Below are 72,089 nucleotides of genomic sequence, written 5' to 3' on the forward strand. Positions count from 1 at the left end.
AAAAAAAAGAACACGTCCTTCGCCACTCGCTGTAGGATCGAGGAGTATAGACGACCACTCGTCCGGGTCATTTAGTGATATCTGATACCCATTATCAGGCACTTGTGTACACCCTGATTCAAATCAGATACCATCTTTCTATTGGCATAAACAATATCATTATTCGACTGTGGTCTTAAAAAAAAAAATGTCATGTGAACCACCTAGAGGTGGGTGGGCATCGGGGGTAATGGATCACACAAAAAAAACCACGAAGCATCGAAGCCTTGTTTCGAGAATTTCCACTTGGAGATCACAAGAACCACGAAGTATCGAAGCCTTGTTTCGAGAACTTCGACCTCATGTTTTGTGCGGGGGAACCGACCCCACGGGGCCAGCTGGGGCTGATTCACAAAACCCCCTACCTGGAAACCCAATATGATTTCCCCCTGACATGCGATCTGATTCCGTCTGCAGTTACTTATACACAGACGTTATTAGAAAAGTTCCAAGTCTTTAATAAGGCAAAAGGAAAAAAGAAAAAAAAAAAGGACACGCGATGTAATGATAACTACGCGTGTGTAACAGCATGACTCGACCCTTTGATGTCTAGAATAACGACGGTGTGACCCTTGAGGTATGACAGCGTGACCTCTGGACCTGACCCTTTAAAGGAACGGGCCATCATATACCCAAGGGTCGTGCCGTCGTGCTCAAGGGACTGACTGACGTAACCCCTGAGGCGACCAGAGGCAAGTCCCCAGTGACGAAATCAGAATAATCTAAAGTTTTGAAGGAGAGAATTTGAAGGAAGGTAAACAAAGGACAAATAGGCTTCGAAATCAGATTGTAAACACGACATGTAGTTGGTGAAGTCATCCACATGATACGTCATTCATTACGTTATATGAATCATCTAAATGACATCACGCATAAAACAAGATCGTATATATGTCACTGATATCTCTCCACTCCCTCCTACGTCTCCCTGATCACTTGTTCTCCTCTTCCTCTTCCTCCTCCTCCTTCTCCTCCTCCTCCTCCTCTCGTCCGCAGGTATACACCTGCTAACATGGTCCGAACGCAACCCTTGGAATGACACCTGCAAACCACACGTCACCTCCGGAGGAGGATACACGCGAACAGCAACGCGCCACTCAAGGAAAGGGTGGTGGGTGTGGGTTGTCCTCTCCCTCCCTCCCTCGCTCCTCGAGACTATGAATGAGAGAGAGAGAGAGAGAGAGAGAGAGAGAGAGAGAGAGAGAGAGAGAGAGAGAGAGGAACACATTCCCCCCGTGGCCTACACACACACCATCACGGCAGATGCTCTTCATCGCAGGCGTCTCGGTGGCCGTGCTGGCCTCGCTCTCGAAGGACAATTACGACGAAAAATGACGTAAGTCACGCGATTGGGTCTCCCCCCCACCCACCCACACACACACACACACACACACACACACACACACACACACACTCACACACACACACACACACACACACACACACACACACTGGGGTTCCGAGTACAAGTTAATTGATTAGGCATCGAAGGGCGACATTATCACTTGAGGCCGGCGCCAGCCAAACCAGACTAGCTGGATATCGACTCTCTCTCTCTCTCTCTCTCTCTCTCTCTCTCTCTCTCTCTCTCTCTCTCTCTCTCTCTCTCTCTCTCTCTCTCAACCCCTCCCCCCCCCCTCAGAGCACGACTGTACGATCCCTTGGGGTATGGTGCCTGCCCGCCCCTCCCCCCTCCTGACCAGGAGGATCCTCAAAGGTCAATTTATACACACACGGTCGAGGACATGTGGCCATCACCTGTGTGGCCCACTGACAATACCCCTTGCATGGGTGAGGCCAGGTGACCCTCACCTGTACATGGGTGAAGCCTGGTAACCCTCACCTGTACATGGGTGAAGCCACGTAACCCTCACCTGTACATGGGTGAAGCCAGGTGACCCTCACCTGTACATGGGTGAGGTCAGGTGACCCTCACCTATACATGGGTGAGACTAAGTGACCTTCCTCTGTACATGGATGAGACTAGGCAACCTACCCATGTACAGGTGGTCACCTGTACATGGGTGAGATCAGATGACCTATCCATGTACATGGGTGAGACTAGGTAACCTTCACCTGTAAATTATCGACGCTAAGTGGCATTTTACGTGGAGGCAAATGTCGTCAAATGACCTTCACATATTTCGGCCCTCGAGCACGACGGTACGACCCCTGAGCACGACGGTGCGACCCCTGAGCACGACGGTGCGACCCCTGAGCACGATGGTACGACCCCTGAGCACGACGATACTACCCTTGAACAACAGGGTACGACCCTTGGGTATCACGGACTGGCTGGCCCTCTGACCTGACGTTCACTTACGCCAAGGGGGTACAAACACACCACATCGTGCTCAAGGGGGTCGAGTTTCCGTATAACATCTAACATATGAAGACTCGACCAAGACAAGTTGAAACTGGCATCTGAACCATCGGCCAACCCTTACAATCCTCTCCCTACACCTTTACCCTACCTCCCTAACCACACACACACACACACACACACACACACACACACACACCAAACAAGGCATCCACGAAGACCATCAGCAACAACGTTTAAAGGGAAATCTTCAGCATTTTACGATGTGAAGTGGGTTTTATGAGTCCACCGGACGTGCGTCTGCATTCTGAGTGATGACCATCTAACTTTCAAATACCCTCCCTCCACCTCGGTCATCTGTGTCAAGTTAAAGAGAGAAAAAAGATAAAGAAATACTTATTGAAATATAAGATAGAGAAATAAGTGCATTATCTAACACTTTCCCTCCCTCCCTCTCAGTTATTTGTGCCAAGTTACGAATAAATAAATAGCTTTTTCAATACAAGAATAATCCATAAATTGTCGTAAGATACACAAAACATGGGTTAGTCATAGAGGAACATCTGATGAATTTAAGACACGCTCTTGTGAAAATATATGAAGAGGAAATATTCAACAGTTTATACAGGTTAATTAATGAAGAAACGACCCCAGCAGATTTTCCAAAAGACAAAACATTCTAATGTTCCACTACTGAAAAGAAAAAAAACACTTGCTAAAGGGAAGATCGTGGAAACGCAAAGCTGTACGTGGTAAAATACATTGCTCACAAGTCGACTCCACTGTCTTCCGCGGGCCATATGTATAGCGAAGCTGCATATAATGGTCTTAGAATTATCTACAACATCTGAAGGACGAGTTTCAGATCTTTTGCGGGTGGTGTTTATAACTTGATGATGATGGCCTTTAATGACCCTGGGTAGTTAATGTATGAGCTTAAAGGCCTTAACAACCAACCATCATTTCATACATGTGTTTTCTAAAACAAATACCGAACCTTGCGCCATTCCTTTATTGTTACTACATGAAATGCACAATTTCTAGTCGTTAGAACTTAATACCAAGTCAAAAGAACAGCTGAAAATGTAATGCACATGTTGTAAGTATCTGTGTGCAGGTATTGTAAGTATGTGTGATCTTAATTAAGTACCGAAGACAACAGTTATTATCACAAAATATAAACATAACAGCAACAACAATGACTCTTGGGGGGGAAAACTCTGGCTCTTCAGAGGGAAGCAATACATATGCAGGCGCCGCCTGCTCCTTTACCCCTCCCTGCCTCACACACACCCCTGATGAGGGAAAGCAGGTCAGGCGGAGGTATCAAGGTCTCAGTGCCCTTAATGACCTTGGCAAGGGTCACTGACGCCTAAACTGAGGCTCACGGTCGTTAATCTATTTCCACCGGGTTGATGGGGGCTCCCGCACCATTTGAAAGCAACATAACGAGCAGGTGATGTTGGCTCACTCTCAGACTCGTTGTGTTCGACGGCACAACCTTCCCCCTTTTGGCTATGACGAGTTGGCCTTTAACCTCGTCCCTCAAAGGGGTCAACAGCGGGAAGGTCGTCTGTCATTCATGCCTAAGAGTCGTACCATCATGTTGAAGGGGGCCCATGTGTCGTGCTCACGACTCTTACCCTCTCGTAAGTGTGGTGAAGTCGATGATGTATCATCTCCAACTTTGTTCTCCTCACTACCATAGGATCGTCGGAAATGTTGGAGATCAGGTCTTAGAATTAACGTCAATGGGACGTTGATGATGAAGCTAACTCCCTTCCTCCCTCCCGCCCCCAACGTACACTACGAGGACTGATCAGTCCCCTCTCTCGCCCCAACGTACACCAGGAGGACTGATCAGTCCCACCTCGCCCCAACGTACACCAGGAAGACTGATCAGTCCCCCTCGCCCCAACGTACACCACGAGGACTGATCAGTCCCCCTCGCCCCAACGTACACCAGGAGGACTGATCAGTCCCACCTCGCCCCAACGTACACCAGGAAGACTGATCAGTCCCCCTCTCGCCCCAACGTACACCAGGAAGACTGATCAGTCCCCCCATCGCCCCAACGTCCACCTCGAGGACTGAAATGGCCGTAAAGAGCCACATTCCAGCCCCACCCCAGTGGCTTGAGAGAGACATGGCTTGCACCTCCACAACGGAGGCGTTCAGAGACAATCTTCATCTTCCCACCGACCACTTCAGATCTGACCAATGAAGAACCAAACGCTTCTCGTACGTCCCGACTTCCCATCTTGGCCCTGAGACGCTTCTTATTCGTCTCCAAGTCGAACAAGCGATGGGAAAATAAAAAGGCTGTCACGAGGAACGCCAGAGGTCAAACGTATGTCTCAATATATGCTACCGTGTGGTCATCCACGTGAGTTATGACCTACGGGGCTTTCCATCTCCTGGAGACAGAAAAAAAGGAAAATGTTTACCTCTCCTTCTCTCCTCTCAAGGCCCACTCACGAGGGAGGAAGGCGCCTCACGAGGGAGGAAGGCGCCTCTCTCAGTGGAGTCTTCAACATAAGAATACACACGAAGATCGTCCATCTGACTCAGACGTGTGATTCGGTCGCTGGGTCCACCCCACGTCGTCACCTCTCCCCTGGCATACTCCCTCCCTCTTCCCTCTCTTCTTCTCGTGTGGTCGTGAGATTCAACGTCTCATGACGCGATGTCAAGGACACCTGCTATGTCCCCAGACGTGTCACCGTCAGGGCACGAGCTGTGGCCGTGACATACACACACACACACACACACACACACACACACACACACACACACACACACACAGACACACATACACTTGTGATATGTCCCCCGACGCCTCACCGTCAGGACACGACGAGCTGTGACCATGAACGGACACGTGATGTTCCCCTGACGTGTCACACCATCACACAACTCCCCCCCCCACGCAGAGCGAAGGACGGTGGAGACGCGTGTCCCCAACACACCTCACTGTCGCCGCCCACACAACCCTCAGAGGTGTGTGTGTGTGTGTGTGTGTGTGTGTGTGTGTGTGTGTGTGTGTTACATGTCATACATGCATGTAGCATAACATAACCACATACTGACGTAACATCTGTGACTGAAGTCATGCATTCATGAGGCAACATACCACATACGGATCACGTCATCCCGTCAGGTGACCCCCCCACACCCCCAGGGGTCTGACACATGACCCCCACGGTGCACCGTTGACCCTGGTTGGTACCTGGTGTACAGACACGCCCCCGCGCCAGCCCCCAGTGGCAGCCCACGCGAGGGTCTGTGGTTATGGTGACGCCCAGCCCGAAGTCGATATCGACCTGTACCAACCATGTGAGCGGGAGGGAGAAGGACTCCCTCCACAACGTGGTGTGCTGTGGACACACCACAGCACCAGGGATAAAATGAAACCCTCCACATACAGGTTGGGCTTCAAGGTTAGAGTCGGGCAGGGAAAACCTGTGGATTAACTGGGGCAGATATTGTTTACATCGTCGGCTTAATACCCTGGAGCACGACGGGACGATCCTTGGTTACGACGGCCGGACCACTGACCTGACGTCTTTGGATCAGGTCAGAGGACAGACGGCATCATACCCAAGACTCGTTGCGACGTTCTTCATTTGATGCCCCCGTCGTGTACCCCAGAGGGGCCGTGCCGTCGTACTCAGGGACCGTACCGTCGTTTTCAAGGGCCGCACCATCGCACCTGGGGGCCGGCCGTCGCAACTGGGGGCCGCATCGTCGCACCTAGGGGGCCGACTGTCGCAACTGGGGGCCGTACCGTCGCACCTAAGGGCTGACCGTCGCACCTAGGGGCCGTACCGTCGCACCTAGGGGGCCGACTGTCGCAACTGGGGGCCGCATCGTCGCACCTAAGGGCTGACCGTCGCACCTAGGGGCCGTACCGTCGCACCTGGGGGCCGACCGTCGCACCTGGGGGCCGACCGTCGCACCTAGGGGGCCGTACCGTCGCACCTGGGGACCGTACCGTCGCACCTGGGGACCGTACCGTCGCATTCAAAGGATTGATGGAGAGGGGGCTGGAAGCCTCATGTGAGTCCCGGCTCTCAACCCGTCCACTCTCCACGACCTATCCAGTTACCCCCCCCAGCGTGCATCCATCCACACTCCTCCCCGGTGAACAGTTTGTTGCTCTGAACACCACACTGGAGAGGACGACCCCTCACACCTCCTCGGTGTTATGTTCATACCCACTCACACAACACAACTGATATCCGCTTTTATATTACCATCTTCAGACTTTACATTAACCACATACTGCTCTTAATACTGACTTATATATATAAAAAAAATCTCATCAATTATTCCAGGGATATTAAGCTCCCTGCCTCCATAAGACAGGGGGTTTTACAGTCGGAAAAAAATGAAAATCCTTGAGGCATTTTGACACGTCTGTGCTGAGGAACTGACTGACTTCGTACGAGCTGTCGATGACAACAGACGAATATAATAACGCAACTTTCAGCCACTGGACGTAGTAGCTAGGGGTAGAGAGAGGCTTCGCTGGCCTGGAGTGTGGGGAATGTCTTCCCCCACTTCCTACGCCTATCTTCAGGTGGATATCACCGACACAACAAGGCTTCGAAACACAGCACAGAACGACTCCTGTAAACACAGCACAGAACGACTCCTGTAAACACAGCACAGGATGAATCATTTAAACACAGCATACAATGATGAATCATCTAAAACACAGTATATAATGAGTCATACAACCCCAGCCTACAATGATCCGTCTAAACACAGGATAAACTAAATGATCTAAATACAGCATGGCATGAATCGTGTCAGCACAGCAGGACGGACTGCTGCTGCATTTAGGAACGTCTATAGTGAAGTCGTCGATACACTCCATGACTCATATATAAACCCCCCTCCTCCCCCACACACACACGAGGGAGGGAGGGACCGTGGTGGTGGTGGGGAGGAGGAGTGGAGTGCCTCCTCGGGCCTCTCCCCCTCCTCCCCGACCCCAAAAGTGCTGGCATTAGTGCCACATCTGGCATCACCCCTCTACCTACCCCCCCACCCCACCTTCCCCAACACCAACCCCGCCCCCTTCCCTTCCCTCCCCCCCGCCCTCATCGCTACCCCCCCCCCCTCCCTAACCCCCTCCCTTCCACAGCAGCCTGGCGCCGCCAGACGACTGCTGCCTGGATGGGGGTAAAAGATAATGTGACTTCCAGCAATATTCTGGATGATTTACGACATATTGGCTGGCTTGTTTTACCTGGTCCACGTCCAGACACACCCACCCCCTCCCCAGGGGCTCTAGCTGGCACCACACCTACACTAGTGTGACCTTACGACACAACACAGTACGTTATGGGGGTTATCTACCAAGACACGACCCACCTCCCTCACTCACTGTTCTCATCATCAGACGCCGTGGTGTGCGAGTTTCAACAGATCTCGTGAGGCTGAATGTATAAGAAGTTGATTTCCTGACCACGACAGTACGACCTCTGCGAACGACGGTGCGACCTCTGCGAACGACGGTACGACCTCTGCGAACGACGGTGCGACCTTTGAGGACGACTGTATGAACTTCGACCCAAGACGAGAAGACCCCTTTGCGTATCAGATGACCCTGGCCCCTATAAAGGCCATCATACACAACCCAAGGGTCGCAACGACGCGTCGCGCTCGGAGATCGCACCGTCTTTACCACCCCCTCAAGCTCAAGGGCGAAGCTTAAGACGTAACATCAACATGGACTCATCGAGAGAGAGAGAGAGAGAGAGAGAGAGAGAGAGAGAGAGAGAGAGAGAGAGAGAGAGAGAGAGAGAGAGAGAGGAGTAAAAGTGACCTCCACACCAAAATTACGACGTGAAATCCTTGCAATACGAGAACAGAAGACATTGTTCCCCTCCTCCCAGCAGTGCAAGCTTGGGCGAGGCGTCAGCGTGTGGACCAAGACTTAAAATGGCTTCATTTGAATGAGCAGGCGAGGAGGAGGAGGAGGAGGAGGAGGAGGAGGAGGAGGAGGAGGAGGAGGAAGAGAAGGTGCAGAGATGGTTGTGGCGGTGGCCGTGGCTGAGGCTCAACCCTTCACCAGCAACATAGAGGGAGAAGAAATCAAGGAGGGTTTTAGTTATGCCGTGAGAAGAGGAAGCGGATGGCTGACGCCAACAGGAGACGGGATGGGACGGGCAAAATGATGGCTGACGCCTTGTGAAGACGGGATGGGACGGGAAGGGAAGGGAAGACTGATGCCATGGTAAGACGGGACGAGATGGAATAGGTGCCATGGGACGGGACGAGAAGGCTTTTTGAACCTCATGAGAGGAAAGTAAGGATAGACCATGAGACCAAAACGATCAGAAAAAAAAACATTATTCTTCGCTCTCGCTGGGACTGATGGATGTGGTTAGGGCCGGACGACCAATAGGCCAGGAACTACCAACCTAAACTGTCGAACGAGCCAGGGCAGGACCCAGGGCATGGCCGGGTTATAACACGGAGGGACCGTCCGCACAGGGCCTACCGTGGGCGATTCCCGCACCACGCCACCTACCACACAACCACCGACACAACCACCCACACCACCACCCACACACCAGCACCCACACACCAGCAGAGACAATTTTTGGATAAGATCGGCAACATCGTCACCACCACAGCAGTGCAGCAGGCTCTGCGGCTGCACTGCTGTGCCTGCACAGACCTGCAGCACAAGACGGTAAGGGCAACAGTCCCAGAAACCAAACAGCACACGATAAGGAACGCCGTTGGAAGGGCAACAGCCAGGAAACAGAGCTGAGGCAACAGCAACAGGAGAACACAGCTAGAGCAACAGTACCTACGAAGAAATACAACGGGAGCAGTACCAGTAGGACAACAGACCAAGGACAAAACAGGATCAGGAGGATGATGATCATCAACAAATAACGGGAAACAACAGAACAGGAACGGCAAAAACAGGAGCAACAGGAGCGGGATAACATAACATAAGCCCACCACCTGCAACGCAGCGTAACAGAATGAAGGACACCAAGGTAACAGAGCAAGATGGGAGAACCCGGACTCACGTCAACTGAACAAAAACATGGCAGCAGGAAAATCTCCCCCTCCTCCTCCTCCTCCTCCTCCTCTTCCTCTTCCTCTCCTCCTCCTCCTCCTCCTCTCGCCACAGAGCGACCCTCACCAACCCACCACCCCCCCACCACCTTACTCAAGGTCAACAGACGAGGGCAACATGACGACAAAACTCCTCACGAAACATATGAATTAATAACCACAAAAAGAACTCGACCACAATCATGTTACCTCAGCTGCCTGATCCACGAACCCGTGACTCACACCCCTACATGCCAGGGAACACAGTGCATGACCAACACGCCTCCAGGAAGTGTTAATCATTCACTATATCATACTATCATACACAAGGCAGATAACTTAGAAGTCATGCATATAAGTCATTTAGAAGTATTGTATTTAAGTAATGTACAGTGTACTTGAGAGATTTGTACATAGTATCCTCCAGTGTTTTAAAGTAGTATTGCTGAGTGATACAAGTAATTCAGTACTCTGAAAGCACTGTACTTAAATAACTTACAGGGTACTTGAGTAATTTATAAGTAAGGTGGTTCATTAATTCACAAGTAGTATACACGAGTACTCAAGTAATTGAAAAGTACCTCAGCAATCTACAAGTACCTAAGTCATCTACAAGTCATACACTCGAGTGACTTACAAGCCAAGATGCACTTGAGTACTGCAAAATAGAATATCTACCACATGCAAACCTCATCTATCGAGGCAACACATGTTACGTATAACAAATAGAAGCTGAATAACACTATTTATATCACTGTGGTGAATGGCATCAATATTGTGTCAATAAAACACTAACTCTCAGTGACTGGTGATGGGATGTAGTTCAATGAAACGTCTGTGTTCCTGCTTCTTAGATTCGTATCAACAGCTCTTCTCATTGTTAACTCCAGTCAACAGGCAGTCAATGAACTATACTGAATATAGGAGATAGGGGAGAAAGAATACTTCCCACGTATTCCCTGCGTGTCGTAGAAGGCGACTAAAAGGGGAGGGAGCGGGGGGTTGGAAATCCTCCCCTCTTGTTTTTTTTTTAATTTTCCAAAAGAAGGAACAGAGAAGGGGGCCAGGTGAGGATATTCCCTCAAAGGCCCAGTCTTCTGTTCTCAACGCTACCTCGCGAATGGGGGAAATGGCGAATAGTATGAAAGAATATATATATATATATATATATATATATATATATATATATATATATATATATATATATATATATCTTCCTATGAATCCAGACAAACAAAGAGAAGTAGATAGGTTAGAAATTCAGAAGAAAGGGAGAATAAATGGACGGAGAGAATAAGCATATACTAAAAGAAAGATATAAAGACACAGATGACAGACAGAGACAGACAGACAGATAAAAGAGACAGACACAGACAGTAAAACAGATGTTCACGGAGATACATACGTGAATAAATAAAGATACAGACACAGACAGTAAAACAGATGTTCACACAGAGATACATACATGAATAAATATACAGACACAGACAGAGAGACAGACAAAATGGCGTTTGGAGAGAGACCGCTCTGCAGTATTCTGCGGAAGAGAACACGGGAAACAGAAGAACAAAGAAGTCAATAGAAAATATAAATCAGACACAATAAAAAAAACACAGAGACTCGTTAGAAAACGGGATGAGGATGGGCCGGGCAGCAGAAACGGGATAATAATAAGTAAGGAAAACGGCTGTAAAGAAAAGGTAAACAGTACGAGGGGTAGGGAGGTAGGTAGGAGGGGTAGGGGGAAGGGGGGGAGGGGGGAAGATCAACGGCAGAGGTTAGCAGATGTCTAACACAAGAGAGAGAGAGAGAGAGAGAGAGAGAGAGAGAGAGAGAGAGAGAGAGAGAGAGAGAGAGAGAGAGAGAGAGAGAGAGCAGCAGCGTGGGTGGGTTGGGTGGGGAGTAGCAGGTGGGCAATGGAACGTAGCGGTGGTTGGGGCAACAGCAGCAGCACCAGCAGTAGCAGCCAGGCCAGGGGATCGAAGCCTGGATCATGACGTTCCCAAGGCAGACAGAGCGGCGCCTACAGCCAGCCAGCGTCGCCATCCCCCCCCCCTTGTGGGGGTAGTGATGTGTGGGGGGTCCACCCCCCCCCCACATCACCAGCATTAGTCATACACTTAACTAACAAGGGTCAGACGAGCCTGACCTACATATGCCCGTCAATATATCTATTTATCTATCTGTCTATCTATCTATCTATTTATCTGTCTGTCTATCTATCTATCCATCAATCTATCTATCATTCTGTCAATGCATCTACTTCAAGACTGATTCATTCAGTTTTCTATTCATCAAGCAACTTATATATATATATATATATATATATATATATATATATATATATATATATATATATATATATATATATATATATATATATATATATATATATGCATGTTTCAGTACAACGAATACAATGGTACGACCCTACAGCCCCATGGACGAACCTTAGGTATGATGACCTGGCCTTTGACCTGACCCTTAAGGGTCAGTTCAAGGGACGAAACATCATACCTAAGGGTCGTAACGAGGTACATAAGTGGTTCAGAAGAGAACCTTACAGACAAGAGCCATTTGTCAGACTTAACCTTAGTAATGTAAGTCTTCATTGACCTAATGACCCCTCCATGACCTTCTCTATACATCGAAAGTTTAAGGAAAAAGCTTAAGAATTAAGACTCAGAGCTAAACCTTACTGAGCCTTTCTCTTTCAAAGCTGAGCCTTAGTCATGCAAGATTACATATGAAAGGCCTTTAGTCCCTAAAGCCTTAGAGAGGAAAAGACAATAATAAGAAAGACTTTGAGACTTATCGTCACAGTGAACTGGAGCTGAGAAGACATAGTCAGGGAGAAGTAAGACTTGAGAAGACACAGTCAGGGAGACGTAAGACTTGAGAAGACACAGTCAGGGAGACGTAAGACTTGAGAAGACATAGTCAGGGAGACGTAAGACTTGAGTAGACATAGTCAGGGAGACGCAAGGCTTGAGTAGACATAGTCAGGGAGACGTCAGACTTGAGAAGACATAGTCAGGGAAGTCGTCAGACTTGAGAAGACACAGTCAGGGAGACGTAAGACTTGAGTAGACATAGTCAGGGAGACGTAAGACTTGAGTAGACATAGTCAGGGAGACGCAAGGCTTGAGAAGACATAGTCAGGGAGACGTCAGACTTGAGAAGACATAGTCAGGGAAGTCGTCAGACTTGAGAAGACACAGTCAGGGAGACGTAAGACTTGAGTAGACATAGTCAGGGAGACGCAAGGCTTGAGAAGACATAGTCAGGGAGACGTCAGACTTGAGAAGACATAGTCAGGGAGACGTCAGACTTGAGAAGACATAGTCAGGGAGACGTAAGACTTGAGAAGACATAGTCATGGAGACGTCAGACTTGAGAAGACATAGTCAGGGAGACGTAAGACTTGAGAAGACATAGTCAGGGAGACGTAAGACTTGAGTAGACATAGTCAGGGAGACGCAAGGCTTGAGAAGACATAGTCAGGGAGACGTAAGACTTGAGAAGGCATAGTCAGGGAGACGTCAGACTTGAGAAGACATAGCCAGGGAGACGTCAGACTTGAAACTGGAAGACCTAAGTCTATTTTTTTCCTTTTTTTTAGGGATGGAAGAGTGAGACAATGTGGTGGAGGTGACTAAGGCAAATCGATAGTGTCCTTGGAAGTGGCCCCACCCCTTTCTGACCCACCAGCACACTGTACTGCCAGTGTCAGGCCCACAACTGCTGACACCACTGCCGCCACGCACTGACAACAACACTGACACCAAAGCTATATATATATATATCGACCCAGGGGATGGATCTCTGACAACGCACACTGACACCCCCAAACAACCAAATTGGCACCGAACATCACACCTAACGACCACATACTGAAGCTAACACCACACACATTATATATACATCTACATACTGACACCACCACATACTGACACCATCATAGCCGTGATCATCACACTGCCAACATAGACACTCCTAGGCCAACATGGGAGACCAAATGGCAAGGACGAGATGGTGGAAGTGACACCAACAAGTCCCCCTCCTCCCCCCTTGTGTTGACAGGTGCCACGTGGGAAGCAGCTGTTGACAGACAGACGAAAAAAAAAAAAAACCCAGTCACAATACCTCCACTAATTGCCTCACGGTAAACACCCGGCTCCAGACTTTTTACAAGAAATGCAGTAATTACGGGAAGGGGGGGGTAGAAAGGAGGGTGTAGGGTAATTAATACTAACGATGACGAATGAACGAAGATGAGAACATTGACAGGAATACAATAACATGGTATTATTATACATATGATAGGCGTTAATGACCGATGACGTAACCCACACTCCATGGCGCCCAGTGGTGACCTTTCTCCTAATACTTTACAATAGTATTGACCTCCCTCCGCCTCCTCCTCTTCCCCCACAAGATAACATCACGGCGTCTCACGGTGACCTCTGACCCCTCTCGTTCAAGGTCACTACATCTCCTCGTGTGGCTTCACATGACCAAGCCCCTTCGGTAGCTGTCTATGACCCTCCCCGAACCACAGAGGAGAGCGACAGACCACGCGAAACAAATCAGTCCGGAGCGGGGGGGGCTTCGCGGGTCGGGTGGCGAGCGTCCAGAAATAGTCAGTGTGGGGCGGGATGTGTGAGGAAAGAGGAGGTGTTGGCGGAGACGCGCCCGGAGTGAACTGCGTCATCACCACATTCCTAAAGCAGGAGCGATCGGCCCAGGCGGTAGGAAACCAGCCCCTCCAGCACGAGTGATGGAAGTTTAATGGCCGGGGTCGGTCCACCAAAACGCGTCATTGCCCTCCGTCATCCAGCGTGATAAATAAAGACGACCCACAGGTTTTCCCACAGCTTCCAGGTCTACTACTACCTCCATCCTCCATCCACGACACAGTTTTAACAAACTTCCCTCCTTCACAACTTCAATCAAGGCAAGACAGAGAAAACACGAAACTGAAATATATCATCTGAAATGAATCAAGAGAAATCCAGTACGTTCCAGCAAGACACAAGCTCATGGATGGCTTGACCCACATCTACGTGACATACAGGCATCATTGAACCAATAAAGAAAAAAAATAATAATACATACATCCCACTTGCATAGAGTTGAAAATAAAAAAAAAATCTCTGTATCACATAACCGACGTTGTAATACCAGACCAGCTGACAACATGGCGAGGTAAGTGTAGTTTACGACAATTCCAGTTCGTAAACTGTTTACGTAAAGTTGACTTGACACGTACACACACAAAAAAAGAAGTTTTAAGTTAGACACACGAAAAAAAAAGTTTTAAGTTAGACACACGAAAAAAAAAGTTTTAAGTTAGACACAAGAAAAAAAAGTTTTAAGTTAGACACACGAAAAAAAAAAAGTTTTAAGTTAGACACACGAAAAAAAAAGTTTTAAGTCAGACACACGAAAAAAAAAGTTTTAAGTTAGACACACGAAAAAAAAAAGTTTTTAGACACACGAAAAAAAGTTTTAAGTTAGACACACACAAAAAAAATTTAGGTTAGACACACGAAAAAAAGTCTTAAGTTAGACACACGAAAAAAAAAGTTTTAAGTTAGACACACGAAAAAAAAAGTTTTAAGTTAGACACACGAAAAAAAAAGTTTTAAGTCAGACACACGAAAAAAAAAGTTTTAAGTTAGACACACGAAAAAAAAGTTTTAAGTTAGACACACGAAAAAAAAGTTTTAAGTTAGACACACGAAAAAAAAAGTTTTAAGTTAGACACACGAAAAAAAAAAGTTTTAAGTTAGACACACGAAAAAAAAGTTTTAAGTTAGACACACGAAAAAAAAGTTTTAAGTTAGACACACGAAAAAAAAGTTTTAAGTTAGACACACGAAAAAAAAGTTTTAAGTTAGACACACGAAAAAAAAGTTTTAAGTTAGACACACGAAAAAAAAAAGTTTTAAGTTAGACACACGAAAAAAAGTTTTAAGTCAGACACACGAAAAAAAAAAGTTTTAAGTTAGACACACGAAAAAAAAAGGGAAAAATTTTTAAGTGACTTAACTCCTCGCGTTGTTACATGACACAGAGACGAAACACATCAGTATACCTTCACGAACCACAACAATAACCAGAGATAGAAGACATAGACCCACTACAGCGGACCCCTCGCAAACTACATAGACTTATAAAGACCATCTGATCACTGTTGCATAGACCCCAGTGCAAATCAGTCCCTCATAATGAGGCCTACACAGTGATGAGGAAGGGGGGAAAGAATGGGGAAAAGCAGAAGTCTCTCTCTCTCTCTCTCTCTCTCTCTCTCTCTCTCTCTCTCTCTCTCTCTCTCTCTCTCTATCTATCTATCTATCTATCTATCTATCTATCTATCTCCCAGCACTCCAGTAACTACCGTTGCTGGATAGGTTAAAAAGACAAGGCTGGAAATACATTCGTGTACAACTTTTACATGCGAATTCTATGGAGCGCTCAAGGGCATATTTACCAATACTTCTCTGTCGTAAAACACACGTCTTACGACGAGGGTCTCACGTCAAAACATATTTTCTTTTTTTTAAAGACAGTCCACGGCTTCAGTTCCTGGTCCCCTGGTTAATAATACACACACGCCTCTGATATAATAATAACTCACAAGTTCGTGGTATCAAACTAATAACTTGAGATAACTTCTAAGAAGCCAAGCAACGCGTTTACCGGAACTGAACTGGAACGTTCAATATATATATATATATATATATATATATATATATATATATATATATATATAGATAGATAATATATATATATATATATATAGATAGATAGATAGATAGATAGATAGATAGATAGATAGATAGATAGATAGATAAATAGATAGATAGATACATAGATAGATACATAGACAGATAGACAGACAGATATAGATAGATAGATAGACAGATAGATAGATAGATAGATAGATAGATAGACAGATAGATAGATAAATAGATAGATTGACATAATCAGGAAATCCTGTCATTCCGAAATATCATAATTCACATTCTCTGCACTGAGTCAATTTTCTTCGTGAGCCCATAATCCACGTTTATGTCAAAAGGGAAAAAAAACTTATCCACTCCAGCTCTATGGACAAGCCCCCCCCCCCCCTCCGTATCACACTTCGAGAACCAAATTCCCCCCCCCAAACATTCACAAGGGGAAGGGAAAGAAGGGAAGAAAAAAAAATACATATATGAAACTTTCGCCGAACTTGGGACACCACCATCACTGCTCGCCTTGACCAACGCCTTGGTGTAGCACTATCCTACCCACACACACACACACACACACACACACACACACACACCGGCAGGACATAATGGCGGGATAAAGGCAAAGTTCCAATGTGCAGGATTTACGTGTGTGTGTGTGTGTGTGTGTGTGTGTGTGTGTGTGTGTGTAATCTGGTTAGCACAGACACCCTCCCACCGAAGGTCGGTAACGGAACTACTCACGGAAGAGGGGGCAACAACCACCCCCTCTCCACCCACTCACCCCTCGAAGCACCACTCTAATTGGCAGTTATGGTAAACTAAACTACAGTTCTGGGTCTACTGGATTACCGGCCAGCACATAACGATACCATCCCCCCCCCCACCACTAATTTCTCCACCCCCACTCCACCCCGGCCAATCACAGGGATTTAACAACGGGTGGGAGGTGTGGGGAGGTGTGAGGGGGACGGGGGTTGTTTACTCCCCTTCCATCTCTATCCTGGCCAATAGCTGGCTAGCCAGGTAGATCGGCTCAGCTGATCAATATTGTCGATCAGTATTTGAGTCTCCATTGTCCATACATGCCCAGGTTTTCATCATTATTAATAATGCCGATTAATACTTAAGTAATCATTATAATCATCAATCCTGACCAGCGATTACGAGATATTTTAATCACGATTAATCAAGATCGGTAGATCAACACTTAAGTGATCAATACGATCATTACAACCGAGTAATACCCATACATTACTCAGCCACGTACTTGATAATCAACATACCACCATGTACATATAAACACGTACATATATTAAGTATATTCACCTATCTACACATATTTACCCCAGGATCTCTTTCTAGAGACTCCTGCAGGTTAAGGCTGCGCTCCTTCCAGTAGCAGAGACATGCAGACCACTTTGGTATGGGAGGTTATCGAGCGAGACCAGTCTCCTAGTGACACGACCTCAGTATAGGCGTCTTTCCCTCCACTAGCTGGGTATCACTCATAGAGACTCCGTCAGTGAACACCTTCGAAAACAAAAGATGACTGACCAGGAATACCTGTGTAAACAGACGCTAAACAGACAGGCTGTACGGCCACAGAGCATCAAAAAAGGACCTCGCTATGTGACACACACACACACACACACACACACACACACACACCCGTCGGCGCCTTCGTCGTGTTGAAGCCCGGCACAGAACCAGAACCACCAGAAATGACAGCTAAATATACACAACAGGGTTGGCTGGGTAGTTCATGAGTGGGAAGGTTGTTGAGGGAGTGGCGTTAAAAGGCCAGGGGAACAGAGAGGTCAAAGGTGGCGAAGGTCAAAGGTGCAGCAGAGCAGGAGTTAAAAGCCAAAGTTGCAGCTTAGCGGAAGACGGAAGAGACAGGCGCGGCTTAACCGGTGGTAGAAAAGCTTGAGTGACCTGATTTGACGAAGGCCAATAGAGGTCACGGGTGGCAGAAGTCATGTGGTGGCAGGGGTCAGATCGGGGTGGTGCCACTTCACCCAAGTCCTCCCTGACCGATACCATACTGTAGTGGTGCCACTTCACCAAGTCCTCCCTGACCGACACCATACTGTAGTGGTGCCACTTCACCAAGTCCTCCCTGACTGACACCATACTGTAGTGGTGCCACTTCACCAAGTCCTCCCTGACCGATACCATACTGTAGTGGTGCCACTTCACCAAGTCCTCCCTGACTGACACCATACTGTAGTGGTGCCACTTCACCAAGTCCTCCCTGACTGACACCATACTGTAGTGGTGCCACTTCACCAAGTCCTCCCTGACTGACACCATACTGTAGTGGTGCCACTACTCTAAATCCACCACTTCTCTCATGCCAACGGGGAACCATTTCTCACACAGTAGGCTGAGTGTGTGTGTGTGTGTGTGTGTGTGTGTGTGTGTGTGTGTGTGGGGGGGGGGGGGGGGGGGGGCACACCTTCAACTAACTAACAATATTCCCCCCCCCCCACGACGTGTCAAACCACATCAGCTCTCGTTAGCCAATACAGTACTTCCTTAGGACCCGCCAAAAGTCTCTCCCAAAACACCAAAAAATTCAAACGGACTCTCCCTCAGCCCTTGACCACCATCTCGCTCAGCTTTCCCTCCCTCCTCATACGAGTCTCTCTCTCTCTCTCTCTCTCTCTCTCTCTCTCTCTCTCTCTCTCTCTCTCTCTCTCTCTCTACCCCTCATACCCACGCCGCAGCTGCTGCAGAGACCCCCTTTTCACGACCGGGAATCATCATGAGTGTCTCCGCCCGTTAAAAAAAAAGGAAAAAAAAACCTAAAAGAAAGCACCAATAGAGAGAACAAAATTAAACCCTGGTGTATAAATGAGCTTGGTCTCAAGTGTATTCCCTCAGCCACCTGTGGACTACACCCTCGAACAAGACAATCATCACACATCGAGCTAAAGAAAGAAAGGAAAAAAGAGAGGGAAGAGGTTTAATACATCCGGATACGCCATATGGGGAATCCACAGCCATTGAAAAAAGAAAAGAGGTAAGGTGCCATGATACGCGGGGGATAAATGGTTCGGAAAAGAGATATGGGTCATTTAGAACTTCGGTTAAGATATCGGTAAATCATTACTCGGATAAATGGTAAGTGACGAGAGGCACAAGAAAAAAAAAAAAATGTAGTTTCCTCGATAACGGGCGAAAAGGGGGAAATTAAAGGATTAGATAAGGTGGAAAAGATAATTAGAGGAATGGATAAGGTAGAATGTATGGAAGAGAATCGAATGTCAATATATAGTGCGAGAAAGGATGTGAGCCTCTATCCAGGGAGAGAGGATAGATGAGATGAACCACAGTGCAGTACATGAGCCTCCTTTTTCCCGACTGGGATAAGAGGATAGAGGATCTCAAAGGCTCTTCAATACGGTAATGTGAGGCAGAGGCTCGAACCCCCCTACTCAGGGATAGAGGATGGGTGGAAGTCTCAGGCCCCCCAGATACCGTATGAAAGATGCAGGATAAGTAAGTATCAGCGGGACGCGCTCGCCTGACACTCCTCCTTCATGGTCCTCCAGATGATACGGGCCTTCGTCAAGGTAGGCGATGGGGGACGTGTGGTTGTGTGTGTGTGTGTGTGTGTGTGTGTGTGTGTGTGTGTGTGTGTGTGTGGTGCGGTCCTGGTTCCTCCACAGTGGTGTGTGGTTACCACGCTTGAGGCAGTGGTATATTTTTTTTCTCTCTCTCTCGTTTGGAGGCAATGTTTTGGAATGAGTAGTTAGTTGATTGTTAATTACTTTTGTTAGTTATATCTTAGCCATTGGCAGGTAAGCACACACACACACACACACACACACACACACACACACACACACACACACACACACACACACACACATCTCTCTCTCTCTCTCTCTCTCTCTCTCTCTCTCTCTCTCTCTCTCTCTCTCTCTCTCTCTCTCGGCAAGGAAGAAAGCCCATGAAAACTCATAAAATTAAGCCAATGCACGGCTGACTGGCTTTAAAAAAAAGAAAAAGTAAAAAAGAAAAGTAAAAAAAACTCCAGCTGGAAGATAGTGCTGGAAGAGAGAGAGACTAGGTCGAAAACCTGTTGTCTTTGCGATGTAAGTCATCATAATGTATTTAACTGTGACCTTTACGTTGGGAGGGGGGGGTGTATATTGTTCTCCGGAGGCACCAGGTGAATGTTCTTAAAGAAGAAGTTATAAAACTGAATAACTCTCTTACAAGTTCGTCCTGGCCAACGGCTGAGGGATGGAAAGACCCTAATTCATCGGTTATTCATCCTTCATCAAGCCGACCCTAATTCATCAGTTGTTTGTTATGCATCATCCATCAAATCTGTTCATTCATCGCTTCTCGGGCGTGAGGTGGCTCCATCATTTAGTACACTGTGTCCATAACTGCAGTCTTAGAGAGAGAGAGAGAGAGAGAGAGAGAGAGAGAGAGAGAGAGAGAGAGATAATGAGAGAGAGAGAGAGAGAGAGAGAGAGAGAGAGAGAGAGAGAGAGAGAGAGAGAGAGAGGAGAGGGGGGTCTCTCTCTCTCTCTCTCTCATGGTCCAGGGCAAGAACAGTGGCCAGAGCGGCGTCAATGAGGGGTCACGAGTCTTAGGTCAGGTCAGGTCATCGCCAGCGACGCCTCACGCCCGCTCGACACAAGGGGCGCCGACGCGGGGGTGAGGGGTCGCGCGCGCCCAGGGATCGAACCCTCGTCCATCAGGTTGTCACTACGAACCATAACCCCCTCGTCTCGCTGTCTCATAACCGACAAAACTTAGAGATAACCGACGAAAAAAAAAAGAATATAAAAGACGAAAAGGAAAACGAAGACCCACTTGATGATAACAGAACGAAAAAAGCAACGAAAAATGGGGGAAAGGGTTTGTGCGCCACTGTAAGACGAGACCAGAGGTCAGACGAGGTCATGCGGGGCCGCTCACCCAGGTCGGGTGGGTACGAAAATAACACAAAGGGGGGGAGGGGGGGAGTTGGGGGGTTGGTGTCGGAGGGAGGGAGGGAGGGAGGGAGGGCCAGGGCAGGAGGTGAGTAACGACGACAGGCAATGGGGAAGATCGGGGTTCGAAGGCTCATGGGGGGAGGGTGTGTTAGGGGAGGAGAGGGAAGTCGGAGGATCATTATAAGTAACTGATATAGACACCAGCTTTACGTAAGGTAGATAACTCATGATAAGAATAAAGATATCTGAAGATTATATATATATATATATATATATATATATATATATATATATATATATATATATATATATATATATATATATATATATATCCCTATGAGTCCACGGGGAAAATGAAACACGAAAAGTTCCCAAGTGCACTTTCGTGTAATAATCATATCATCAGGGGAGACACAAGAGAGAAATATAACAGTCAGTTGATATACATCGAAGAGACGAAGCTGGGACGCCATTTGGTAAACATATATATATATATATATATATATATATATATATATATATATATATATATATATATATATATATATATATATATATATATAAGAAACCCAGGCTGTAATTCAAATACTAATGACAAACGAAGAGAAATAAATAGGGGAACTAAATAAAAAGGGGGACTGGCTGTCCATTAAAAGCAATAAACAAACAGGGACAGGATTAAAACAAAGACTTTAATAACGGTAAACAGGGCCGCGGGGGGGGAGATGGAAATAATAAACAGGCCCTGTAAATACGAAGGCGTAAACAGGAGGGCTATAATAATGGCTGTAAATAAACAGGCGTCGTAAATAAAGAATAACCGTAAATATAAGAACAGAACGGCAAGGGACCATGGGGCAGGGGGACGCATACAGTAAACAGGGGTATTAAGGAACCACCATGACTCACTGAGGCGTGTGTGTTTTTAAGAAACACCAGACCATTGGTACAGCAAGCAGGGGTGAAAATAAAGCAGTCACACACACCATAAGGGCAAGACGCAAGGCGATAAGGAACAGATGATAAAGAGGGTTTGGAAGCTGAAGGAAAAGAAAAAGAAACTGACACAAACCATCACAAAAGCTAAGAAACATAGACATCAGACACACACACACACACACACACACACACACACACACACACACACGAGTCGATAACAAATGACAAAAGGAAAAAATTGACAAAGACAACAGACAAGGGTAACAGGGAAGGATGGCTGTACACATAGACGGGCGACCAGGCCAGGAAAGAAACTCGAGAGGCATGACTCTATCCCCTTAGCATGGTGGAGGCGCCCACACCCGCCCCACCACAGGTCAAGGACATGGGAGGGGGAGTGGGGAGGGGAGGGTAGGAGGGTGAGGGGAGTGGGGATTAGAGGGCGAGGAGGGGGTTGAATTAATGCAGGAGGGGAGAGTAGGAGGAGGAGGAGGAGGAGGGTGGGGAAGAGAGAGAGAGAGAGAGAGAGAGAGAGAGAGAGAGAGAGAGAGAGAGAGAGAGAGAGAGAGAGAGAGAGAGAGGCAGGGTTAATTACAGACAATGAGGAACTAATACAGTGAGCGCGGCAGAGCTGAGGGGTATTAGTGATATAATGGCCCAGGAGCAGGATGGGGGAGCCAGTGGAATAAAGGCAAGGGTATTACCGGAACACTGGATGAGAGGCACAGCCAACACCAGCAAGGGTCTTCCATGCACCGCTGGGTGTCGCCCGCGTCACTGGTAACGTCACTGGTAACGTCACTGGTAACGTCACTGGTAACGTCACTGGTAGCGTCACTGGTAACGTTACTGGTAACGTCACTGGTAACGATACTGGTAGCGTCACTGGTAGCGTTACTGGTAACGTCACTGGTTACATCACTGGTAACGTCACTGGTAACGATACTGGTAGCGTCACTGGTTGCGTCACTGGTTACGTCAATGGGACTAATATAAATACTGTATATATACATATATATATATATACATATGTATATATATATATATATATATATATATATATATATATATATATATATATATACATATATATATATATATATATATATATATATATATATATATATATATATATATATATATATATATATATATATATATATATATATATATATATATATGAAGAAAATAATCCAATTAATTTACAATAATTTCTAATGATAAAAAAAAGTAATGGATGGTATTTTTCTTTAAGTGATGAACCAGGTTTAAAGTTCCAGGTTCAAATCCAAACTAAGTCTACGCCGTGTATCCAGTGCAATTGGTTAATGTGTAGGCTGATATGTGACTCCCGGAGACGGACGAACAACGACGTACATATGCGTATGTATGTACGTATGTATGTATGTATGTATGTATGTATGAATGAATGTATGTATGTATGTATGTGAAAGCCCCTGCGTTAGCGCCTGCATCTCCTGCCTACGTATACAAAACGCGTCACACGAATAATTGAATAAAACACACACACACACACACACACACACACACACACACACACACACACACACACACACACACACACACACCTCGGAAAAATAGATGGAACAGATGACACAAAACAATAACTAAATAAAAACAAACGAAATTAGTCCGGCACATTCATACGGCCGAGGAAAACACGGCAACTGATCCGAGGCTCGAAGCCTCGTCCTCATAATGCCAGAGAGAAAAAAGTGGGGGAATGGAGGGGGAAGAAAATTTCCAGTAGAAGAACTGGAAGGAAGGTATTGCTCCTCTCTTTGATTTCTTCTTGTGCTTCGGCAGAGGCAATTTGTATGCCAGTGTCAGCTAGGCCGAGGCGCCCTTGCGAATGCCAAAAAACCCTCCTCCCTCCTTCTCCAGGAGGTAAGTGCCCTCCCTCCTCCTCCCTACACACACACACACACACACGGAGCCAAGTTTTGTGAAATAGAAGAACAAGAACAAAGACAACAGGACACCCCTAGACTTGTCAACTTCCTGCAGTGTACGTCCCACAGGTGACCAATGAGTCTCAGGGATTATTATTACGTGGTTAAAGTTGGTAATTTAAAATGATTACATCGAGGGGTATAAAAGCCCATGGTTCAATTATATTCATTCCAGGCATTTCTAATTAAGAATATGATGCAAGATACAGCACGACCATTCACTCATTCATTTTTCATCTGCCAAATGAAAAAAAAAAAAAATTGAAAGGACATCATTACTGGCGTCGGAATACATGAACATATATATATTTTTTTTTTCCCCCTTCGTTCTCTCTTTCAAATATATTTCTTGGTTCCGGTGGGAGTCAGAGCGGCGAGGGAAACACGACTCACATGACACTCCAACGACGCAGTGGTGGTGAGGAGGAGGAGGAGGAGGAGGAGGAGGAGGAGAACCACTGCTCCTGGAGCAAGCGGGTCGTAGTGCTGGCGCGGGTCAAGGAGGGAGGGGCTGTAAACTCTACGGTGGCAAGCTTCCGTGTTTCACTACTTCCCTCCTTCCCTCCCTCCCTCCCTCAATATCTCCAGATGATCGTACTGACTTACACTCCCCTCCCTCCAGACTGACTCACACTACCTTCTCCTCCCTCTAGACTGAATCACACAACCCTCCCTCCCTCCAGACTGCCTTATATTACTCTCCCTCCCTCACTGGCTGACTCACGCTCCCGTCCGTCTCCCTAGACAGACAGACTAACGTCCACACACTCTTCCTCCCTCGCTGTCAAAGTCTTCCTTCACTACTACACTTGGGTCCACTCAACTCTAGAGTCTAACCCGATTCACGTAACGGAAACCCTATCAAAAGCATTGAAGAAGAAAAATAATTCTTGAAATCGACCATAAACGTACAAAAGTATGACGTGACCCTTGACACGTCTCACATAACATCATTCTCTCACAACACAACCTTGTAAAATAAGGTCATACATCATCAGTTTTGACCCAGGCGCTGGTTACTGGCGGGGTTTCGTTCTCTTCCCCCTCCACACTCCCGAGGAATTAGACGCCATAAGAAAAAGAAGGAGGAAAAAAAAGGTAATAATTAAGACATATCGATGGCGGGTCCTTGGAATCCTCACCACCACTACCAGCTGCAGAGAGGAGTGTGCCACAGTCAATATTGACCCCGTCTGCTGGTTAGCGCCCCGCTGGATGGCTGGATGGATGGATGGATGAAGGGGTTGAGGAGGGATGCCAGCGTTCGGAGAGCATAATCTCCAGGCCGGTGTGTGTGGCGCGTGGGTCACTTGATGACACCTGCTCACGGATTGGTGTTTTGTCCATAGTCCATCGAGTGACCCCGAGTGTACACTTGCCCCCTAAAGCCTGGTCAGAGGCCAGGCTATCATAGCAAGGGTGATGTAGCCGTGCTTGAGGTGTTTTCCACTCGTGCTCGAGGACCGAATCACCATTATCAAGCGAACCAATGCCAAAATATGTGGGAATAATAGTCGGAGGACATTACCTTCGCCGTGCGTAACAACGCAATTACATTGTTGGGGATCTAAATGATGTCCACGACTGTTAGTGTATCACGCAAGTTCGTGTCCACGTATGACAGTCCGTGGGAACATCCACAGTACATCCACAAACGTCCAGAGGGCCGTCCGTGAGAGATAAGGGAAACCCCCGGACCGTCCATGCTTCATGGTGTCTATGAAGCCCCGTGTTTATTTCATCCATCCACACTGCCATTTTCTCCCCGGCCTGCATGACCATCAGTGCCCGCTGGCGGCGGCCTGGCCACGGATTTACATCATGCATGCTACCATGCAGTCAGCAGCCATGGTCCATTAACCCCAAGACCAGAGCCTATCCTCCATCCACTTCTCATTTCATATAAGTTCCCAAGTGCACTTTCGTGTAATAATCACACCATCAGAGGAGACACAAGAGAGAAATACAACAGTCAGTTGACATATAATGAAGAGGCGTAGCTAGGACCATATACATATATATATATATATATATATATATATATATATATATATATATATATATATATATATATATATACATAAAATAAGCTAATGGAGAAGCAACAAGATAATCTTGAACAATATAGATTTACGAAACCATAAAGTAAATAAACATTTGAACAAAGTTCTGTTAAAATAATATATTTCCCGTTATCCACACACACAGACACACACACACACACACACACACACACAGCAGCAGCAGCAGCAGCAGCCAGAGCCCCCACCCAACCCCTCCTCGCTTGTCCTAATAGCTAATCACCCGTGGGCGAACTAGCATTTAGGACCCATTATCATACATCACCCTCCTCGCCTCTTGGTCTTTCCCTCCAGTAACTTTCTTCTCACCTCATTATTTTTCTGGCCTCTCTCTCTCTCTCTCTCTCTCTCTCTCTCTCTCTCTCTCTCTCTCTCTCTCTCTCTCTCTCTCTCTCTCTCTCTCCCTTTCTCCTATACTTCCTCCTAGTTATCAGGCCCTGTTATATCCCCTACTCTACTCACCCAACCAACCCCTTCCGATAGTGAACGAAGATCGACACTCGACTCCCCAACCTTCCATTACATCCTACAATACCTCAATGGACATTTGCTCCTTTTCTCCACCACTCTTAACCCTCACTACCACCATCGCCCCTGCCACCATCACCACCGCCACCACCACATCATACGCCAACAACCCAGCAGGTCCTCCTGACGAAAGACGTCCACCACATACGCCAACACCCACCAGGTCCTCGTGACCAAAGACGTCTTTCGGTCTACCTCACACTCGGGTCTGGGCAGATTCACAAGCTGGCCTACGACAGACGTTGGTCGCCTGGTCTATAGTTACCCTTTCCACACCTCCGAGTCGGCCCATTCAAAAGACGAGCGTCTGGTAAGCGCCAATATGCCCGACAGGTGGACTACTGATCTCTTAAACGCCCCAATCGTCTTAGAAGTCTCTTAAAGTCCCTCCCTTTTTTATGATGTCACTAAAGGTCTCTTTAAGGATTTCCAAGTCTGATAACTTGTTTGGATTCTTGATGGTCGTGCGGCTTCATCCCAAATGGTCTTCCTCTGGTCTCTAGGGGGTCTCTCTCTCTCCCCTAAGACAGTCTGACTACGGGTCTCTCCCACATGGTCCGACGGCTCTGACCCCACTGGTCGACTTACTGTAGGTGGGGGAGGTCTTCCCCACCGGTTCCTCCTATGGTCCGGTCCGGGCGCAGGGTCTCCTCTCAAACCCCCTTCTCCCGTGGCCGTCTTTGTGTCTGGTCCATTTAACATGATAATGAACCCTGGCTGGTGACGTCACCACGCAGTCTACGCTCGTTAGCCACCCGCACCCCCTCCTCCCCTCCTCCTCCCCTCCCGCCTGCAACGCCTCATCCCCTCCCATTCCCCTCTCCCACCTACCTCCAACCCACCTGCAAACGCCCCTCTCCCATCCCCGTGTCCTTCCCTCTCCTACCGACCTCCAAGGCACCTCCAACACACCACACCCCACCCCTCCTCCACCTCCAGTGTCCCTCGGTTCCTCATTAAACCAGCAGGACCCAGTTCACTTTCCCGGAAACCCACATATTCAAGAAGCGACCCCCCACCACCATCACCGCTGCCCATCATCCATCCATCCCCACACAATTCGCCATCTTGAGCCCCCTCATACCTCCCCATCCTTCCATCCAGCACACGCCCTGACCCGTAGAATTGATGTGGAAAAGATGATAATAAAAAATATATATAATAGGAAGAGAAGCAATTTCCCCAGAATTGAGAAATGAATCGTCGATAGTCAAAAATAATTCGAGCAAAAAAATCATATAAATCTAGAACTTAACTTTATGTCTAAATCATATAAATCTAAAACTTAACTTTATGTCTAAATCATATAAATCTAAAACTTAACTTTATGTCTAAATCATATAAATCTAAAACTTAACTTTATGTCTAAATCATATAAATCATATAAATCTAAAACTTAACTTTATGCCTAAATCGTAAACTTTAATGGACTGGAGGACAACAAAGAACAATACAGTGGCAAACAGCAACATACAGGCGGACAGTACGAGGTACATGCAAGGAATACCGACCATCTGAGCAACATGATCAGTCACCTGACACCTGGCTGGTTGGTTGGTTGGTTGGTTGGGTAGTTGGTTGGTTGGTTGGCTGGTTGGTTGGTTGGTTGGTTGGTTGGATGGTTGGTTGGTTGGTTGGTTGGTTTGGTTGGTTGGCTGGCTGGCTGGCTGGCTGGCTGGCTGGCTGGCTGGCTAGCTGGCTGGCTGGCTGGTTGGTTGGTTGGTTGGTTGGTTGGTTGGTTGGTTATCTGGACTTTAGACCTTCTATCTTCCAGGGTCATCAAGGATCATCAGTATCAACTTACAACTACCATTCACCCTCTTTAAGCCATTCACACTTTCACTGCATATATATATATATATATATATATATATATATATATATATATATATATATATATATATATATATATATATCCTTGACGGTGGGTGTCTACAAGGAGACTGCTGCCTTAAGATTCACGACGGAGGGAGACGTTCCAAAGTCCTTCCCTGCAGCGAACACACAAAACTTCCTCCACGACACAAGACCTGGTCTCCAAGACCCAATTACTAGGCTTGTACGACCCCCCCCTCGCCTCCGCCTCACCAGGGGAGCACCACCACCCGCACCTTGGTGGGGTCGTCTCAACGATGTGGTGGAGCTAAGGAGTGGTGGAGTTGTGGGTTGGTGGAAGTAAGGAATGGCTGGTGGAGCTACGGAGTGGTGGAGCTGTGGGTTGGTGGAAGTAAGGAATGGCTGGTGGAGCTACGGAGTGGTGGAGCTGTGGGTTGGTGGAGGATGTTAGCTAGGGTGGAAAATGAAGGCTGGTGGAACTGAGGTGCTGAGCAACGCATATGTACAGTGGTCCTGTGGTGAGGTGAACCAGAACTCAAGTATTCCTGCATCATCTCACGACGCAGCAAACCTCTCCACGTGAACCGACGCGTCGACGGAACAAGATCAAAAGAGGCGTCAAAACACTCCAAGGTCGGCACGTCTGTGTCAGGCGATGATCACATACGGATGACAGCGCATCCGTCCTTATACAATCATCCCACTTAATAAAACTGGTCTTATATATTTTTTCTTTTTCTTTTAAACTATCCGCCATTTCCCGCATTAGCGAGGTAGCGTCAAGAACAGAGGACTGGGCCTTTGTGGAATATCCTCACCTGGCCCCCCTCTGTTCCTTCTTTTGGAAAATTAAAAAAAAGAAAAAAAAAAAAAACGAGAGGGGAGGATTTCCAGCCTCCTGCTCCCTCCCCTTTTAGTCGCCTTCTACGACACGCAGATATACAAACCTATATATTTCAACATATATATATATATATATATATATATATATATATATATATATATATATATATATATATATATATATATATATATGTGTACGTGTAGGAAGAGAGGAAAGTGATTGGCCCCCAGCGAACGCAGGTCTACGGCAGGGGTGTGCGATGTCTCCATGGTTGCCCAATTTGTCCATGGATGGGGCCGTCAGGGAGGTAAATGCAAGAGCTCTGGAAAGAGGGGCAAGTATGAAGCCCGCTGGGGATGAGAGAGCCTGGGAAGTGAGTCAGCTGCTGCTCGCCGATGACACAGCGCCGGCGGCCGATTCATGTGAGAAACCGCAGAAGCCGGTGACTGAGCTTGGCAAAGCGTGTGGAAGAAGAAAGCCAAGAGTAAATGTGAACAAGAGCAAGGCTACCAGGTACAGTAGGGCTGAGGGCCAAGTCAACTGGGAGGCGAGCCCGAATGGAGAAAAACTGGAGGAAGCGAAGTGCCCTTCCGACGTAGTAGCAAGTTTCCCATTGCGTGATTCGGGAGAAAGATTGATCAATTACGACCATATATACATGACCAATAAGAGTAATCATCATGAGTAAGACATTTGCATATCCTTAAACGATGAGGTATGTTGGATGACACGCAGACTTAACTGATGCTCCGGGCATGTCATGATGCAACACAGACGATGAGGATAAACCATCCACACTAAGTCCTCATATTAAGCATTAAACTCCTTCACGCTTATAACATATACGTCAGGCTTATTACACATACGTCAGGCTTATAAGAGAGTGAACACTGAACTCCTGATGGCTATACCAGCCCAGGAATCCTCTTCTATTCTCCACATGTTTTGATAGATGGTTTAATAAACTTTACTTACAGGTGAGCACTACATCCACCAAAGGTACAGAGGAATACAAAAGAAATTCAAACAAGAGCAGCAGACCACTGGGGGAAAATGAGGCTCCCTTTGATAGTGGGAGCTCACAGACAGACAGACACACACACACACACACACACACACACACACACACACACACACACACACACACACACACACACACACACTTAGCGAACAGTGAGAAAGACAAGAGGAAAAGTTATCAACCAGTCTACAGATGGTACAAAACCATCTAAATCTATGACCCATCTAAATCTACGAAGCATCTAAATCTATAAGCTATTCACTCACAAATGCCTGAGGCTCTCTTATCCGGAATCTCCTCTGTAACTATCGTCATATCCGACCATAACTCCCTGTAATCCGAAATATGAGGCAAGATAAGGGTAAACGACCTAGCGGGTGAGCCTGCAGACAAGGACGGTGGTCCTCAGGTGGCGAGGCACGAAAATCGCCCTTTAGGCAGCGGTCTCTCGTCTGCCCAAGTCTCCTTACATCTCGTTTACCCGAGACAGTGTATTAGCGAAGCCCGGTATAAATGTCTCCTTTCATCTGATGTTCTCCTCCAGCCTGACTCACGTGGAGGTCAGCAGACAGGCCAGGCTGCTCCTCCCCTGAGAGAGAGAGAGAGAGAGAGAGAGAGAGAGAGAGAGAGAGAGAGAGAGAGAGAGAGAGAGAGAGAGAGAGAGAGAGAGAGATTTGGCTAGGGTTTTGATCTCTAATAATCTTTACTTCTGATTCTCATTGAAATTTTCTCTTCGTACGAATGTACGTCAAAGCCAGCGACGTAAAATTCTCAACGGTTCATTCTACAAGACATCCAATTCCAGCATACGCGTTCCAGTTATTTCTGGACGACAATACAAACCGAGATACTGGACGACCTTCCCTACCAGGCTCTTCTCTGAACACTTGTAGCGGGAGAAAAACCCACCTCACCTCGCCTTCAGTCTGTACGTAAACCCACCAGACAGGAACCCCAGTGCGAGGTTGGATCCTCACATCAACCCTTCATCTCGACAACCTTCAAAGAATACCACCTACTCAAAGAACGCCACCCAGTCCCCGTGGTGACTTACCCCGCGTCACATAAGGATGCAAAACACCTCTAAAATACTCAACCCTGCTTAAAAAAAAGGCGATGGAACTTCCTTCACATCCTCCAAGCTCTGGTTGCGAGCGACCACAACTCCAAGGAACTTCCTTCACATCTCCAAGCGCTGGTTGCGAGAGACCACAACTCCAACCTGTGTCCTCCTATGACCGAAACAGTCATCTGTTTAGTGACCATTGACTTTGATGACGTCTCCCGCGTCAATCGACGCCACATCACATCCCCCACCACACACACCCACACCATCATCAGACGTCCCTGTACGACAAGTCCCAACATAGCACAGTGTTTTTAAGAAGGACCAAAACACCCACCAACTCCGTCCCCTTTCCACCGCTGGCCTCTTTTTCCCCCCAGATACATTTCCGACCACAGGGAACCCTGGTCGAACGGTCAATTGAATAACTAGGGCATCACAACCACCCCAGCTAACACACGTCACATAACAACAGCAAGAACTAATCTCTCACCCCTGGCCTCAGCCGTCTCTACCATGGGGGAATACTGTCCCTTATCACATTAACAGAAGGACAAAGTGACATTAACGTCGCCAGCGCAGCAAACCTGCCCGCCCCCCTTCTCTCTCGCCAGTACTGTGAACCAACTCACTACAGCAGGTCTGGGTAATTAAATTGTCATCACACTAGCAGATAATGGTGGACCAGTTAACGTCAACAGACGATCGAAAAGTGTACAGTAACAGAAGCAACCAACATGTGTGTGTGTATCTATATATATATATATATATATATATATATATATATATATATATATATATATATATATATATATATATATATATATATATAATGGAATTCATAACCAACTGGCGTGTATGTGTGTGATTACCATTTGTGTCTTGCAGGTAAAGTGTTATACAATTGTGTTTCCCCATCTCTTCTACATATGTACTGTCTTTACTCTTGTATGTACACACACACACACACACACACACACACACACACACACACTTCATGCTTACCGCCAACTCCCAGCTGACCCAAACGACTCTAACAACGAGTAAAACCTGTCATGAATTTCCCGTAGTTAGGGTCATGCGTTGTCTCATGTCATTTGAAAAGCTCCATCTTTCCTTACAGATTACAAATAGAAAAAAAAATGAATGTTTTCATTCTGGATCGACGAGGAAGACTAGATGATCTTAAAGTCGTTTTTAATCCTTACCCTCCATACGGCGAGGTTGTAAGGGTCTGTGAAGGCATACACGTCTAGTGGAGTTAATTAAACATACGACCAAGACGCCTACCTTCGTAACAATGAGGCTATACTCATCACAATGATGCGGGTGTTAGATTTTTTGGTGAGATATGTGTAAACACTACGACCTGAACACTAGTCTCACACGTCCATCATATCATATTCATGTTGCCTCTTTAATACCCGGTCACTGGCATCATTCCCATGTATTACAGCAGTATACGTGGGTTATGTATACTGTAGCATCACTCAAGAGATACCTCATGTTCATGTAGCACTGCAGCATGATGCCTTCAACTCACACTACAATACTGGACACACATGTAGCTAAAAGGGACTGAGTAGGTAGTGGCAAAATATGAGTCTATGACACTTATATTGAGGAAGTATGAGGCAAAATATGAGTATATCATTCATGTATACTGGAACAGTATGAGGGCGGAAAGGACATGATAAATCACTCATTTATACAGAGGAAGTATGAGGCAAAACATGAGTGAAGTACTCACTTATACTGAGGAAGTATGAGGCAAAGCATGAGTGAAGTACTCACGCATACTGAGGAAGTATGAGGCAAAACATGAGTGAAGTACTCACTCATACTGAGGAAGTATGAGGCAAAACATGAGTGAAGTACTCACTTATACTGAGGAAGTATGAGGCAAAACATGAGTGAAGTACTCACTCATACTGAGGAAGTATGAGGCAAAACATGAGTGAAGTACTCACTCATACTGAGGAAGTATGAGGCAAAACATGAGTGAAGTACTCACTTATATCGACGGTGGTGTTGGCGAGGAGGTCCTCAGCCTCCTGTGAGTCCCACTCCATGACTGTTCTTCCTCCCTCAGCTCCTGCTGTTCACAACCTTGTTACAACCACTGCTGCTGCTGCTGCTGCAGGGAGGGAGGGAAGGGGAATACAGCTGCAGCGGTCGACCACGACACTGGCAGCTCTGTCACCTCTGCAACATGAGAAGGAGGAAGGAAAGGCGTTGTTAAATGGCGTCCTTCTAACGCGTTGGCGGCAACCAAAATACATGTCCATCCCTCACTAACAAGATACAGGAATTCATGAGGTAAGGTTAAAAAAAATACAGAGAAAATACATGAAAATACAGCACGACGTAAAATACATGATCTTACGCCGTGGAATGTTTGGATCACGGGAGAAAACGCAGTCGAACTTAACCCGAACTTATATATTCATAGTGAAGTTGTCGATACATAACACAGTGCGGGGATGGGGGGGAGATGGGGATCACACTGTGCTGGAGGGAATTTCTAACCGAACTCACAACGGATTAGGGGTCTTTTTAACCGGCAGGTCACAACATAGTGGGCGGGGAGACGGGCGGAAGACGTGATGTAGACAGAAGAAAGAGGGACGGAGGAAAATGAGAACACATAAAGGAGCACTGTTTTGTGAAGTCGTGGACGACACACATCGTGAACAGGCGTGGGAAGCTGTTATGACCTTTCGACAGGAAACCTGGGTAAGAACACGTATGAATAAAAGATGAGATGCAGTTTGGTGGGATCAGTTGAGAGAAAATGTAATAAAAGTGTTGGGAGGAGTGACCAAGGAACATACACACTGGAACACTAGGCTGGAAAAACGTAGCGACTTCTCAGAGGGGGAGATGAGGTGTGGCGGGAGTTGCTTGCCTCGTGGAGCAGGTTTCCTGGCCGGGAGAGTGAGGCAGGGAGGGTATGTGTAGATGTTTCCTGAGCATCAAATGTGACACGAAGGTACAAGGCTACGTACATGCCGGAGCTCAAGGATGAATGAAGTGGCATTGGCACGAATGAAGTGGACGAAGATTAGCAACAGACGACCAGGATTTCTCTCTGGAAAAAGGGAAGTACGTCATGATTTAGTTCTCTAAATCAATAAGAGTCGTTACGTCGTGCTTAAGGATCGTACGCAAGGATCCAATCGCTGTACTTATGGATCGTGCGCTCGAGGGCAAGGATCGTACCGTCGTGCTCAAGGGTCGCGCGATCGTACGCAAGGATCGTACCGTCGTACTGAGTGGTCGCGCAATCGTACGCAAGGATCGTACCGTCGTGCTCAAGGTCGCCCAATCATACGCAAGCATCGTACCGTCGTGCTCAAGGGTCGCGCAATCGTACACAAGGATCGTACCGTCGTGCTGAGAGATAACATCAAACCCTGATGTATTCTTATCCATTTTTTTTCTCTCTCTCTCGTATCTCCCTTGCAATCCGTTCCTAGGGTCACACACACACCACACACACACAGGCGTGGCTCACGCAACAGGTTGGGAGAGACCGGGTTTCCGAGATCGACACCCGCCCTCTGCCACGTCCTTTGACCGATCCCAAACACGCCATTCATCTTGTCCTCGTTCCTCGAAATGACATATGTTCGTCGTCGTGTCCTCGTTCTACAGAACCAATAGGCTCTGTCCTCGTCCCATGGATGAAAAGGTCGTCCTGTCCTAGTTCTATAGAGTCAGATATATGTCTCTGTCTCGACGCCGCTAAGCGTCCCTGTCCTCATCCTCTTTCACAACTGACTTCGGTGTCGAAGGAGGACCCACATGGACTCTCTCTCTCCACAGACGCATATCTTCTGCCCCCTTGATGAGTGATCACACATACATTTCGAACCACCTCAGGAGGAGGGGTCGAAGGTCTATCCTCACGGTAATACCATGGTAACCACCTCTCATGAGTCGGCTGGATTAATATAACCAAAATTACTACTGTCACTTGCACCTCCCAGCCAGCCAGCCTGCCTACCTCCCTCACAAACACACCTTCGTACCTACTGGCAAACTTCGCCGCCGTTCACATGCATCGACCCCCCCAACCCCTAAGCTTACCAATTCCCAAAGTCCTTGAGTTTCTCCTTGAAACAGCCGCCCCTGTAACAGTGGGGGGACTGATCGGAAACTACGAATACATTTTCTATAATAACAAATGAAAGGGGATAAAAAAAAAAAAAACGAGTTTTACAGAAAATGGATATAAAAGAAAGAAAAAGAGGATTGGGTGTGGCGTGTCTATTTCCTGAAGTCAATAAAACACCTCCAGTATATTGATCTGATAATGACTTTGAGGTTTCGTTTCTCATCACTACATCGATGTGTGAACACCTCCGTCAGTTCCTATCCTCAAATGCGCTCAACATATCTTGTAATGATCGCCAGAACATGTCTCTTCTTCATGCTGTGTCTCATTTGGGTATGCTAATTACTGGCGACCTCCCGATCCCGTATACCGTACCTCAGGAGGAGAAAGAGAAGATAAGGAAAGAATAAACACATTCTTTAAAAAAGTTTCCCCCCCTAAAAAGAAAATCTAAATACAGTACATTTTGACATTTGAAGGAATCACAGAAGATGAGGTTTTCAGGGATGACTATAACAGAGTTCTGTGTCAGGACACCAGACGTCACCTAAGACCAGGATATCAATAAATAAAAAACGGGGCAATGTAAAATCATTACTAGCAAACCCCAGAAACACACACACACACACACACACACACACACACACACACACACACACACACACACGAACAAACCTAATCTTTCACGAAGCATTACCGAAAATGATATGGCCAAAAGAAATCTAAATTAAGAGAAAAAAAAAGACGGAAATCCGGAAATAATGAGAAAAATCATTAAGCTGAAGAGAGTGAGTACGACTAGAGAGAGAGAGAGAGAGAGAGAGAGAGAGAGAGAGAGAGAGAGAGAGAGAGAGAGAGAGAGAGAGAGAGAGAGAGAGAGAGAGCTCTCAGCAGTGTATCAGAGAAAACGGGAATCCTTGAGAGGTGGGGCTGGGGAACACAAGGAAGGAAGGCCCGGCGGGATCATCGTGGGAGCTGGGGGACCTGGGTTCGGTTCCCCAGGACCTGATCATCCGGGAATCACACACTTGGTTCTGAGACTTTGCCAAACTTCCCCAGATGGAGACAGATTTGGCCAACCCTGACACACCTGGGTATGTGTGTGTGTGAGATGTGTGTGTGTGTGTGTGTGTGTGTGTGTGTGTGTGTGTGTACCATCAATTTCACACAACCATGCACAGGTATTATGACGACCATGAAGGGTAAATCTCACAGCGATGCACGACAGTTTCTACCCTGCACACCCAATTTCGCTGCCATTCCCGACCGTTTCCACCTCCCATCTCCATCCAGCACGACGCATTCCATTACCAATCCACGTCAACCCATTCCCCTACCATCTCCAGCAACTCTCTACCCTACACACACACACACACACACACACAATCTCACAGGCACACCAACCCATCTCTATACCATTCCTCCCAATCTATCTAACGATTCTACTAATCTCTACGAGTCCATCCAATCTCTCTCTCTCTCTCTCTCTCTCTCTCTCTCTCTCTCTCTCTCTCTCTCTCTCTCTCTCTCTCTCTCTCTCTCTCTCTCTCTCTCACCATCTCTACCAGTGCTTGTACTGCACCAAAACCCAACCTAACCTGACCACGCCATCCGATATCTTTCCCATTCCCTCCTCCCACACACCACCTCAATACCACGTCAACCAAGTACCTTAGTACCACGTCAACCAACCAGCTCAGTACCACGTCAACCAACCATCTCAGTACCACGTCAACCAACCATCTCAGTACCACGTCAGCCAACCAACTCAATACCACGTCAACCAACCACCTCAGTACCATGTCAACCAACCAGCTCAGTACCACGTCAGCCAACCAGCTCAGTACCACGTCAATCAACCATCTCAATACCACGTCAGCCAACCAGCTCAGTACCACGTCAGCCAACCAACTCAATACCACGTCAGCCAACCACCTCAGTACCACGTCAGCCAACCATCTCAGTACCACGTCAACCAACCACCTCAGCACCACGTCAACCAATCCCTCCCTACCATCCTTTCCTCCCTCCCCACCCTAACCACACCACTTCAACACCAACCACATCAACGAATCATACCATTACCCCCCCCCCCCAAACCAGTCACTCCCTACCGTACCATACCAGCGCCCCTTGCCTCTCTCTCTCTCTCTCTCTCTCTCTCTCTCTCTCTCTCTCTCTCTCTCTCTCTCTCTCTCTCTCTCTCTCTCTCTCTCCTGTGCAATCCTCCCCCCCCGCCCACCTCACACAACATTTCCAGTAATGTCCTTCATCACAGGACATCAGCGACGGCGTTAGCGGGTGAGCGGTCGTCCACTTCAAGCCCTTATTGTCATCATTAGCCCGGACCCGCGGTCATCTGGTGTCATCATCAACCCCCGACGGACCTCCAGTCATCGTCATCATCAACCCCCGGACCTCCAGTCATCGTCATCATCAACCCCCGACGGACCTCCAGTCATCGTCATCATCAACCCCCGGACCTCCAGTCATCGTCATCATCAACCCCCGGACCTCCAGTCATCGTCATCATTAACCCCCGACCAACCTCCAGTCATCGTCATCATCAACCCCCGACCGACCTCCAGTCATCGTCACCACCAACCCCCGGACCTCCAGTCATCGTCATCATCAACCCACGGACCTCCAGTCATCGTCATCATCAACCCCCGGACCTCCAGTCATCGTCATCATCAACCCCTGGACCTCCAGTCATCGTCATCATCAACCCCTGGACCTCCAGTCATCGTCATCATCAACCCCCGGACCTCCAGTCATCGTCATCATCAACCCCCGGACCTCCAGTCATCGTCATCATCAACCCACGGACCTCCAGTCATCGTCATCATCAACCCCTGGACCTCCAGTCCATCGTCATCATCTACCCCTGGACCTCCAGTCATTCGCATCAATCAACCCCCGGACCTCCAGTCATCGTCACTCATCAACCCCCGGACCTCCAGTCCATCTCCATCATCCCCACGGACCTCCAGTCCATCGTCATCCATCAACCCACGGTCCCTCCAGTCATCGTCTCACAACCCCTGACCTCCCAGTCCAATCGTCATCATCAACCCCCGACCTCCAGTCATCGTCCATCATCAACCCACGACCTCCATCATCGTCATCATCAACCACGACTCCAGTCATCGTCATCCATCATACCCCTGGACCACCAGTCATCGTCATCATCAACCCACGGACCTCCATCATCGCATCATCAACCACGGAACCTCCAGTCATCGTCCATCATCACCCCCGGCACCTCCAGTCTTCGTCATCATCTACCCCGGACCTCAGCATCGTCCATCGATCAGTCATCGTCATCACACCAACGACCTCCAGGCATCGTCATCATCAACGCCACAGGACCATCCAGTCATCGTCATCATCAACCCTGGACCTCCAGTCAGTACGGTCATCATCAACCCCGGACCTCCAGTCATCGTCATCATCAACCCCTGGACCTCAGTCAGCGTCATCATCAACCCCCGGACCTCCAGTCATCGTCATCATCAACCCACGGACCTCCAGTCATCGTCATCATCAACCCCCGGACCTCCAGTCATCGTCATCATCAACCCACGGACCTCCAGTCATCGCCACGGACAGAGAGTGGGACGACCCGTCAGCGCTACATGCCTGGGGTAGTTAACGGAGAGGACCATGCAGCGCAGGGGGGAGGAGGGGCGGTAGCCACAAGACCACAAGCTCAAATACGACTCACAAGTACGAACGGAAGAGGCGTTCGCTGCTACAAGCCCCGAGCACCGAGGGAGAGATGGACGCAACGTGAACACAGGCATACGACACTCCGACGAGAACATGAGCTGACGTGCGGTGTCGCAAACCCGACGTGCGGTCGTCGCAAACCCGACGTGCGGTCGTCGCAAACCCGACGTCGACGTATATGGAACAAAGACGGCGACGTCCGATGCCGGAAATCCGAACGCACGCGAGCAGAAGCAGCCCCCCCACCCCCTCCCTACCCCCGTCCGTCCGTCGTCAGACACCCGACGCACACGACCACAAAATCCGACCGTCGCACATCTACAAACACACAAAGACAGACCAGCAGGATTTACGTGTACCGGACACGGTAAGTAGGATGGAAGGGCAGACGGGAGGAACGTCGGAAACAGAATTACGTGTGGTGGGAGAGAGAGAGAGAGAGAGAGAGAGAGAGAGAGAGAGAGAGAGAGAGAGAGAGAGAGAGAGAGAGAGAGAGGTACCGCCCAAGTCGAGGCAATGGAAGCCCTCCCAGGGTACAAAGAGAGAGAGAGAGAGAGAGAGAGAGAGAGAGAGAGAGAGAGAGAGAGAGAGAGAGAGAGAGAGAGAGAGAGAGAGAGCGAGAATCCCCTGACTGCTTCTCCACCAGGGGAATATCGCTGCAATACGGGCCGGATTACCACTTACTGAAACGTGAATATCTGCTTCATGGACTTTCCCCTCAGCAAAATTAATTTTGAGACTTGTTATTCCCCCTGTGTGGCCAGCCAGGGAGAAAGGGAGGGAACGATGAAGAAATAAACAGCTACGGCGAAATAAATGTTGAGCCCTTTAGTACCACGGTGGGGGCCCCTTGAGCACGACGGTGGGGCCCCTTGAGTACGACGGTGGGGCCCCCTTGAGTACGACGGTGGGGGCCCTTCAGTGCGACGGTGGGGCCCCTTGAGTACGACGGTGGGACCCCTTGAGTACGACGGTGGGAGCCCTTGAGTACGACGGTGGGGGCCCTTGAGCACGACGGTGGGGGCCCCTTGAGCACGAGGTTGGGGCCCTTGAGTACGACGGTGGGGCCCCTTGAGTACGACGGTTGGGGCCCTTGAGCACGACGGTGAGGGCCCCTTGAGCACGACGGTGGGGCCCCTTGAGTACGAAGTTGGGGCCCTTGAGTACGACGGTGGGGCCCCTTGAGTACGAAGGTGGGGCCCCTTGAGTACGACGGTGGGACCCCTTGAGTACGACGGTGGGACCCCTTGAGTACGACGGGGTGGGGCCCTTGAGTACGACGGTGGGACCCCTTGAGTACGACGGGGTGGGGCCCTTAAGTACGACGATAAGGGCCCCTTGAGCACGACGATAGGGCTCCTTGAGCACAACGGTACGACCCTTGGGTATGCGACGACTTGGCACTTGACCTCATCCTTGACGACCAGGTCATCAAACCGTGTGCGCAGGAGTCGCGCTGTACTGCTCCTTCAGCGCAGTTCCGACGCGAGGCACCGCCACAGGGCAGGAGGACCTGGGAACGCCAGAGGGCGCGGAGGTCTGCTCCCCCACACTCCAGTGCTTCACGCGGTGAAGCATATATATATATATATATATATATATATATATATATATATATATATATATATATATATATATATATATATATATATAAACACACTCCACACAGCCCATGTCTGCGAGAGCAACACCGTACCATTACCATTTCCCGTTGCATTTCGCCTCCTACCTTCTCCAAGACCCGATACTGCGATTTCTTATCGGCATGACAACGATAAGCCATTCCCTCCGCTTCCGAAACCCTTCGATAAGCCATTTCCTCTTATCTGGGCCAGGCAACCCCCCCAGCAGCGTCTGCCTGCTCCTGCCTCCTCACTCTCTAACACCCAGGGCGTCTTGACTCCACCAGTACCATCATCATCATCACCCACCATCGCCTTCGCCAATAATCCACTGTCTGCAGTCACGGGGTAATAGGTGTTTATGTTGCCCCGGGATTTTCATCGGGGCTGACGTCTTGCGAATCTCTCTCTCTCTCTCTCTCTCTCTCTCTCTCTCTCTCTCTCTCTCTCTCTCTCTCTCTCTCTCTCTCCATCCCATTCTCATTTTCCACAGTCTTACTCCTAATATCCCTAATATAATGGGATTTCAACGGTCTGCCCGTGTACACGCCAGCCAGAGAGAGAGAGACAGAGAGAGAGAGAGAGATTGGGGGGAGGGTTCGAGGAGTGGAGTGTGGGAGGAGAAGGTACAAACGCTCAGCCTCCAGGATAATTGGCAGAATCAGGTGAGGTACGAGGGAGAGGGAGAGGGGGACACACACCCCCGGGAGGAGCGAGCAAGCAAGAGGCGTGCGTGGACCTCTGAAATCAAAGGGACCCAGTCGCTGTTGGCACGAGGGCAGGTCGCAGGAGGAGCAGTCCTCACCATCAGGGACGCCCTTCTCTCCCTCCCCCCCACGACGACGAAGGACCCCAGAGAAGCGGAGGAATCAAGGCCACGTCGTGCTCCACTAGTCGCTATTGGAACGACTATGTAACACGACCTGAAGTGGGGGAGATTAATGTAGGGCGCTGATGAATAATGCCGCCGTGATGGCATCATACAGCGCGGGTGTATGATGTATGGCAGCACACGTGTCAGGTGTGAATAATGCTGTGCAAATTACTGGTGATGGCCATGGGCAGGTGTGTGTGGGAAGGGGGTCAGGGCTAGACACCTGACGGGGTGACAGATGCTGAATGAACACCGTGGAGAACGCAGCACACTTGCCCATGGAGTGGAAGAGTCTCTCTCCAGAACTTAATATTCGCCACAATTGATTCCCACGATGAATGCAATGCATGTAAGGGAGGACAAGCGATAGATGATACTAGACTAAGTCAATTAAAACTGACGGAATCTGATATGATACAATACTAATATAGATGATACAGGTAAGAGGAGTGATAGACATTAAAAACAGCAGACTAATCGAAATAATGATGCTTGTGGATACACGGAAATAAGTCTGCGAGTCTCTCTCTCTCTCTCTCTCTCTCTCTCTCTCTCTCTCTCTCTCTCTCTCTCTCTCTCTCTCTCTTCTCTTGGCTGGAGACGCGAGTCCTGAGAGATGAAGAGGGGTCTCCGGGAGCTGTTTCTGTAGGAGGGTTCTTAGGAGCGCAGGAACTGGGAAGGCCAGCGAGAGCAAAAGGGAGATAGGATACCGGCAGATCCGAGGGGCTCAACCGGGGCGTCCCACCTTCGATAAACCGGGTTTGGTGGCCTTCGGTATGTGTTCAGGCTGGTCACCAAGTCCACGACGATCTGAGACTGAGAGGAAGAAATTCTCCCTCCATCTTTGAGAGTTATCTCGCTGGCAGAGAGAGAGAGAGAGAGAGAGAGAGAGAGAGAGAGAGAGAGAGAGAGAGAGTACACACCCCTCCCCCGCCACCACACAACTACTGTCTCAAGGGCCTCTTAAAGGCTCAAGGTCAAGGATCAAGCCATGAACATCTAAGGGTTGTGCCGTCGTGTTTGAAAGGCTGCACAAAGGGGGTCATACGATCGTCCTCAAGGGGGGTTCGTATTATCGTGCTCAAGGGTCGCACCGTCGCACTCAAGGGTCGTGCCATCGTGTTTAATGGTCGCACCCTCGCACACAAGAGTCGCACCGTCGCACACAAGGGTCGTACCATCGACTTCAAGGGTTGCACCGTCGCACTCGAGGGTCGTGCCATCGTGTTCAAGGGTCGCACCGTCGCACTCGAGGGTCGTGCCATCGTGTTCAAGGGTCGCACCGTCGCACTCGAGGGTCGTGCCATCGTGTTCAAGGGTCGCACCGTCGTACTCAAGAGTCGCACCGTCGCACACAAGGGTCGTACCATCGTGTTCAAGGGTTGCACCGTCGCACTCGAGGGTCGCGCCATCGTGCTCTGTACCTTGAAGGCTCACACTGTCGTGCTCAGTCGTCGCACATACCGCCTCAATGCATCGTGTTAACATGTTCCTCACACACACGAACCATTCTCTTCACATGGAAAATATGAAGGAAATTCAGGGGAGGGACGGTGGGCAAAAATGATTCACCTTAATACAGATACTAACTTGTTTTCCTCATCTTTAATTCGGCAACGTTCGGCTGAAGCCGAGAATAATTCATCCAAGATTAATTCATCCATCCTCCTCCTCCTCCTCCTCCTCCTCTCCATTCTTCACAGAAAACGGAGCACATTATAAGCTAACCTCAAGCAGAGTGGGATGTGGTCACGACCAAGGGCGGGGTCGTCGCTCAACAACCTTCTGAGCGTTGCACCAAAAGTGAATCAAGAGTTAGCTGTCTTCTATATTCCTTAGGGGGTAAGGGGGAAGGGTGAACTGTACGGTAGAAAATGGGAGAAAGTTTAAAAAAAATACATATATATATATATATATATATATATATATATATATATATATATATATATATATATATATATATATATATATATATATATATATAAGATTGAAGCTTATTACGTACGTCTACAAAATAGATGATGAAGAGGGAGGGTGGGTGGGTGGGTGGAGGTGTAGGAGGTGAAATGGAAATGGCCCTTGAGTACGCGAGGACAGTTACTGGAAGGTACCTAGAGTTACCAGTACAGACGAGAGAGAGAGAGAGAGAGAGAGAGAGAGAGAGAGAGAGAGAGAGAGAGAGAGAGAGAGAGAGAGAGAGAGAGAGAGGTAAGACTGCACATCACTATGGATCCAGATGGGGTCTGATCCACCCACTGAAGTGTATTACTTGACGAAATGTCTCTTGTTTTAACTTCCACTTTCCTTGTTTTATGTTCACTGTCCTGTTATGTGTCCTTGTTCTCTAATAACAGACCATAAAAGGAATGAATGGTACACATCTATTCCACGGCAAGAGATATATGTGTACATTTATTATCAATTAACAGACTGCAACAAATATATATATATATATATATATATATATATATATATATATATATATTACGTCTTTACGAAGTAGGATAAAAAAAAAAGTCTAACAGGAAGCAATAAACAGTAAATCCTCAGTGTCACGTGAACAATTGAGAACCTGTGAAAAAAAATGGGAAAAAAGAGGGAAGCCAGTGAGGCTCCTGTTACACACACACACACACACACACACACACACACACACACACACACACACACATACTGACAAATAAAAGCCATCGCGTTTTCTATTTCCTTTGACCTGTGTCTGTCTGTCTGTCTTGCTTTCTGTTCCCCCTTTTGATATTTTCTCCAGCTCTGTTTTGGGTGTCTTTGATATGCTTATTACACAGACACACAGACACACAAAAAAAGAATCATCTCATCCACGCTGGCTGACATTAGACTCATCTCTCTATCTCTCTCTATCTCTCTCTCTCTCTCTCTCTCTCTCTCTCTCTCTCTCTCTCTCTCTCTCTCTCTCTCTCTCTCCCCAATTCCACCGCCTTTATATACACACTGTACACACGAGCGCTTCCCTCCCCTGCCTGGGGTCTTTTCCCCTACGCGTCCACCCCCACACCATCGTCCAGCCCTGGCTAAGCTCCGCATATATCATGCAGAGCCCAGCGTTATTGCCAAATCTTGTGCTGGAAGCCACAGTGTCTCGTTCACCTCTTATTCTCTGTCCTCCACAGCAAGCTTATCACAGGGCTTGTGTGTGTGGGTGTGTGTCTGTGTGGGAGGGTGTCTTGACCCCCCCACACAGCCCTGCAGTACAACGGTACTCCAGGGCCACCGTCTAAGCGTACCGTGTGATGGTACATTTTCCAATGTACCATCGGTACCATATGGTTATTCACTCTCTTGGTCCGTAGTGATGATTTCGCTGAGTTACTCGCGCTAACAGGACTGGCTGACTCGGGGAGGAAGCAAAGATTGAGGAAGTGAGGAATGAGGCGAAGGAAGGGATTGGAAGGGTGATGAATGAGACAGTGTCTGCGCGGGGAGAGATATGAGAGAGAGAGAGAGAGAGAGAGAGAGAGAGAGAGAGAGAGAGAGAGAGAGAGAGAGAGAGAGAGAGAGAGAGCAGGTGGGGAAAAAAAAAGAGAGTGGCCGGAGGGAAGAGAAGAAACAGCAGAAAATAAAAATCAAACGTGTGTAGGTAGAGACGAGGATGAGGACTAAAAGCTGGGAGAGGCATGGGAGGAGAGGCATGGGAGGAGAGGCATGGGAGGAGAGGCATGGGAGGAGAGGCATGGCAGGAGGGGGGGCGGGGTGTGAGTGGCTGGCCCCAACACATACCTCGCCTATCACAATACATTTCCCCCATCCAGCTTCTCTCCCTGATACTCTCTCCCTCGATACTTCTCACCCTGATACTCTCTCTCCCTCGATACCTCTCTCCCTGATACTCTCTCCCTCGATACTTCTCACCCTGATACTCTCTCCCTCGATACTTCTCTCCCTGATACTCTCTCCCTCGATACTTCTCACCCTGATACTCTCTCTCCCTCGATACTTCTCACCCTGATACTCTCTCTCCCTCGATACTTCTCACCCTGATATCCTCCATCAGAACGTGTGGCGTATCCACCTACAACGAGGACGCTTGATGCGCCGCCTCCAACTCCAAAGCAAGCAAGGACGGACGGCCAAAGAGACTTTGTAGGCATCACACTCACCCTCCAAATAATGGACTCGTCCTTCATACATCCACCACCACCACCTCCTCCACCCTCCCTCCCACCCTCCCTCCAAATCCAAGACTGGCCCTTACAAAACTTAGACTCGCCCTCCAAATACCTGCAAACATATCAGACTCACTCTCCGAAACATCAAATCCACTTTATGAATATCCAACTCACCCTACCCCTCACACACACACACACACACACTTACAAAAAACAGCTGAGCGACGCAAATCTATAAAAAGTTTTGCTGTTTACACACTGTAAACCACCAATAAAACACGGCGTCATACAAACCTATGATCAATCGCTCCGAAAAAGAAGAAAAACAAAAAGAGTTTTAACATTTTGACATTTATTCTGTATTTATGCTCACACTGTCTGATCTATACCAAACACTTTTTATTTTCTAAATCCTTATTTGATAAAAAAAAAAATGTTGTAAACTAACGATATTATTCTCATACATCAGTAAAGCAGCGTGTACCAGCTCACTGTACCACCCCGTACAGCTGTACTATTTGACTGTACCACCCCGTACAGCTGTACAAGCTCACTGTACCACCCCACACAGCTGTACAAGCTGACTGTACCACCCCATTACAGCTGTATATCAACTGGGATGTACTACTCCTCCTGTCTTATCACACAAGACTGTAAAACGCCTCCTGTCTCTTCTGTCGTTTCATTAGCAATGGGATCAGGTCAAAGGTTAAGGTCATCACGTCCCAGGCGTGCTCAAGAGGTAACACAACTGTGGCCTCTTCATAGGAGTGTTCTTGGAACAACGCCGAACAACAAAAGAGAAAAAAAGAAGAAGAAAACGGAGCGTGTGAATACACTTACATAAAAAAAAATGAAGCATATGAATAAATTTATATAGAAAATGAAACATATAAAAACGGGTATGTATGAATACGTTTTGTGAAAGAAAAAAAGGTTACTGAATTTATATTATCGACCAGGATACAACTCTTTAAACACAATAAACTAGGGTGGGGGGGGGGGACGTTGGGAGAGAGGGGGGGGGGGGGGGGGGAGTAAATTGCATCCCTTAACTACCACAAAGCAGAGAGATAGAGTAGTTAGCGTTTACCCACAATCCCCCCGTGTGCAAGACGTAACGACCCTTAAGCACGAAGGTACGACCCTTGAGAAATACAGTACGACCCTTGAGCATGAAGGCACGACCCTTGAGAAATACAGTACGACCCTTGAGCACGACAGTACGACCCTTGAGCACGAAGGCACGACCCTTGAGAAATACAGTACGACCCTTGAGCACGACAGTACGACCCTTGAGCATGAAGGCACGACCCTTGAGAAATACAGTGCGAGCATTGAGCACGAAGGCACGACCCTTGAGAAATACAGTACCACCCTTGAGCACGACAATATGACCCTTGAGCACGAAGGTACGACCCTTGAGAAATACAGTACCACCCTTGAGCACGACAATACGACCCTTGAGCACGAAGGTACGACCCTTGAGGAATACGGTACGACCCTTGATCACAACAGGACGACCCTTGAGCACGAAGGTACAGTAGATCTCGAGCACGACCCTTGAGCATGAAGGTGTTGCCTTTGAGATTGACCCTTACAAGTCAAGTCGTAGGTCAGACCACTGTACCCAAGGGTCGTGCAGTGGTGAACACACACACACACACACACACACACACACACATAAACAAGAAAAAGCAAACATGAACTTCTTAAACAGTCGTAAACAAGAGAGGATGGGCAATCTGCAGTCTTTACCCAATCGTAAACAAGACAGAACGGCCTTCGTGCAGTACATAAACAAAGTGTTGTCTGCAGGCAGTAATCCTGCATTATCCCGTCCCCCTGATGCACAAGCGACCATCATCCCTGACGCTGCAAACAATATTTTCTACGTCCTGGCTCTTGTCTGCTCCGAGATGTACTGTCATAATGTTACAGCTGTTGTTTTCCTCCCCTACCGAGAGAACAGGTTGAGTGTGGCAGAGACGAAGGTTAGAAAAATGTTCTTTTCAACACGAAGCCATACTATGTTCACTGTTCTTCACAGGGGAGAGAGAGAGAGAGAGAGAGAGAGAGAGAGAGAGAGAGAGAGAGAGAGAGAGAGAGAGAGAGAGAGAGAGAGAGAGAGAAAGTTAATCTCGTTAACGACCTCCTGTTTACTCGTGTGATTAAGGCCAGTGGTGAACTACACCCCAACCCCCCTAGTGAACTACCAACCCCCCCTCCCTCCTCCCTCCCCCGATCACTACTGTATCCAGTGGACGTCACCAACATCAAAACCAGCCTACGCTAATCACGTTCGGCCAACCCTCACCTCCTGTATTACCACGAGCGAAGACGTAATGACGCTCGCATCTAAAATCACTTCTCCACCATCCATAGCCCAGCTCGTACGACTACCATTAATTAATCATCAGCATAAACAAATTATCGTATGATCCAAGCCAATATCATCTTCGAATTATCTAATAATACAACTGTCACATTTCCCATCAGCACACCTGTTATATTTTCTAATTAGCATACCTGTCAAACTCGCACTCCAGCAACATAGTGTTGACACACACACACACACACACACACATACACACACACACACACGCACACACACAGCATACACACACACACACACACACACACACACACACACACACACACACACACACACACACACGAGTCTATTACAGAAAAATGAATTACTTAAAGAGAAAATTAGAAGGTAAATCTGTCACTGTAAGACTTGCTCATGGCGTTTCGATCTATACGTCTGGGTTCAGGAGTTACAGTCGTAACTGTATCACTGGGACGAGCACTCGGCTTCAGGACGCACCACGTCTGTAACGCACTGAACAAAATTTCGAGAAATACTTGAAACGATCGAGTGTCTGTGTTACTAACAGACCAACTTCGCAAAACCCAGGTGAGTGTAAAAGAAAAAAAGAAATACACTATTAGTAACGCCGCTGTACTCCACATAACGTTGTTACATCCCCGACTAACGTTTTCTGCAGCGTAGAAAACGTTCCCAGACTATCACCTTACAGCTCCTGCCAAAGTTAGGGGGGGGGGAGTATAATGCTCAATTTACGCCCGTGTGCCCGTCCGTTATTACCAATTTCAGTACATAAGCAACGAACTTTACACTCTTATAAGACCCGAGCCTCTGATCCTTGTGTGGATGGGTTACTTCTGTCTGTGTACGTTTTCGCAAGCGAGTGTCTCTTGGATCAGGAACCATGTCTTCAGAAAACTAATTTTACTTCTTGTGATCACAAAAGTCCTTCAGACTTCCCCGGAATAAGCCCCCCCAACACACACACCCACACACACACACACACACACACACACAAGTTGAAAACAAATATGCAAGTTGAGGGAGTGTGGCATGGGACTGGTTCCCAGGGATCGACTCCCCGTCAGAGAAAACGCAACCCCCTTTTTTTTTTCTCTCCCCCTTTCAAGGGATACTGCTGAAGTTTGAAGGGGAGGGACGTCAACGCATGCATTGTTATAGTCATGGATTAACAAGGTAGTTTCTCGTAGTACTTTCCTCCATAACAACATCTCAGTGAAGCACAATTCATATTCAAACAACCCCCACTCCCCTCCCTCCTCACAATCCCTACTTCAGCGTCCTCTCCCTCCCTACAATCCCTCTTTTAACAAACTATATAAGCGACCTCCCCGACTCCAACAATCCCTAATTTAGGGACCTCCCCACCTCAACAACCTCCCTCAACCTCCTCCCCCCCAGCACCACGACCTTCTAGAGGACATGATTCCACCCACGCGCGCCCCCCCACACACAACACTCCTCACCTCGCGGGTGGAGAGAGAGAGAGAGAGAGAGAGAGAGAGAGAGAGAGAGAGAGAGAGAGAGAGAGAGAGAGAGAGAGAGAGAGAGAGAGAGAGAGTTGTCAATGTGGGTATACGGCGCTCGACTGTATCAAACCCCCCACTCACCCCAACCCACCCCACCCCACCAACCCACCCCAAAGGAGGACGGGATTTTTCTTGGCGCAGCTTCACTAGGCCGCAGTGCAGGTGCGCCGGGCGTAAGCTGCTTAGAAACAGATATGGAAGACGGGGCTGGCGAGGAGGAGGAGGAGGAGGGTGGAAGGGGGACTGTACGTTAGTAGTAGCACACTCACCACGCTCCTCCCTCACCACACTCCTCCCTCACCACACTCCTCCCCCACCACACTCCTCCCTCACCACACTCCTCCCTCACCACACTCCTCCCCCACCACACTCCTCCCTCACCACACTCCTCCCCCTCGAGCAAGGACTACTGGACGGTAGAACCAGGCGAGGCGCTAGCCTGGAAACACACACACACACACACACACACACACACACACACACACACACACACACACCTCTATAAGGGTCAGTTCGAAGGCCGAGGGCGATCATACACTACGTTCGTGACGCGTCGTTCCCCAAGGGTCGTCGCACACCGTCCGTCGTGCCTAATAGGCACGCAGTGTACAAGACATCAGCAAACAATCTTGAACTGTAGGCCTTGTTGTATATATATAGTACAAGTCTGACTCGAGGCCCGCTGAGCAAACTGCGCCTGGCTCCAGCAACGAACGCCCAACACTCCTGACGAACACTTTCGCTAACGTCTGAGAAGCACACACACACACACACACACACACACACACACACACGAGAGGGTGGCATTACAGCGCGAGACATGCCACCCTGATGGGAGGTTCTTCGCTGTAATGTAGCGGGAATCCTGCTATTTTCAAGCCCCACCCCATGCCATCCACACACCCTGCCTCCGTTGGGGGAAGGCCAGGGCTTAGGGCAATCAGGTCTGCACTCTGGGGAGGGAAGGGGATGGGAGGGGAGCCAGATCCTCCCTCCTCTCTCTCTCTCTCTCTCTCTCTCTCTCTCTCTCTCTCTCTCTCTCTCTCTCTCTCTCTCTCTCTCTCTCTCTCACACACATATACACAGAAACACGCAAAAAGACTCACACACACACCCTTGAGAACATAATACACACACACACACACACACACACACACACACACACACACAGCACATACGTGCATAAGAAACAACACAAACACGCTAGTAATACACGCACGCTCACACACACACAACCGACACATCCCCACAAACGAGCAACGCTATGAACGGCCGAGAATAAACTGGGTGAACGATACGAAATAAAACTGAATCAATGACATTAAAAGACATATTAGGTGAACGGCACGAAACAAACTTGGGTGAACGATATAAAAGAAACTTGGGTGAACGATACGAGGAAAAAAAAATCAAATCTTTGATAAAAACATACAACATACAAGTAATTATCTATCATTGAAATATATATGAAAGAAAATTTAACGGAAAACTACAAATAAATCGCTTTTCAGAGGGATTTAATCACAAGCGCATTATCGTGTAATTACCCACATTTTCACTCACTTATAGCCTAATTAACTGGAGGCATTATGTCATCTAAATACCATTAGAAGTTAATGAACATAACAGCAAACTCTAAATTTGCGACGCATCATAAGCCAGGGCGAGTTGGCATAGGCTCAAACCCACGATGAAGATGTTCCAGCAAGCTGTTGGCACCGGCATATGCCACCAGAAGACTGGGTTTATTATCACATACACACACACACACACACACACACACACACACACACACACACTGGTGATCCACTAGCTGTGGTCGCAGTGGGACGTAACCATCTCCAGGTCATCAAGGGAGACACGGGGGTAATGAGACGCGCGTCAAAAGGAACTTGAGATGTATGTATCACGAGCTTAAGGTCGGGGAGGGAGAGGGAGAGGTGAGGTGTGTACCAAACCACAATGGCCAGGAGAAGGAGCGTAGCGGGAGGGAACACCACGCGTCAACGTAGCAAATACATCAACAAACAGATTGAAAAGACAGGAACCAACCATCCTCCCCCCCACCACACACACACACTCCCTTAGGGAGGCGAAAAATGAAAGAAATCCCTTCCCGCTTCGTAAAGCATGAAGGCATTTTCATCCTGAGGAGTGCTTGTGTGCTTGAGTCTATTGTTCATACAAGGGTGTTGAGACAGCAGCTCCACTCCGCTCCCCAGATATGACTGGGGTGGGGGGGTATAAATCTCCCTCCTCCACCCCCCACGTCAAGTCCCCAGCCACCAGAACCCCAGGAACCCCACTGCCACAACCCCCCTATCCCCCCCAACAACCCCCCAATCCCCCCCCCCCCCTCCACTCCGCCAGCACAAATATGGATCCAACACAGAATGCCTCTCTTGCCAGTCCTTCAAGAGGAATCATTTGCATAATTCTAAACATTTTTCTTTGCGTTATTTTATACTTCATTTATATTGTACGTATGATTAAAGAAAAAAAATTATATATATATATATATTCACTGATTTCACCCAGCAGTATATATACTGATGTTACTCATTCATTTCATATTCATAATCGCTATTCTCCATCGTCTTTCATTTGGATGTACCAAAAATTCAATGCATCTAATTTACAATCATTATCTTTACTCTGAACCTATTTCTTATTAATTTTGAAGGCTTCAGTCTCGAGCAAAACTCCCTCCTCAGAACCAAGCCTTCAAGGGAAACGTAAACCATCGATCTAAATGAGTCTACCAATAACAGGGAACACACAAAAGCAACAAGCACAGACGGGGCGACCCTCAGGCACTTCGATACGACCCTTTAAGCAACGATGGAAGTGACACCCTGGGTGGTTCTTCTTCAGACTTGACCCTTGAAGGGTCAGATCGAAGTCCTACTCCAGCCAGGGTCGTACCGTCGTGTTCTAAGAGGTATATAAGGTTAAGTTCCAGGCTCGCGTGACCTCCCTGAGTCAGTCAGGACCCGTAAAAAAAAAGAAAGAAGAAAAAAAATCTCACTTTCGTGCCTTCGTGTCTCCTTATGAAACACGATAAGTTCCCAAGTGCACTTTCGTGTAATAATCACATCGTCAGGGGAGACACAAGAGAGAAATATAACAGTCAGTTTAATGGCATCGAGAACAAACTACTCTATAGTCTCATCATCTTTAGCAGTTTCCAACACCTTAACCCTTTGGGCAAGAAGGTACGATCCCTCTGCACAATATATGACCCTTTAGCATGACGGGACGACCCTCGAGGACGACAGAATGACCCTCGAGGACGACAGCACGACCCTCGAGAACGATAGCACGATCCTCTAGGACAACGGCACGACCCTCGAGGACGAGGACACGGCCCTCGAGGACGACGGCACGATCCTCTACGACGACGGCGCGACCCTTGAGGACGACGGCACGACCCTCTCGAGGACGACAGTACCACCCTTGAACATGATGGTCCTAACCCACGGGTAAGACGGCCTGGCCTTTGCTACCGAACACCACACCACAGTGCCACACCGTCGCTTCTGCGGCACCACACCTGAGGCATGACCTCCCCTCTGTAAGCCACACCTTACCCACAACACGACCCACTCTCTGCCACGACATTTGAGGCATGTCTCATCATCATTCCACCACCCTCTACCCTAACCTACCACCACCCCTGGCTTACCTGGGGACTTGTCATCATCATTCCACCAACCTCTACCCTAACCTACCACCACCCCTGGCTTACCTGTGGACCTCTCATCATCATTCCACCAACCTCTACCCCAGCCTACCACCACCTCTGGCTTACCTGGGGACCGGTCATCATCATTCCACCACCCTCTACCCCAACCTACCACCACTCCTGGCTTACCTGGGGACCTGTCATCATCATTCCACCAACCTCTACCCCAGCCTACCACCACCACTGGCTTACCTGGGTACCTGTCATCATCATTCCACCACCCTCTACCCCAGCCTACCACCACCCCTGGCTTACCTGGGAACCTCACAGGACCAACCAAGCCTTCATGACGGTCCCTCCCTTCCCCTCAAGCTCACCTGGGAAGGAAAATATAATATCAGGACCAACTTGAACATGACCATTGCGAAGAAGCACAACAAACCCCCCCTGGCTCTTCGGCCTCAGGCCGGGCCAGAGCTTTCCATGCATATTTACTGTAAATATTTACATAGCGATTTTCAGACTACTTTTGGGTTTACAATTCATCAGTAAAAATACAAAGGATTTTCCCGCAACCTTCATCAACAACGCACAGACATATTCGGGAAGATTCTCCTCCACACATACAGGAAACAGAGTCGTCTGGGACGAGGTTAACTACAAAGGTCTGGTTAAACAAGAGTAAATTAGACCTAACGTCTGATCGACACAAGTATCAAAATCTCTGTGAATATCTAGTCTGGTTGTATCTGGGAATATCGCAACACCACGGTCCAATCAGCGCGCTTGTTCCTCCCTCTCTTTCTATCCCTCTGTCACCCACACTGCCATTACTAGCCAACACTGTATCCTCTTCTCTCTCTCTCTCTCTCTCTCTCTCTCTCTCTCTCTCTCTCTCTCTCTCTCTCTCTCTCTCTCTCTGATGCTATGAAGGTCCATTTTATTGTAATTGGATGATGATGTCCTTAAGAGACAGCAGTTGTCTCCTATCTGTTCATCTCCCGGGATGCTGAGGATGTTCTGCCAGCTAGGATTCTCACGGAGGACGTCCTAGGGGTCTATTCAAATCAGATCCCACAAGGTTTTCAACACGCTCAACCAAAAAAAAAAAAAAATGTCTTTCCCCTCAAATCGTTCCTTTGAAAATCTTCGCAGGAAAAATTCACAAATGCCCCAACTTGACACTGAGATTTAGGATTATAAAGGAGAAGTCCACACTGTTAGGGACTCTACTGGAGTCTTTTTGTCTTATCATCCCCCTTGAGGAGAGAGAGAGAGAGAGAGAGAGAGAGAGAGAGAGAGAGAGAGAGAGAGAGAGAGAGAGAGAGAGAGAGAGAGAGAGAGTGGCGGATGATGATTTTTATACGATGACACACGAGCAGTATGTCCAAGGCGCGCTCCTCACCAGCGGGGTAGGTGGGTAGGTAGGTAGGTAGGGTGGGTTGGTGGGTGGGTGAGGTGGTGGGTGGGTGAGGGTAGGGTGGGTGGGTGAGGGTGGGGGGACGACGACGACGACGACGACGATCTCGACCCGTGAGAACTCCGAAGGTTCGTACAAGACACAGCACTCAACGAGGGTCGAACTCTGGAGGCGCCCACGTACGAAAGTTTCCAAAGGCTTCCCCCTTTTTTTCTTCCCTCTCTCTCTCTCTCTCTCTCTCTCTCTCTCTCTCTCTCTCTCTCTCTCTCTCTCTCTCTCTCTCTCCATTACCTTCCGCCGTCACCGATGGGTGGTAGCAGCAGCAGCAGCCCCCACTATACTTCCTCACTCTCAACCCCCCAGGTACTCCAGAACATCATAATCAAAACCTCACATGTCTGACGGACTCGAGGAGACGGGGAGAAGGGTGCTCTTCGTCTTCACCTACTACAGGAAATGACAATATACATGTAATCACACGAAATAAACCGGGTAACTGACGGGGCATTCACCTACCTGAGGAAGAGGAAGAAGAGAGGCACTGAGGCTTCATTAGAGGGAGACAGGAGAGTCTGTGGTCAGACCAGGCACTTCACCAGAATGACTAAGACGAAGGATTAAGACCCCACTGCCGCTCCTTCCCTCTGGGTACTGACTCCCCATTTTCTGATAAACTGCTATAAAGGCACAAGACACAACCACCTGGTCAAAGACTACGAACACTCATTGTGCTTCCGTGCACGACGAGAAAGCGTTTCGAAATACAATCATCTCCAAAGCAGAAACCAGAAACCAAAACGTGATGTTAAAATACTAAAGATTCAAGATATTGTGGACACATCCATTTCTCTAAGAATCTCCCAAGGAAGCTGCTACACAGCTTCAACACTGCTACACAGCTTCAACACACACTGCTACACAGCTTCAACACACACTGCTACACAGCTTCAACACTGCTACACAGCTTCAACACACACAACTACACAGCTTCAACACTGCTACACAGCTTCAACACACACAACTACACAGCTTCAACACACACTGCTACACAGCTTCAACACACACTGCTACACAGCTTCAACACACACTGCTACACAGCTTCAACACACACTGCTACACAGCTTCAACACACACTGCTACACAGCTTCAACACTGCTACACAGCTTCAACACACACTGCTACACAGCTTCAACACACACAACTACACAGCTTCAACACACACAACCACACAGCTTCAACACACATCAAGCTCACACACACTTACACAGCTTCAACAACATGCTACACAGCTTCAACACTGCTACACAGCTTCAACACACACTGCTACACAGCTTCAACACACACTGCTACACAGCTTCAACAACTGCTACACAGCTTCAACACTGCTACACAGCTTCAACACACTGCTACACAGCTTCAAACACACACTCTACACAGCTTCAACACACACGCTACACAGCTTCAACACACACTGCTACACAGCTTCAACACACACTGCTACACAGCTTCAACACACACTGCTACACAGCTTCAACACTGCTACACAGCTTCAACACACACTGCTACACAGCTTCAACACACACTGCTACACAGCTTCAACACACACTGCTACACAGCTTCAACACACACTGCTACACAGCTTCAACACTGCTACACAGCTTCAACACTGCTACACAGCTTCAACACTGCTACACAGCTTCAACACACACTGCTACACAGCTTCAACACACACTGCTACACAGCTTCATCACTGATACACAGCTTCAACACTGCTACACCCCCGACGGTTGTAAACACATTATGAAGGACTTGAAATATATGTTGCAGAGTCTTGCAGTAGCATGAGCAATAGGTGGCAACAAGCCTCTGCCTCCACCACCACCAAACCACACACACACACACACACACACACACCCGGCTCCCTATCTGTTGTCTCCCCGGCAGCAATTTTACATGATGTATAGCCGGGCTAATATTCCCGCTTCTTCCTGGGCGAAGGGGAACTGCCTTGTTTAACATTCTTTCAGGCGGAAGGAACTGCTTAAAATGTCTGGTGTTCGGCGCGCGTACAGACACACACACACACACACACGAGGACGAGCATCCGAGAGATCGCAGGCGAGGAGGCTCACTACGAGATCCCGAGGCCACCATGTCTCGAGAACGGCCTCCATAGGCCTTCGATTTCCCCCCCGGACCTCCCGCAGTATCTTACACCGTACGAGACCGCCGAGGACACACGCAGCGCTCCGGCCTCGCTGGCGACATGCCCTGTCAAAGACACACCCAGAGAACATACTCCCACGAGACCATTACAGAAGAAAAGAAAATCGAACAGAGACATAACAAAATGGAACAAAGACACGGGAAAATTCTAGCCAACCAAAAGAAAGATTAAGAATTATATCTATCTGTCGACGCTGAAGTTCACATTTCTGGGAGCCTAGGGTGGGGGAGAGAGAGAGAGAGAGAGAGAGAGAGAGAGAGAGAGAGAGAGAGAGAGAGAGAGAGAGAGAGAGAGAGAGAGAGAGAGAGGGTCAACCATGGAAAGACCGGAAGAAATTGACCAAAGCACAGGATCCATGTTCAACGGGGTGGGAAGCGGAAGTGACGTCACGCGCCAGTGCTGTATGCATTATTCGTACGGGCTTAAATTGGAAGGCAGGGACGGCATGCTTAGAGAGAAGGGGGACACAGCAGCTGTAAGCCACCACCACCGCCCACAAGGTCTGAGGGAATACAGAGGAAGTGACGAAGATACAGTACAGTACATGAGACAGTCTACGATGGAGGGGGGAGGGGGGGAATTTAAAGGGTCAACAGATGGTGGTTCGGAGGCGAGACACGAGAACTAGAAGGATTTATGAAGGGGTCGTATCTCGTGCGTGTGGTAAATATTGACTTGAAAGAATAATTGAGGAGATAAAGAGGAGGAGGAGGAAAATATAAGCGTGTGTGTGTGTGTGTGTGTGTGTGTGTGTGTGTGTGTGTGTGTGTGTGTGTGTGTAGTAGTCACATGTGAGTGCCATGTGGCCAGTAAGCCTCCCCCGACCTTCATGTAGAGCAATACCTTCATGTATAGAACCCTTCGCTCACGCCCTTCCTGACCCCTTTGAGGTGTTACTCGTCAGTCTGCGTTTTCTAGGTGATTCTCTCTCTCTCTCTCTCGCTGCTCCACCCATGCACAGACATCAAACATTCGCAGGGTGGGCCCTGACACGCCCCACGCCTCACCCCTTCCTCGACCCCTAGCCTGCGTCTCTTTCTTTTCCTACATTGATCATGACACGTGCTTCCCTCCCTTCCCTTCCCTACATGACTGACTACATAAATGTTTAAGATATTCCTCAGTTCTCCTTCATAGCGTCCCTTGTCTGATGCTCTTTCATATCCGCTAATGGCCACACACACACACACACACACACACACACACACACACACACACACATACACACATACACATACATACACAGACCGATTGCCCTGAGCCAATAACAAAAGGGGCGAGCCCGGTAGTGCAGCCGAGCAAATAAACACCATATCTATTCGTAAACAACAACAGTGGTCGGGGAGGTAGCAACAAAAAAAAACACACACCAGAAAGAAAACAGCGCTGAGGTCGCCCACGTCAACGCTCCACCTCCACGTCAACGCCTCCCCTCCTGGCCACTGAGGTCGCCCACGTCAACGCTCCACCTCCACGTCAACGCCTCCCCTCCTGGCCACTGAGGTCGCCCACGTCAACGCTCCACCTCCACGTCAACGCCTCCCCTCCTGGCCACTGAGGTCGTCCACGTCAACGCTCCACCTCCACGTCAACGCCTCCCCTCCTGGCCACTGAGGTCGCCCACGTCAACGCTCCACCTCCACGTCAACGCTCCACCTCCACGGCAACTCCTCCCCTCCTGGCCACTGAGGTCGCCCACGTCAACGCTCCACCTCCACGTCAACGCTCCACCTCCACGGCAACTCCTCCCCTCCTGGCCACTGAGGTCGCCCACGTCAACGCTCCACCTCCACGTCAACGCTCCACCTCCACGTTAACTCCTCCCCTCCTGGCCACTGAGGTCACCCACGTCAACGCTCCACCTCCACGTCAACGCTCCACCTCCACGGCAACTCCTCCCCTCCTGGCCACTGAGGTCGCCCACGTCAACGCTCCACCTCCACGGCAACTCCTCCCCTCCTGGCCACTGAGGTCGCCCACGTCAACGCTCCACCTCCACGTCAACGCTCCACCTCCACGGCAACTCCTCCCTCCCTGGCCAGCGAGTGCCATGCCCGTCGCCATGCACCATCATGGCTGGCCTAGCCTACCATCATGGCGACAGAGTTCCCTCACCCTCTCGCCATGGTAATCACTTTAATTCATGGTGTTAAGGTCTTCTACCATACTGTCTAACACACACACACACACACACACACACACACACACATATGGTATAGCCTATAACCCTCCATCATGGTAGCAAGGGCCACTCCATCATGGTAGCAAGGGCTTCCCCCTCTCCATCATGGTAGGATGGGAACGCTCTCTCAGTCATGGTAGCCAGAGCCACGCCACTATGGTACCATGAGGCCCTTCCATCATGGTGGCAAGAGCCACTCCACCATGGTAGCAAGGGCTTTCTCCCCCTTCTCCATCATGGTTGTAGTGGAACCCCCTCCATCATAACAACACACTCCATCATCACTGTTATCCACACGTCGGTGGCCAGCTCCATCAAGAACATAAAGATGGAATAATAATAATAATACAATAAACACAGATGCCGAGGAAGTCAAGGCAAACGCAGATAGAGGAAGCCAATACGAATACAAATAGAGAATAGACGCAAACGCAGATAGAGGAAGCCAATACGAATACAAATAGAGAATAGACGCAAACGCAGATAGAGGAAGCCAATACGAATACAAATAGAGAATAGACGCAAACACAGATAGAGGAAGCCAATACGAATATAAATAGAGAATAGACGCAAACACAGATAGAGGAAGCCAATACGAATACAAATAGAGAATAGACGCAAACATAGATAGAGGAAGCCAATACGAATACAAATAGAGAAAGGCGGTGATATGAACGAGTGACCAACAGAGTAAAAAAGAGAAAAAAAAAGGAAAGTTGACACATTTAAAGTACCAGGTTGAACCATGTTGACTTCAGGCGCCGCCCCTCGTACCAAGGTGAACCAGGTGAACATAGCTACGACGTCGCCTCTGGCTGAACCTGGTACTTGAAGACTGTGGTGAGAGAGAGAGAGAGAGAGAGAGAGAGAGAGAGAGAGAGAGAGAGAGAGAGAGAGAGAGAGAGAGAGAGAATCTGTGACGAGGTGGCGGCCATCTTGCTCCACCTGGAGAGGGGGGGTGGGGGCCCGCGCACCGGATCATATTTACTCATGGCGGAAGAAATGACATTTGGAGAGTAAGCTGGTCATGGGAAGGTCCCTCACTCCCTCTCTCCCTCCCTCACTCTCTCCTTTCGCACCAACCAACACTATCCCTCAGGCTCGGTGGCAAACAAACTCTCTCTCTCTCTCTCTCTCTCTCTCTCTCTCTCTCTCTCTCTCTCTCTCTCTCTCTCTCTCTCCTCTCTCGTATATATATATATATATATATATATATATATATATATATATATATATAAAGACTCACATACGATTATGACAATATTCCCACACGGATCACGCATAATAATAAACACATACACTTCGTAACAAGAGGTACCATCACCTCTCTATATACATACACAGGTTCCTCCCGCCTTAAGATCAAATCCCTTGTAGATATGATTAAAATCAATAGATACATTGAGAGAGAATCACATCATCCGTTTCGTCAAGACTGAACACTACGACACGTTAGGATAACACGGTCAGGATAAAGTCGTGATAACAATGCTGTTCGAGTCTCCCGCTGAAATGTAAACTAAGGCAGTAAAGGTTAGGTTACCATAGAGACGGTGTTAGGCGAGGTCCCTCCCTGCGAAAAATAAGAATGAGGAGAGAGAAAAAAATAAAGCTATACTCACTTGACCCCCTTTACCTGTGGCTCCTGGGGGAGCGGAGAGTTACAGTCATACTGTAACATACAGTCCCCCAAAGAACAGAGAGAGAGAGAGAGAGAGAGAGAGAGAGAGAGAGAGAGAGAGAGAGAGAGAGAGAGAGAGAGAGAGAGAAGTGTATGTGGGGAAATTGTGCTAAGAGAGTTCATAAACCTGTAGATATTATCTCCAAGGGTCCCTCCAAAACCACATAGTCATCTCCACACCCTCCTCTCTCGTTCTTCCTCCTTCTCTGAACCACATCTCCAAAGGCCATCTCTCCAGGACCAACCCTTACACATTGGAGGTTTCTGAGGACCCCCTCCAAGAGCCCCTCTCTCTCTCTCTCTCTCTCTCTCTCTCTCTCTCTCTCTCTCTCTCTGGACCGCATCTCCAAGGGTCGTCCTTCCCCCTTTGACCATCCTCTCCAAAAGGTCGTCTTCTTCCAGGAAGTTCCCAGCCCTACATCCATCCACAGGACTATCCCCTGACCCAGCTCATCCATCCCTACTATCCAGGCACCGTCCCTCCCTCCCCGGGACGAAAACCCTCCGGTCCGTCCACCCGGCCGTCCAGCCAAGCCACCCTCTCTCCCTCCCTCCCACCCTGGAAGAGGGACGTCTTCAGCTCCCTGGACGCGGTGTGCTGGACCCAATCTCATGATAAGATGTCTCTGGAACCCCTCAAACCCCACCTTTCATCTCGGCCTCGCAGCATCGAATGGCCAAACATAATCTTGGGACAAAAATGAAGAATCGAAAAGCTAAGAGGTGTGGGAGAGAGAGAGAGAGAGAGAGAGAGAGAGAGAGAGAGAGAGAGAGAGAGAGAGAGAGAGAGAGAGAGAGAGAGAGAGAGAGAGAGATGGAAAGGGGACAGAATACACCAGCCACTTATCTAAAATCCCCGACGATGAAAAATTTAAACACTACACCAGTCACTCACATAAAATTCTGAGGTTACTTACATATATATATATTTCATACTATTCGCCATTTCCCGCATTAGCAAGGTAGCGTTAAGAACAGGGGACTGAGCCTTTGAGGGAAATCCTCACTTGGCCCCCTTCTCTATTCCTTCTTCTAGAAAATTAAAAACGAGAAGGGAGGCTTATTTTGCTTTGTCGCTGTCTCCCGCGTTAGCGAGGTAGCGCAAGGAAACAGACGAAAGAATGGCCCAACCCACCCACATACACATGTATATTATATATATATATATATATATATATATATATATATATATATATATATATATATATATACAGAAAAACACGTCGGCCGCCCACCTAAAATTCTGTACAGTTGCCTAAGAAAACTTGGGAGAATTACGCGATGCATTAATGGCTCTTACATTGGCCGGTATTAAATGCGTTGGAAACGACAGCGTGGAGAGGAGAGGGACTCCTGGGGCGGACTGAAATACAATTAGTAGGCACCGAGGGGCCATTTGCACTGCAAGGAAATACTTGGTTGGTCTGCAGCTAGACGAAATTACCCTCCCCCCCACACTCAAATATACACACAGAGCCAACCTTGTCCTCCTCACGGATGTACGAGACGCCACCACCAACATGGCTAAGATGTTAGATGTGACGTAGAGAAAAAGTCCTTCCAGTGCTTTACGTTCAAGGCATCAGATTGCTTGCAAAGTCGACCAAAGAGAGTGTGTGTGTGTGTGTGTGTGTGTGTGTGTGTGTGTGTGTGTGTGTGTGTGTGTGTGTGTGTGTAGTCTGCTCTCGTTGCCACATTTGCTGCACGTGTCCACCTCATAAATTTAAGGAGTGGTCACATGCAGGAGATGTAATTTATTGCTGTCCAACTGTAATGTATACGTCGTGGGGAAGAAACACACTTATCCAGATGAAAATCTGCTTCTGCTTCTCCCAGAATATATATATATATATGTACGTGTGTGTGTGTGTGTGTGTGTGTGTGTGTGTGTGTGTGTGTGTGTGTGTGTGTGTGTAAACTTCAAACCAAATTCGTCGAATCTTGAGATGGCACATCCTGGCCATGACATCCAACGTAGCGGTGCAAGAAAGAGGAACACACTGGTCTAGTGAGAGAGGCCTGGCCATCGTGCCAACAAAGGTCTTCACCTGGTGCTGATGAGGTCAAGTTGGGGGGGTGGTGTGACCCGACTACGCACCTCATACGGGCCGGCAACACTGTCGGTGGTACGTCCACTCGCAGATACAGTCGCTGGCCGGCAGCTGTCCTCGGGAACTGTATTTACACACTCGTTATGAACCTACACGAACCCCAGCACCACAGACCCCACCCTTCTCAGCGTCTACCAACCCAACCCACCCTCGCGGAAGTTTCTCCCCTTTTTGCAACAGTGACGACAGATTATCCACACACACACACACACACACACACACAAAAATAAGCATCAGTCGGACAAAGATTCAAGCTGGCGAGCCTTATGGCCCGCGACGGAAGCTGTGGACGACCACCAACCACAACAGCGACAGCAAAAGGGCGGCAGCAGCAGCCCAGCACCAGGCCAGCCCAACCCCTGGGGAGGAGGAGATACAAGACCTCCTGGTCCTCCATACGTCTACTTTAAGGCCCGCCGCTCAAAACTGTGGGCCCCCGTCCGCTCCAGCAGATGGTTAAAGTTCACAGAGAACTCTACCAGGTTAGTCTACTTTATCTACTTGGGGCGCTGACTGGTACTACTGATCTACTTTATCTACTTGGAGCGCTGACAAATACTGAACTACTTTATCTACATGGGGAGCTGACGCGTACTTCTAATCCACTTTATCTACCTGGCAGCTCTGTGTGATTCTACTTGCTCTAACTTTATCTACCAGGTGGGTGTGTCTAGAGCCATCACTGGTAGCGCTACCAGGAAGACCCATGTACATACGGCCGAGACAAATGCCTCTCTTCTAAAGTGTTTTGTTATGGTTTGGGAAACACGCTTATCCACGGAAGCCACGTCGCTCTCTGTGGAGAGTCGAGTAGGGAGAGAGTTGGGGCGTGTGTGTGTGTGTGTGTGTGTGTGTGTGTGTGTGTGTGTGTGTGTGTGTGTGTGTGTGTGTGTGTGATCCTTGCGTTGCGTCTGATTTGCATACATAAATAAAGGTAAAAAAATGAAATGCATAAGTGCGAACTGACTTTTGAGCTTTAAGGATTGCGTGAAAGGACAAGACATCATACTCAAGGGCCGTACACCGTCGCGTTCAAGGGCCGTACACCGTCGCGTTCAGGGGCCATACACCGTCGCGTCTAAGAGCCGTACACCGTCGCGTTCGAGGGACGTACACCGTCGCTTCCAGGGGCCGTGCAACGTCGCATTCAAGGACCGTACACTACCGCTCTCAAGAGTCGCACAGCGTCGCGCTCAAGGGTCGTATATCGTCTTACACAAGAAGATTAAACACGACCCTCCACCTGGCCGAGTCCCTGCCCGTGGCCCCGGGCGTTCAAAAGTAAGCGCGACCCTCCCTCTCTCCCTCCCCAAGAATCAGTTATTCTCCCCGTCAACAGAGCGAACAAACCTCCCCCTCGAGACAACACTCCACTTGAGAGCTGAGGAGCTACTTGACTGAGGAAGTCGAGGGGGCCACACGTCTGCCGCAGTGTGATACCCGCCCAAGAACAATACGAGCAACACAAGTCCTGAGGAAGAGAGGAGAGAAATGGACATCTGCGTCAGCTACCGAAAGTCTTAATCGGGTCCTCCTCGACCCCCGGAGCGTGACGGTATGCGACCCCTGAATAAGACCCTTGAGCACGACGGTACGACCCTTAAGCACGACGGTGCGACACTTGAGCACGACGGTACGACCCTTAAGCACGACGGTGCGACACTTAAGCACGACGGTACGACCCTTAAGCACGACGGTGCGACACTTGAGCACGTCGGCACGACCCTTAAGCACGACGGTGCGACACTTGAGCACGACGGTGCGACACTTGAGCACGACGGTACGACCATTAAGCACGACGGTGCGACACTTGAGCACGACGGTACGACCCTTAAGCACGACGGTGCGACACTTAAGCACGACGGTACGACCCTTAAGCACGCCGGTGCGACACTTGAGCACGACGGTATAACACTTGAACACGACGGTAAGACACATGAGTACGACGGTATAACTTTTGAGCACGTCGGTATGACACTTGAGCACGACGGTATGACACTTGAGCACGATGGTATGACACTTGAGCACGACGGTACGACCCTTGAGCACGACGGTACGACACATGAGCACGACGGTACGACCCTTAAGCACGACGGTATGGCCCTTGAGCACGACGGTACGACCCTTGAGCACGATGGGATGACACATGAGCATGACGGTACGACCCTTGAGCGCGACAGTACAACCCTCGAACACGACAATACGACCCTTGAGCACGACGGCACGACCCTTGAGCACGATAGTAGAGAATCATCCTTGATCAGGCCGGCACGACCCGTGAGCAGGACGGTATATACACGACCCTTCCAACACGACACAATCATCTCCTTGAAGCTCGGGTCACACTGGCAAAAGGCCATCAAAACCCAAAGGGTCGTAACGTCTTACTTCAAGGGTCGTCACGTCTTACTTCAAGGGTCGTACATGGCCGTGCTGAAGAAGTCAACGAACGGGAACTGAACACGGACAGATACACACCCACGGACAAACACGGCCGCCTCGCTCATAGTTATGTAATTAATTCACGTAAACGCTAAGTGATCCGTGGGTCGAGGACAGCGATTGATCACGGAGACCCGGATGTGCGCGGACGATGGGCCCCCCCCCCCCCGCCCCCCTCCACCTTCCTCCCCCCTACAACCGAGGTCAATAAAGAGATAAAGTACACAAAACGCGACTCTTATCGTTTCATTAACGAACGGCGCGATACAAGAAGGTAAAGTGAAGTGGAAAAAAATAAAATGTTAAATGAGCCTAATTTACATGATAATATGCTAATGAGCTGCGTATGGGAATAAAGTGGTTATTTTCTTAATAGGATGATAATAAAGTGCCAGAGATATCTACACCCGGTCCAGCAGGATACAGCAGTGATCATCCGGTTCAGTGACATACAGCAGTGAACTCTCCTGTCCAAGGAGCAACTACACCGACCTTTTCCTTCAGTGATCTACAGTGACGAAATCATCAGCTGGCCTAAAGTGAGCCGCAGCAGTGAACGACGCAACTGAACTCAGAGCAGTGAAGTACCTAGGACAGTGCAGTCTAAGTAGTGAAAGACCTTAAGAGGGTCTGCTATAGCTTAACTTCCCCACAGCAGAGCGTGGCTTAGGGAAAACAACAGTGAAGAGCGGGAAACACTGAGAAACATACACCAGAACACATGGCTACAGGGAGGGAGGGAGGAGGAGGAAGGGGAGATAGGATTGCAGACCTGGCCAACAATTTCCGAGAGAGATGGGTATCATATTCATCTCCCGGAAATAATACTGTGCAGGGGCTGTGCAAGTGTGTGTGTGTGTGTGTGTGTGGCCACCATCACTGCTGCAGGATGCTGTTGTGAGGGGCTGTGGAGTACAGCAGCGGTCTCCACTGTATTGCGTCTGGTGAATGTGTGTGTGTGTGTGTGTGTGTGTGTGTGTGTGTGTGTGTGTGTGTGTGTGTGTGTGTGTGTGTGTTTGTGTGTGTGAAATGGTTCTACACTTTCCTCTAAGAAGACTGTGAAAGCTGTGTTGGAATAACCCTACTAGTGTGACTAAAGATGCTGTGCTGTGCTGAGCAGCGACTGTGTTGCTGGTACTACTGCTGCAGTGGCTGTGTTGCTGTGCCGTGTTGCTGGTACTACTGCTGCAGTGGCTGTGTTGCTGTGCCGTGTTGCTGGTACTGCTTCAGCAGTGGCTGTGTTGCTGTGCCGTGTTGCTGGTACTACTGCTGCAGTGGCTGTGTTGCTGTGCCGGGGGTTGGCAGGGAGACACGTATAACCTTCAGTCCTCACATCCATAACGCCAGGGGGGAGGGGGACGGCGGCACAACAACAACACGAGTCATTACCTGATGTTTGGCCTTATTAAGAGTTGCTCCGCTAACGATGGATGGGCAGTCGTTAAGTGGTAATTACCTCCCCTCGCCTACTACAGCATAATGGCAGGGCATTTGTCCCTCTAGTGGACTCTCCCCACACACACACACACACTCGCGCTCACACTCTCTCCCCAGTCTGGTGAGGAGGGAGTTAGCTTCTTAACTCCTCCCCACTCGAGGGAGTTGCGTCGTGTGGTCATGCAGTAGGTACAGTCTCTGGTTCCTTCTTCATTCCTCTAACCATTTTCGATAGCGATCGCTTATTACCTTTCTCCCCTACTCACCTCCTCCAATAGGACCATCTCCTTCTATTTTTCCATCTATAATCCCTCCATCTACACCATCCCTTCTCTCCTTCAGCCCTCAAAGTCCTCCCTCACCGGGGGTTAAACAACATGACATTAATCATAGATAAATACTTCGAGACAAGTGATTTGATCACACGTTCCCACAGTGGATGAGGATATCATCCTAGGCCCCCCACACACGAACGTCCCCAGCAGACGTTTGTGACCGTGGATCCGGATATGACAAGTCGCCCCCCTTCTTTTACCGTCTTCCCAGGCCGACACCGTGACGTAAGACAGAGTGACGAGCGGAGACGCAAAACGTCACATATCATTGGCGCCCCACCACAAAAAAAAAAAAATACCACAGTCGCCATATAAATTCAGGGAGGAAAATATCTAAATATTATTTTCAATGGAGAGAGAAAAAAGAGAGAGAGAAATTGTGGCTTTTTTTTTATATTTTCCCGTAACGCAGCCAAGACAGAGCCACAGAAGGTGACGTAAACATAAATCAGACGTGAGAGAGAGAGAGAGAGAGAGAGAGAGAGAGAGAGAGAGAGAGAGAGAGAGAGAGAGAGAGAGAGAGAGAGAGAGAGAGAGTCAGTCTACTCTCCAGTACCTACGTCTTTTTTCCTAAAAAAAAAAGAGAGAGAGGGGCAGAACTAACGCGTAGCGCTTCACGCAGGAAAGTCTATGGGGGGGTTATACAAAGGGGTGAGGCGCACAAAGACAAGATACAGCTACCTGGGCCGAAGGAGTGACACTGAGAGAGGGAGAGAGAGAAGAGAGAGAGAGAGAGAGAGAGAGAGAGAGAGAGAGAGAGAGAGAGAGAGAGAGAGAGAGAGAGAGAGAGAGAGAGAGACCCCCCCATGTAATGGGGTCCTCGCTTTACCAAGGTAACGTTGTAATGCCTCGAGAGCTTCTAACTTCCCCATAATCTTATTTCACGGCCGATAATTCTGAGCCTGACCCGACCCTGCGAGGCGGAGGCGGAGGAGGAGGTGGAGGAAGGTGCCGTCCCGCTCACCATCTACTGCGACCAGCCACCTCAACGAAGAGACTCGCCATGAACGATACGAACGTACGAACGTACGAACGTACGTGCGAACGTGCAACTCAACAAATACAATCCTGGATATTTTTTTTTTGTCTCCTTTTTTTTCCGTTATCTATCACCCTACTAATGTTGTCTGAAGGATCCGTTGTTATATGTATAAAAATACATCACCGCACATGTAATAAACCAGACAAACTGTTATTATCTTACCATGCTAACGAAGGGACTACGTGGAGAAACTCCTGTTATCTATCTATCTATCAGCCAACGAGAATACTCGACACAGGATGTGTTGTTTACAATCTGTCAAGACGACAGAGAGACACTATCTACCAAACGTTGTCGGTGTCCTTCACTGTAGTAGAGTAGGTATGACTTCATGTCAACACTCCTGCTGGTCCATCCACACCCTCACTACCCCAGGCGAGGGAGGGGGGTGGGGCCGCCTGTGTCCCAGACGAGAAGTATGGTCAAGACATTATGAAAAAAACAAACAGATATCAACTATGAGGAACAGACGATGTTTCTGTTTTGAAATCGTATCTATATATGGTTACATAAACACGAGTGTAATTATCTATGTCTGTCTATTTGTGGCGTGTGGGGAGAGAGAGGGGTAAACCTCTGAATTTATGAAGGGGGAGGGATCTCCCACGTCTTATAATCATACGTTAAGTCACTACCAATTTGTATAGTACGGAGAGGAAGTTCTACACCCGTGTGGCGGGCCCATATCTCTCTATAAAACCTTCGCTTCCCATCACGAAACTTTTCCCTTACGTCTGGCAGACAGGAGGAGGAGGCAAGGCTAAGTAAGCGTCAGGTTAACGATACACCTTCCTCCATGAACACCAAAATTCCCTCCTCCTCCCTCCCTACCCCACGCCAGAGAAAAACTCTAAAAGGAGAATAAAGTCTATAAAAGTCAAAATCCTTGATGGATGGCCGAGGCGAGAGGGGATAGCCCATTTACGGGTATATACAACACTTCCCCCGGAGCTACACAGCAGGACGCAGGGCAGAGAAGAGGCCGGGGGAGGGGGAGAAAGGAGCGATGAATTATCCTGCCAGAGACAAAGGGCGTCGTAAAAGAGACACACACACACACACAGAGGCGCCTCCTTGAACCAGCTGCGGGGGAAAGCGTTCATCCTGCCACCCAACAACAACAACAACAACAACAATAACTCACAAATTACTCACAACAGGAAACGCTAACCCTCTCTCTCTCTCTCTCTCTCTCTCTCTCTCTCTCTCTCTCTCTCTCTCTCTCTCTCTCTCTCTCTCTCTCTCTCTCAGGAGGGAGGAAGGGGGTGGTTTCTCCTCCCCTTAAGTCATCAGACGTACACACACGTTTCAAGGGCGACGTCGGACCCCCAGCATGTGTTCCAAGGTTCACGGTTGCAGCCGAGCTTGAGCTGGAAGCTTTGATCGTAACCCAGCTTAAGTTCGAAGCATTATGCAGCATCTCCGTGTTCAGAAGAACATACAGGATCCAACCCCGTGTTCAGAAGGACATGTAGGATCCAACTCCGTGTTCAGAAGAACATACAGGATCCAACCCTGTGTTCAGAAGAACATACAGGATCCAACCCCGTGTTCAGAAGAAAATACAGGATCCAACCCCGTGTTCAGAAGGACATGTAGGATCCAACTCCGTGTTCAGAAGAACATACAGGATCCAACCCTGTGTTCAGAAGAACATACAGGATCCAACCCTGTGTTCAGAAGAAAATACAGGATCCAAACCCCGTGTTCAGAAGAACACACAGGATCCAACCCCGTGTTCAGAAGAAAATACAGGATCCAACCCCGTGTTCTTGGATAGGTGGTTCGGGAATGCATTCTCTAGACCTCGGTAAAAGGACATGGGAAAGCCAGATAACAGATGGCCTGATGTTGTATAACAATGTTATCGGTTACATGAAGAACAGCTACGGATCCTACATTCACAACCTCTGTAGACGAAGATAGGAGAGTGAGGTTCCTCCACCCCCACCCACCACTGTAGTTGGGGGAGAGGAAGGTACAGCAAAAGGGGTCCCTCCCCACCCACCATTTCAGATGAGGAGAGGACAATACAGCAAGGCCATTCTGGTACAATAACGTATCTGAATTCCGGCCTTGGCTTATGGTTTCATTGTGCGGAATATGTCCTTTTTTTTTTCCGCCCCCGCCTGAGGGGGTTTTTCCGGTCACTTGTTAAGATAATGGCTTCCAAGTCTTCATTTTCTGGTAATTTTCATCCTGCTCTTTATGGTCCTCTCCCTCGACATGGTGTTCCGTCCTTGGTCCTTAAGGCACTCGTGTTTCTAACTCTCTCCTCCCTGTGACCCTGATTCGACAGCAAATTTATCATATATATATATATATATATATATATATATATATATATATATATATATATATATATATATATATATATATATATATAAGTGCGTGGGTGTGTGTGTGTGTGTTAAAATCTTCAGTCACGGACAGAGGTCTACATCAAGGCCAGGCCTTGAGTGAAAACATGAAAAGAGTTAATGAGATGAAGAAATACGAGGAGGAGAAATGTTTAAAAGTTTTGGAAGAAGTGTAAGAAAAATAAAAAGTTGGGATAAGTCATAGTTGTAAGTCGTGGTTGTTAGGAGAGACACGAGGAAGGTAAAGAGTTGCCACAGCCTTGAGGTACGGGGAATGAAACAGAGTTGCCACAGCCTTGAGGTACGGGGGAATGAAACAGAGTTGCCACAGCCTTGAGGTACGGGGGAATGAAACAGAGTTGCCACAGCCTTGAGGTACGGGGGATGAAACAAGAGTTGCCAAGCCTGAGGAACAGAGGGAATGACCACAGCCTTGAGGTACGGGGGAATGAAACAGAGTTGCCACAGCCTTGAGGTACGGGGAATGAAACAAGAGTTGCCACAGCCTTGAGGTACGGGGGAATGAAACAAGAGTTGCCACAGCCTTGAGGTACGGGGGAATGAAACACAGTTTCCAAAGGACCGTCCACCTCAAGGAATCATCCAGCGCGGAGGCTATAACCCAGTATGACGTGGTCAAGGTAATGTCGGGGACACGTAAACAGCCAGCTAACGGAAGGAGAAATTAAAGTAATACAGTTAAGTAGAGCTGAACCAGCGGTACATCTATGGGGCAAGTGGGTCATGTTGTGAGGTCAGGCTGGGAAAGGGAGACATGGTAAGCTGGACTGCTGCTTTAAGACCCCGTCTCACATATATATGTGTGTATATATGTAAAGCCACAACCTCACCAGGAGGGAGTAACGCTCCACATAATGAACGAACGAATTCTTGACGTAACTAGAACAACTGTTCAGAAATTGAGGGCTCGATTCCACTCCCGGCGCGCCTCGAAGTAGAGCCCGGGTCCCCAGAAAGGCGAGCGGCCGGAGTTCCACTGAGCCAACAATGAGATAGTAGACACACACACACACACACACACACACACACACACACACACACACACACATATATATGTAGCGAACTTCTCCAATACTTATCCGCAAGACAAGAACTTCTCCATCTGTGTCCCCGAACTACAAGACTTCCAAAATATCTGCCACAAGAGGCAAGAAACTTTCCAAAATACTCGCGCTAAAGCCACCCTACTGACTGTTCTGTCCCTCCCCTGAGAACGAGGCGCCACAGTACTCAATGCTGCGGTATGCAACGACCTCCACGCCAGCACAGAGGAGGAGGACGACCCACCCCCTCACTCTCACCCTCACACCCTCCCGTTAGCATCATCCCAT

The sequence above is a fragment of the Panulirus ornatus genome, chromosome 47 (genome assembly GCF_036320965.1).
Source record: "Panulirus ornatus isolate Po-2019 chromosome 47, ASM3632096v1, whole genome shotgun sequence".
Lineage (NCBI taxonomy): Eukaryota > Metazoa > Arthropoda > Malacostraca > Decapoda > Palinuridae > Panulirus > Panulirus ornatus.